This window comes from Myotis nattereri (genome assembly GCF_964212035.1).
Source record: "Myotis nattereri genome assembly, chromosome: 3".
Classification (NCBI taxonomy): Eukaryota; Metazoa; Chordata; class Mammalia; order Chiroptera; family Vespertilionidae; genus Myotis; species Myotis nattereri.
Window position 1 is genome coordinate 74,497,481 of NC_138077.1, and position 72,089 is coordinate 74,569,569.

Here is a 72,089-nt window from a genome sequence, read left to right on the forward strand (position 1 = left end):
AATACATATGAAATGCAGTTGGATTCTTTTGTCACATTCTGCATGCCATCCTACAGAGTTTCCCACGCTTCCATACAATTTTTAAAAAATTTGTATACATTAAAATTTGCACTTTGTTCTTTAAAGTCTTGACAAGAACATAGTGTCATATATCTAGCATTCAGAATAGATTCAAAACCCCTAGTCAATGTGCCCCGCCCCCAACCCCAGACTCCTGAAAAACACTGCTATGTTTACAGTCTCTATAATTGTGCCTTTTCCAGATTATCATACAAGTAGATTCAGATATTATGTAGGCTTTTCAGACTGGCTTCTTTATCTTAGCCGGATGCTTTTTAAATGTATCCACCCAGGTATGACTTGATGGTTTGTTTTTAATTGTGGGATAGTATCTCATTGTATATATAAATGTACCACAGTTTGCCTATACCTTCACTTATTGAAAGACATCTTCATTGCTTACACTTTAGGAAATTATGAAATTGTGAACAAAGCTGATATGAACATTTGTGTGTAGGTTTTCATGTAAACATAAGTTTATAAATCTGTGTATTTTCATCTGATAAAAGGTAATTTTTATATATGACAAAGTGTTATGAAAATATGCACTGTTGAGTCAATTGTGACAGCAATATTTAAAATGTATTATCATTTAATAAGTGTTTTATTGATTACTTCCAATCACTCCCAGTCTCTCTATAATATCTAATTTAAAAACTACTAAGTGGTATATACAGTAATGTTTTCTAAATAATTTTATTTGATTGCTAAAAGAAATATATACATTAATAATTTTGGGCTTGACAATTATATCAGAAACATGAGTTGCTGCTAAGAAATTCTCTTGGTAGGATAATTATAAGTTTTAATCAGAAGATATATTTAAGATGAGCTTTTGAATATAAATAGCATATTCAAAATAGTTCTTACTGACAAACCTGTGAGAAAAGTATCGAAACAGATATTGTTCAATATTTTTATAAGTTAGACAAAGATTTTGATTTTTAATATGTGTGGAGTGTTAAAAATACTAAACTAAACAAAATGTGACTCCTTCCTTACACAGGTTTGCAATGCCACAGATAGGTCAACAGTTATTTGACAATGAGAGACATGCTGTAATAAAGGTAAGTAGGATATGTTACAAGAGTTTATAAGAAGGAATTAGCACTGGAAGGAATATTTGAATAGCATTCATGTTAATCAGAAGTATATTGGGCAGGGAAATAAAAGAAAAAAATGTGAGGAGTGAGTGGTAAAGGCATTCCAAACAGAACTAACATGCTTTGAAGTAAATGGTTTATTTGTAGAATAACTAATCATTTTATATAACTACTAGAGGCCCGGTGCACAAAATTCATGCAGGGAGGGGGGGGGGCGGGAGGGAGGGGTGCATGTGTGTGCCCCTCAGCCCAGCCTGCACTCTCTCCAATCTGGGACCCCTTGAGGGATGTCCGGCCCGTTTAGGCCCAATCCTACAGGAATTGAGCCTAAACCGGTAGTCGGACATCCCTCTCGCAATCCGGTACTGCTAGCTCCTAACTGCTCACGTGCCTACCTGCCTGATTGCCCCTAACCACTCTGCCTGCCAGCCTGATTGCCCCCTAACCACTTCCCTGCCAGCCTGATCAACACCTAACTGCTCCCCTGCTGGCCCGATTGGCCCTAACTGTCCTCCCCTGTGAGCCTGGTCACCCCCCACAGCCCTCCCCTGCAGGCCTGATTGCCCCCAACTGCCTTCACTTTCAGGCCTGGTCCCTCCCAACTGGTCTCCCCTGCTGGCCTGATCACCCACAACTGCCCTCCCCTGCCAGCCATCTTGTGTCCACATGGGGGTGGCCATCTTGTGTGTTGGAGTGATGGTAAATTTGCATATTACTCTTTTATTAGATAGGATAACACAATGAGGTGAGGGAAGGTAATGAAAGGCCTTGTATAGTTTATAAAGAAACTAGAGGCCCGGTACGCAAAATTTGTGCACTGGTAGCATCCCTAGGCCTGGCTGATGATCAGGGCCTATTGGGGCCTTCTGCTGCCTGCTGGGGCCTTCCTTCATTCTGTGCTGCCCCATGGTGGTGAGCAAACATCATAGCAAGTGGTTGAACTCCTGAGGGGACAATTTGCATATTAGCCTTTTATTATATAGGATGTGTCTTTACTTTGTATTATGAACTATGGTGGAACAATAAATTTTATTTATTTGTTTTTAAAATATGAAAGGCTTCACCAATTAATTGGAATGCTGGGACATTCTTTTAGTAATTCTGTTGACATAATGTATCATATTCTGGTTGGAAATTATGTGGTTTTGCCATTTCTTTAATATTTTTGTTTGTATTATGTTTTATTTTATTTTACCTGACTTTTTCTCATCTTATATAATTCCTGATCTTTCTTTGTCTTTGTTCAGCTGGGCCCAAATTTAATTTTATAAAAAACACACAACAACACTCTTTATAAATAAACAAACACCCTTTCTTGTTGGACAGACATTACATGTGTCACTTTTTCAGGTGAAAGAAATACTTTGTATCTGGAGCCCCAAAACTATATTAATTTATGAATCTTACAGCACAGCCACATTTTTGCATGACCTGAACTCCTCTGATTCTTCTCAGTTATTTCTGGACCAGTTGGACTTGGTCATAATGCCCCTCTTTGTTATGTAGATTTGGACCTGTGAAGCCACAAGGACTTTCTTATTTTATAGAAAACACAGTGTGAAAGGTGAAAGAGAATCATTCACCAAATAAATGAGTCATTGATATGCAGCAGACTGAAGTTGCCTCATTGATCCACATCCTTAGCATGGTGCTTCCCAGGAGCAGAGTGGCTGTCTCCTCCATGGCACTGGCCTGAGGTGAAGAATGGTGAGAGGAGCTGTTCCAGAAACTTTGTTTGCTTTGTTAGTTAAAAAGTGCAGAGCAAACAGAGAACATCAGTTATGAGCTATGCACATGTTTTTAGAGTGCTAATTATAAAGCAGGGGGAAGGGAGCGGTGAACAGAATAATAACTCACAGTGAAGCCAATGTGGTTTTGGTAAAGCTTACTGTATTATAAACAAAGTTATATCTGATGACATGCTTTGGTAAGAAGATTGCTTTGTTTTATAGAGAGATAAATGTTTTTTATCTGTGAATTATGAGTATTAAACATGACTTCTGGAACAGCTAAGCTCTACATTTTGGACAATTTAAGCTCAACAAATATGTGTTGGTTTTTTTTCCCCAAGGAAAAAAAATAAAACATGACCCCCAAACCAAGCCCTAAACATGTTTGGATAGCAACTGAGAACACAAATAATCTAACTTCAAAAAGTAAATTCCTTCTCACTCAGGATATTATTATTAACAATTGAAACTATGCAGCTCCCCGTGGGTATTATTATAACTTACTTAGAAAGTACATGTGAAATAGATGTTGCACTCTACAAGTAAGAAGCAATAAATTGATGCCTGATGAGGGTCAATGGGCAATGTATCCACTTCTGAGAGGCAGTAAACACTAAAAAATGGCACAATTAAGAAAAAAGTTTTGTTTTTTTTCTGATCCATGAAATGATTACAAGATATTTTCTGGAAAGGGAAATGGCTTAATTTTAACAACCCTCAAGTAGAAAACAGGGCTTAAGGATGCACTGACTGGATAGAATTACAGGGATAACATTTTCTCAAGAACAAATTGAAGTTTTGTAACTGGCACAAGTAGACAGCTCAGGAGGGGTGTCGTTTTGTTCTTGAGCAGAAATGTGTGTATGTAGCTAGTTTGTAGAAACAGGCTCTGCTGGCATTTAAATTTCTTTCTACCTGTGAGAGATGTCCAAGGGTACACACTGAGTGCAGGACCATGTTTCCTTCCTGCTGGGCTTATTTCATACATAGGGAAGCGCTTTCAACACGCCAGTGCGGGTGGCGGTAAGGAGTGACCTTCCTAGCTTTATTTCAGATTTAGAAAGAAAAGTGATTTTAAGCTTTGGTGTCAAAAAGCATGTGTTTTGTGATAATACTTTACAAAAAAGAATGCCCTACATATATGCTATAACAAGGAAGGATAATCACTTTGTTTCTTGAATACTAACTTTATGTCTTAAGTTTGGAGCTACCTATAAAGGGTTAAAGTACACACACGCACGCGCACACACACACACACATACAGATATATATATAGTTTTTTTCTCTTTCATTTACAAAACCACTATTATAGTAATTAAGAAAAACAGGAAAGAATAGACAAATCACCCATAATTCCATTATCCTAAGCCAACAACCTTCATAGACATTTACCTTTTACAGCTTAAGACTTAAACCATGAGTGGCAAAGGCATTCCAAACAGAAGTAACATACTTTTTTAAAAAAAATATATATATATATTATTGATTTTTTTACAGAGAGGAAGGGAGAGGGATAGAGAGTTAGAAACATCCATGAGAGAGAAACATCGACCAGCCGCCTCCTGCACACCCCCTACTGGGGATGTGCCCGCAACCCAGGTACATGCCCTTGACTGGAATCGAACCTGGGACCTTTCAGTACGCAGGCCGATGCTCTATCCACTGAGCCAAACCGGTTTGGCCAGAAGTAACATACTTTAAAATAAATGATTTATTTGGATATTAACTAATCATTTGATATGACTATAGCACAATGAGGTGAGATTAGAAAAAAAAGAATGAGGGAAGGTAATGAAAGGTCTTCTATATTTACTGTATTTCTAATAAAACTCCACATTTTTAGCTTTCAAAGCATTTCTGCTTTCTTCATGTTACAAAATTGGCATTGTACATATTTTAAATACATATTTTATTAGTAATTTAATAACTAATTGACTCTTCATTTGCTAAAGTAGATCTATCATTTTAGTTATAGAACTCTGCACTTTAAATAAGATAAATTATCATGTCAGATAAACTCTTTTTCAAAACTAAGAATGGAAGTAAAATTCTAATTCAGTGTATACCGAATAATGACTAAACTTAATGAAGGCGCACTGTGGTATAATTACATCTAATTTGTTCAAAGGGCAATGTTATTCTATGAAAGCTATAAACATCAAGGTAATTTTCCCTTTTTATCGATCAAAATTATAAATGTGTTTCCAATAATTTTGGAGCTTTTAAAAATTACATGAGAAAATTTGCTATCTATTATATCTAGGACATTTTGTCAAATTCACAAATCCTTTTAATGTCATGTTAACCAAGAGCAAAGCACACAGAATGCATAAAACATATCTTTTGATATTTTTAAATAGAGAGATATACAAAATGTCCATGAAGCATGGCTGGTTTATGTACTCTAGTCACACAATCTAAAATATCTTTAGTAACTATAATGCAAACATAATCCAATTTTGAAAGTACATTTAATGAAGCAAATAGACAACATGTCAAAATTAAAGTGTTTCATTTGTTGTGTTTATTCTATTCTGAGATATTAAAATACCAGTAGAAAGGATTAATGTCTTATTTTATATGATTTTATTTATTATTACTTTTTCTCTTTGTTTCTCTCATCTTCTTCCTCTGCTTCAGGAGTTGATTTTAGTTGCTATCTTGAGACATTTGAAACTTTCTTTAGCCTTCAAATGCAGCAACTTTCATACAATCTTAATTGCCTGCCTTACTATTTAAAGTCTGGTTCTAAATACAACTTAAATTGTTTTGCACTGGAATACATTTTCCTTCCTAATAGATTGGTCTGGATGTGTAGCATTGCTATGAGGCATAAATTCTGAACTGAATAGAAAGAACCTATGATAGTTTGAGGCAATGGGTTCCCTCTTTCTTCCTTCCTTCCTTCCTTCCTTCCTTCCTTCCTTCCTTCCTTCCTTCCTTCTTTCCTTCCTTCTTTCCTTCCTTCCTTTCTTTCTTCCTTTCTTTCTTTCCTCTTTCCTTCCATCCTTCCTTCTCTCTCTCCCTCTCCCTCTCCCCCCCCTCTCTCTCTCTCTTTCTCTCTCTTTCTCTCTCTCTCTCTCTCTCTCTCTCTCTCTCTACACACTGCGATAGGCCTACATCCCACCTCCTCATTAACATCCAATTTTTTAAGAGTCTGGGGAATTAGAACACTTGAGGAAATCACTGTGTTTGTTTATTTTTAAGGAAAGTGATATGAATTTGTAGTGAGACATTAAAAGAACAGAGCATATTAGTTTTACCATTCTATTTTATATAACTGTTCTCTTAATCTTTTTAAATGGTAAAATGTATGTGTTTTACCCTCTTTGTGCATTCCCATCTTGTGATGAAATATAGGCAAAGTAATTAACATATAAAATTTTCCATCTATTTTTCACACACACACACACACACACACACTCCCTGTATAATAAAGAGGTAATATGCAAATTAACCTCATGACCTCACAAGATAACTGCCTACGACCAGGCAGGCAGGGGGTTAGTGAAGGAAGACCAAACAACTGAACAGTAGGCTGCGTGGTGCAACCAGGCCAGTGGCGGGGCCATGAGGGACAACCAGGATGGCAGGGGGGGACAGTTGGGAGTGACCAGGTCAGCGGGGGGGGGGGGCGTTGGAGGCAACCAGGCCAGCAGGGGGCAGCAGTAAGGGGTGACCAGGCAGGCAGGCAGGGGAGCAATTAGAAGCCAATGGTCCAGGATTGTGAGAGGGATGTCTGTCTGCAGGTTTAGGATCAGGCCTAAACCAGCAGACGGACATCCCTGAAGGGGTCCCAGATTAGAGAGGGTGCAGTCTGGGCTGAGGGCCCCCCCATACAAATTTTGTGCACTAAGCCTCCAGTATAAAACTTGCTAGTTGATAACAATAACATGCTGTTTGATCATTTGAAGCCAGCATGACTATTGATCATGAAAAGGTTTACACAAGTCTTTTCTTTAAAAATTGCAGATAGTCTTTACTTGTATTGCATTCTCAACTTCATTATATTAAACCTATTGTATACTTCATAGTGGATAACTATCATATCTTAAATTTTTATTAAAATTGTTCAAGAGATTTGAATAAAACTTTTATATAATATTCATTAAATTAACCCATATAATAGAATTAGAATTAAAGCACCTGAGAATGTAATTAATAGTTTAACATATTTGAGTCCAAGATCACAGCAAAATATGTATATTTTTGACAATGCTAATTGACAGATATGCATTAAATACTGGTGACTAATTTAGTACTCTTTTTTGAATTAAGAATTACTGTACTGTATAGTTTTAGGTCCTTTGTCATTTATGCGATGCCCTATCCTCTCCTTCTCTCTCTCATATTTCAGCCAACCCAAAACCTCATTATTAGATTTTCTGATAAATAATACATGACATACATTTTTATCTAAAAATTCACTCTGTGTGAAATTCATTCTGTATCTCTCATTAAATTGTTAAGAATAGATGTTAACTTGCACTTTATACAAACAAAGTTAAATTCTTCTTATTTTATATTTTAATTACAGTCATAAGTGATTAAATATGCTATTTGGAGTGACCCAGGCATCTTTTGCTAATGCATCATTGTTTTTTTCTTGTTTGTTTGTTTTCTAACTGTTCTTTGCTCTCCTCTGCCTATCTTCATCACAAATCTCTTCCATAGTTTATATATTTGTTCCAGGTAATTTATGTCAGCACATTAGTTTTGAACATAGCTGTAGATGTGTATGGGCTCTGAAGAATGGCTTTGAGCACATTTCATCATCTCCTCTCATTTATTGCCACCCTTTTCCATGTGAGGTCTGAGGACAGAGCTCTTTGCAGGCCTGTCTCCACATGACTCCTCCACTTGTCCTTTGAGAGTGTGCAACTTGAAAACTTTTGGACATTTAGTCTCCATGTCTCTAAGTAACAAGAATTGCTGGGGATAAGAAGGAAGAAGCCTAAAAATCTTGTATTATTGAATTGAATCTATTTATACCCCACTCTACCAAAAAGAATTTGAAGCCAAGCCCTCAAAGTGGCTTCTTTCTGAAGAGCTAATTCCAAGGACTGAAGGAAGAAACATTTCTGTGGTCAGAAATGTGTGATGGGGAGATCTGTTCAAGCTACTTCAAGAGGGAACAATTTTGACAAAAACAACAACAAAAACACAGCACCAAAAACCCATGATTTAGGAAGGAATCTATAAAATACATTTTCTTGCTTCATGAAATTGGAGTTTAATGAATTAGTGAAAATTTATAAAAACTTCTATTAAAATGGAATGGAAAGAAATGATAAAACCTGGCTATTTTAATCCCAATCAAGTCATTATTATATGTTTTCATTCCACTGGAATGTAATAGAATTGTGATGAGTATTTTTATGTATTAAGTATTAGGAAAAAAACCTAATTGAAATATTGAATTCATGTGACTTCAATTATTGTCTTGGATTTTTCACCAATGTGAATAAGTTACTTAACCCTGGAGAACATTACTTTGTGGTGTTTTTTATGTTATCAGTTGATTTATCTATAAATTTCAAAAGTTGGAATATAAGGACACTTATACTCTTTTTAAAAGTTTTTAAATATAAATTTGGATTTTTTAGAATTTTTTTCTTTTCTTCCAATTTCAAGCCATCTTCTTTCATCCTAATGTAGTGATGCTGGATTTCTTCTAGGTGTGGTGCTGGTAAAATCTGTATAATTATGTCAACAAAAGATTTTATTTTAAAAGACCTCCATATTAAAAATTTTAGTTTGCTTATAATTAGGTGTTTTATGCAACAAGTTATGCTCCAATTTTCCTTGATGGGAAAGAAATAAGTATGTAGGTAATGGGACTGGCCGTATGCATAGGAAGATTTTACAACAGCCTGCAATTTCATTATTAGTGGGTCATTCCCCAGTGTTAAGACATTACATATCCATTAAGACTCTTGTTAAAGTGCAGGTGCATTTGGGAGATATTAAATATAGAATAACTAAAGTTTATAATAAATTAATTTACAAGCATAACTAAGGTTCCTAAAGACATGGCCATGGAAGACATAGATTTTAATGTGGGGTTGTCACTTGGGATATACCTGGAGGTGAGATTTAGCTGCATCTGAACACTAGAAGCCAAAAGTATAAAATGTCAACAAAAAGGAGGCTTGCATTAAGGGGAATTTGGTTACCATATCCTGGTATTTGTCATTCCTCTTATTATGTGTACAATTCTCATTAATAATTGTCACTATTCTCATCATCTCACTTTTGTATTATTACCCAAGTATCATAATTTGTTATCTGTTCCTAGTCTTGCTTTCCTCCAGTACTTCCTCCCTGCAATTTCCAGAATGTTCTCTCTAAAACACAAATCATATAATATTGTTGGAGATAATCCTCATAGTTCATTCTATATACCAGTACATTCTCTGTCTTGCCACGCTTCCTTCCATGGCAACCATCTTGAATTACTTAAGTATCCTCAAACAAAATGTCCTTCTGGCTGCCTCTGTGACTTTGTCCATTATAGGATAGCTGCCAGAATTATTCTTTCCACACTTTCTTTTATGACATCCTGAACTCTTTATGAATGTCTGCAGTCACAGCTGCAATATCTTCTCCTATGTAAGGATTCCTTAAATTTGCCAAAATAAAATAATTACTCTTCCTTTGTCCCATGTTCTCATCTGATACTTACCTCTATTCCTTTATTGCTACACTTCATTGAGAATAGGTAAGTGTCTGCGCCTTGATGGCAGCACCTGTGTCATGTTGGCCTTCCCATGCTTAGTTCCTTGCATTATGTGGGGCATATCATGGGGGCTCAAGGAATCTTTGCCTAATTACAACTTATTTGGTTCTGAAACTAGTGTTTGTCTAATTTTCAGTGGTAAGAGAACTTCTAACTCTTAGTTTAATGCTTAGGAAAAATTGATTAGGAATTCAAATACTTCGATTTATCTTTTTTTAAAATCTCTTGACCTTTAAAATATGATTAAAAATTCAGGCACTTTAGGGTATTCTGAGGTTGACAATTATGCAATTGTTATATTGGTCCAAATGTATGTCATGGACTGGATCCCCTAGAAAATAAACTTTGAGGTGGAATTTGTATGCAGAGTATTTGTTGGAGAATGCTTCTGGAAATACTTCCTGAGAGAGATGAGAGAAGCAGGATTGTCTAGAGAGAGAAGTTGAATTGTAATAGAATTTCACCAAAGGCTTTAGCCAGTCTCAAGGGGAGTTTTAGAGCTCTGTATTAACAATCAGAGATGTTTCAGGTAGAAGTAAGGGTGCCAAGCCTCCACATAGATCAGTCCTTTGATACTGGATATTCCAGAGAAGGATGTAATCCTGGGTTGACAGTACCCTTACAGTAAGGACAATTTCTAGACAGGTCTCAGTTGTGACGTCTCAGGAGCCAACACTAGCAGCAGCTGGAGGAATAATTGCATTAATTGTGGAAGGCAGATCTCAGTAGTAAACCATAGCCTCTCCTACTGTAGTTCTTAGAGATCTTCTCATTAATGAATGTTTTGACTAATCTATTATCTGAGCTTCAGTCTCTCATGAAGTTGATGATTTGGTAGGTAGGTCTATTGGTATCTAGAGCTCATTTCATTCCTTTTACAATGCAATTCTATGCTTTTCTTAACATGCTGTTCATTTCTTTGCTGCTGTAACCACTGGCTTTTATCTTATTTTGATGAGCAGCAGCTTCACAAAAATAATTAGAGTAGGTAATTGTTTAGAACCATACTAAAACAGATAGCTCACAAGTAAGTACAATTAAGCTATTGTGTTTATTTACAGGGCTACTATTAAGATAACTGAAGAGAGAAAGTAATATTGTGTTTATAAAGAAACGGTGAGAGGAAATGGTTGGTCTGGTAGAACAAATTAAGCCACAAGAATATGCTTTACTGTAAATTATAACTCTTATCAGCATAGGTTTTCACTTAATTGCACTAAGGCAATTTTCAATGATAGTGACTCCTTCTGGCTCTTTATATTCATCACCTATCTTGTTCTCATTATAACATTTTTAATAAGCAGACTCTGTTGGATGATGACTTTAGAAAAACCTCATTTGAAAGCCAAGGAGAACAACACACTGAGGTGAGAGAAATTACCCTAAAGTGACTAAAATTATGAGTTTTGTATTAAAATTTACTATAAGTGGTACATTCGTAACCTCAGGAGTTTTCATATGAAGGGTCAAATTGCTAACCAAAGGGACATAAAAGGGAAAATTTCCCATAAGAATACTCCCCTCTTTCAAAAGGATAAATGAGATTAAAGGCAAGTTTGATGATATTGTAATAGAAGCTGGGTTTTTTTATGATTTGGTTGTTTATTTTGCTCTAGGCATTATTTGTTCCATTTAACCCTTCCATTTCATTAGCAATACTATGATAACATCCCTGGACTGTCAGTATGAAATCCAATCAGAGAGTATAGCACATCCCCACAGAATTAAGATATATGGTGCCTCTCAGGTTGTTGTTCTAAATGTAAGTCAGTTTTCTTTTTCCCAAAGTCATCACTTTTCATCGTAGACAAACTTTGTGTGTATGTCTGCAGTAATACAATTTAAGCATATATATATATATATATATATATATATATATATCAGAAAGAAGGGAGGCCCTGATCGGTAGCTGGCAGCTGCTAGGGACCCTAGCCGTGCATGAATGTCATAGACTAGGCCTCTAGTTGCTATTAAATATCTCTGTGTTCATCTCACCCATATTGCCTCATGAGCTGTCTCAGCAGAGTTTCATCTAAAAAAGAAAATACAAGTCAAAATTTAAAAATAAAAGGCTTAAAACGAAAGGATATTTTACACAAAAGAGAAAAAAATAGAGAAATGTTTTGCATGACACAAAGCAAAATGTCCTCATTTTTCCTTCTTATATGAGTTCCCCAAACCTCATTTGTCACTGAAGAAGCTTGTCAAGTAAATGTCAATTCCCCTTTCTTAATGTCTTCCCCATTATAGTGTCTGCTGGCTCTCCTGTCCCTTCTCACTCCCCACTCTTAATTGTAGGCTCTGTTCCATTCTGATGTACATATGCCATGCAATTTAGCCTCTCTCTGTTGCAAGTCTCTCCATCAAGCAGTATAATGAAAGGCAAAGATGCCTGTTAATGAAATCCACATTGTGGGGGGCCACTAGCAGGCACAACGGGGCGTTCTTAAAAATATTGTCAACTGAACCCAGGTGCAGGCAGAGCCACGCCCTGGGGGCGGTCCTAGCCCAAAGACAAGGACGCCACTCAGTCTGACCTTTCCAGCCCAGGCACTAGGGGGATGGATCCCATTATGTCGCCAGGAACTCAAGGCCCACCCAGATGTGATGTAACTTCCTGGTATTTGGGTATAAATTAAACACGTGGTTCCAGTGCTGGGCCCCCTGTCTGTCCCTCCATCAGAGGGCAGAAGCCCACCCGGTCCCAGCTTCTTCTATTTCTGTGTCTTGTCTCCTTATTTCATTTCTCAATCCCAAGCGCCTCTACTCAAAGAACCGGTTCATTTCTCTTTCCGTGCTGGATGCGGAAAAGAGAAACTCCCCGCCATACCACATTTCACCACAAATAGTATACAGGATAGGTTTTTAAATACACAGATACCATCATTTCAGTGTTGGTTATATATAATTTTGTCTATTGTTAGCACCTTACAGTTTTACACTAATCCAATATAAATGCCAATAAAGGAGAATTATACCTTAAAAATACTGTATCTGCTAGTAAAAGGATAGTTTTTGAAGAGAATTTATTGCTTGGGTACAACATTATAATGTAACATTACATTTCCAGAAGGCACCCATATTAATGAGGATTTCTTAGAGCAGATCTCGATGGCTTCGTTAATGTGGAAGAGATTGCCACAGTGCTTTTCCATCTGCAAACACAGTCCTCATAATTGATTCTGCATTCTCTAGAACTAACTTTCCGAAGCTTATTAGTTTAGATGTATGTTTTTAAAATTCACAAAGCACTCACATATAGTTTATATAATTCTTTTAGTAATAGTAGAATAAACTTCTGCCTTTTTTGTCTTAGCTGATACCATCTTTTTTCAATTCAAATAATGTCTCATTCGTTTCTTCTGTCATAAAATTCATTTAATTTGTTTCTATCTCAGTGGTCCTTGAAGTGTTATCCTCTCTCATAGATAAGGACAATGAGACACATTGATGAATGTTCACTAGACTAGCTCAGCAAAGTTCTAAATCCCTTCTTTTATCTCCAAGTCTAGTACTATGATCATTATACTCAGAACCCCTTTTAAAAGGGCATAACTGAGACATAGGCTATAAGAACAAACTTTTTAAAAAATGAAAAGCCTTATTTAAAAAAAAAAACACATGTATATTGCATATCTCCATGCAGCAGGGATGATACTCAAGGTGTAGATGGCTTTTAATATAAAAGAAAAAGAAAGTTTATATAACAAATTTATTTCTAATGCATCAACACTGTGGTTTAAAGACAGATGGGTGGAGGGTGAGGGTTCATGCAATCCAATACTGCTGGTCTAGTCATGACTATGAAGCAGATATGTTCTCATATTTTCTGCTCTGAAAATTGTGTCTAGTTGTATAATGAGAATTTTGGAACCATACACATATGCTATTGAATGATGTTTGTATCTCAATTTGTTTATACCTAATGTCCTTACATTTGCTTTTATCTAGGAAAGGTATCTCAAAAATATTTGTCTCCATTCCATTCCATTCCTTCAGTTCATTTACATTAATTGTCCCTTCTTTCCATGGTGTGTTTCCACGAGATGGGATCAAATGTCTTTTCCTTTATTGTTCTTGCCATCTGGAAGTAACTTCTTTCATTGTTCTGTTTCATTGACTCTATTTATTCTACTTTTCATATAGTTCTTGAAAGTCTCTTTTCCTTTGCCTAAAGCTCTCTTAATTTTCTTTTCCCTTTGTGCTTATTTAACTGTGTAATTGTATTACTTAACTTTATAAATAATTTTGAGATTCTGTGTATGTAAGTCACAGTGTGAATAAAGTGCTCCTTGAATTGGGTTTGTGAGTTCAGTGGAAAGTCTTACTTAAATAGCAGTTGCAATAAGTTTGAGTTTTCCCTGACCTTGACCTTTTGCAATTTAAGCCAGTATGACACAGGAAAGAGAAACTTGCTCCTCTTTGACCAACCTAAGCTTCTTTATTTTGCATATGAATTTTGCCAAGGATGTATCTCAGCTGACAGCCATCAGATATCAGATACCATCCCTTTAGCCGCTGGGTGAATGCGTGCCACAGTCCTGAAGAAGGGTGTGCACTGGTGGACATAGAGAGGCTCTGTCCAAACTCCCCTTTAGGAAGCATCTGTTTCTCAGCTTCTGGGAATCTATTCAGCAGATAGTCATCATGGAAAAGCTACTTCAGGTGTAAAGGACTTCCTTGGACAAGTTCAAGGGGTCTCCACCCAGGGACTTACCAAGGTGAGATACAAAATCCTATCAATTGGGCCCAAAGCATAAAAACTCCCAGGGACATTTCAGCTCCAGAGCTCCCCACAGAGTTGACTGAGGCTGTTCAAGCTTGCATAATAGCTTGACCTCTGCTCTTGCCCAAGCCTACTTCCTCATCCTCCTTCCCACCAGTGTGAACTCTAAGGGCATTCCCTGAGAAGCATTCTGAACACTAAACTCAGTTTCAGAATGTGCTCTCTGGAGAGCAAATCCTGCAAACTCAATTAACTTTCAACTTATTTTACTGTTTGGATCTACTTCATATAATAGGAAGTTATGAAAATAACTTCTCCAGAGATTCTGGTGAGCTCTTTTATTAAAACAAACAAACAAACCCCCCCCCAAAAAAAAAAAAAAAACCTTATAAAAAAAGTTAGTGGAAGGAATGGGAGTTCTATTTCTGAACTGATTTGGGGGTTGCCATTGATTCTGATCTTCTGCCTCCTCTATGCCCCATTCTAGGTTTCCCTCACCTCATGATCACTTCTGTTGGTATAGGCAGCTGACTTGTTAGGTGATACAGGGTAATGGGTACTGATAAACAGGTTCTCTCTAAACACTCTGATGTCTAGCACTTTCCAATTTCTATAATGTAAATATTTTCACCTTTGCTAATTTCAAGCTACCAATGTGAGTGTTATCACTCCACACGGAGTTGAGAAGAGTTGTACAAAAATGGTTCTCAGCGCATAAGCCAGTATGAACTGGCTTTAGTATACCACTGTTACAGACCCTCAGGCCTAGGTAGTCTGAATACCTGGTAACCATGTGTTTTGTTCACCATGGTTGTTTCACTCACCTACTTACCATCAAAATTACAATATCAAATATCCCAGTGAACCAGAAAACTCCCTGCACACTCTGTGTAGAGCATCCTGCCTCTTGCTAATGACCAGAGTCAATTTTCATTGACATGATTGTGACTTTTTTTTCTTTTTTCTTTCTTTTAATGTTTTTTAAACATTTTTATTGATTTCAGAAAGAGGAAGGGAGAAGGAGAGAGAGATAGAAACATTATGATGAGAGAGAATCATCAATCAGCTGCCTTCTGCATGCCCTCTACTTAGGATTGGCCCTGAAACCCAGGCATGTGCCCTCTCTGGGATTTGAACAGTGACCTCCTGGTTCATAGGTCTATGTTCAATCACAGAGCTACACTGGCCGGGTGTGACTCCTTTTCTTGACTCTTTAATGGAACTCTCACCCTGATTCCTAGTGAAACTGTTTCCCATTGGCTAATTTTATTTATATACAAAATGTATAAGCAGTTGTATTGCCTAAGGTTCTTCCCATTGGGAGGAGTTCCAATCTCCCCTTATTCATGTCTTCCACAGAGATTCTTGGCGAGACTTTAGTATAGTAGCAACATATTATATTTTGGGGTTATATACTGAGCTAATCCACTAATGCAGTTCTCTCTATCAGTGAGTTATAAAAATCCCCCCTCCCCACATGTGAGCAGTGAATTAAAGGAGAGGCCTCAATAAAGCAAAGATGGATGATATAAAACATTATTAGATCATTTACTTGTGCTGTTAGTTGGAACCTCTGGTGTACCACTTCCATCCTACAGCATGGATTGCTGTTGAACTTATGACTTGTATCTGACAGAAGCTGGCTCTTAGCAGGCACTTCTGAACACAGTTAATCATCGTCTCATGGTCAGGTACTTTATATCAGGACCCAGTAGCAGATTACCTGCTCCACATGATGTGGCTTTCATCCAGAAAACTAGGAGTGTAAGTTATGAATCTCCTAGTATAGTTTGTTATAATCTCTGCACAGCATTTTTCCAGTTGCCAGTTCTCTGATAAAATAGGATCAGAAGTAACAGCTGCATTGCACCCTGATCCTATTGCAGAACCATTTTTTTCCTTCTGGGTCCCATTCAAAGCTGGTAGCCTTTTGTATTACTTGGTATTGGGATGAAACAACAATATTTTCCATCGTTGGAATATACTGCCTACAGAACCCAGGTGGACCTAATAGGCATTGTGGTTTTTTAGTATGGAAGGTGCCAGTGGCAATAATTTGCCTTTTCCTTTGTTCTGAAGTACCCAGGAGCACTGGACTCATACTAACTACACTCTTTTCCTTCAATCAGTGGTCCCATGTCCTTAGAACTGGTTCAGTATCAGAAACTGGGCAAGGGGTTATGGCTTCTTTGAGAGATGAAATCCTTAACCTTCTGATTATCTATTCTTGACTTATTTTATACATTGAGCAATATCCTTTTTGATTGCTTATCTATCATAACCAAGGGGTACAGGTTCTGTTAGTTATCCCCATAACTTTTTTGGATCAAAGACCCCATGGGTGAGGGTCTAAAGAGTTCCAGGTGTTCTGTTCCAGTGCTTTGCATGAACCATCCTAGACATACTCAATTCCAAATTTCTGGGTCTCACACCTTTCTCACCAGGGACATGATCTTGACATAGTATACTTGCTGGGGCAGGGATTTCAACTTTCCCTGGAGTTCTGCAACTCTTATAATTAAGTCCTGGGGACTGGCCCTCACCTTTGTCAGCCTTCTGTTGTGGGAAATAAGTGTTCCATAATGTTACTGAAGAAATACTCTGACTTTCACACTTTTTTACTTCACATTCACTTGGTGTTCAACAACCTAAACATTTCAGTCTTTTTCTACATACCCAGTCATTCAACAAGACCATCAGAGTCTTGTTAACCTTTATAATTAATATTCTTTATTTTCTCTTAAAGGCCTAAGATATTGTACATACTAATCTGATTCCCTTCTACCAGTATCCCACCCCAATTTAACCCTTCTGAAGATCCTGACAATTGAACTCCTACAACATCCCAAAAGCAATTAGTGCCCCACTTACACTAAAGATGGATCTTCTTGCCCCATTGCTGGCTCCAAACTGCATTTTCTCAGACCACTCCTAACATCAAACTTCCTAGTTTTATTTAAAAAACAACAACTCTGTGATGGAAATTTATGTGCAGGAAGTTTATCAGAAGAACCATAGAAAATGAAAACAGTTGAGGAATAAAGGATATCATGGTTTGGAAAAGGGAAGAGTCACAGTGCATATCAGTTGCAACATAGAGAGGAGTTGCATTCAGTACAAATCCTTTTTGGGCTTCAACCAAATTCCCAGGAAGCTCTGGACTTCCTGGTACAGGGCTTCACAGTTTTTATTTTTTTCCTGGTGACAATAGAGACAGGGTTATATTCACTCATAACAATTAGTCATTGGATGTGGATTGCCTCTGGGGAAGGGGTATGGCCTCATATCAAAGAGTTCTCTTCAGAGAAAAGACCTAGTAAGGGAAATTCTAAGAGAGGGACCCAGCCAAGAGTTACTGGTCATCACCCCTCTAAGCAACTGAGGGAAAGCATGCCTTGTGGGTGATGGAGGGATGGGGCCATAGCATTCATTGCATTCAGTCTCTTAAATCAAGTTTCTTAAATCAAGTAATTTGACTTATTCATCTTCACACACTCAGAGCTGACAGTAATGCCTGACATTTAGTAGATCAACAACTTCTGCTGAGTGAATAAACAAACCTATATTATCAAACTACTGCAATTATCTGTTAGTCAAAGATATGAAATAGCAATTTACATTTTTTATTTAAATAGAATAAAATATGAAGACTTTTTCCTTTAGGTTCATTTATTCATTATTCATTATTATATTTGTTGAATGCTTTAACATGTGCTAGGCATTAAGTAACACATTAAGGCAAATTATTACTTTTAATGGAACATATATTTTAGCCTTCTCATTTTGTTAAGGAAAACAGCTAGTTCCCATTTCTTTTTTATAGCCTTGTTTGAAAAGGCAACATGGAAATTGATGTTATCTTATGCCCTTTGGGTTTCCACTGGCCATTATGATACTCTTCTCTGCTCTTAAATGGCTACCATTTGCTGTTTGGAAGAACATGATGATAAGAACAAGTTGCAGTAGCCACTCCCATTACACCTGTGTACTTACTAGTAGAGCACTCATTCTACTTAGAGTTGAATACAAACTAGAGATAGAAATAACAGCAATCTTAAACAGACAATCCTTTAAATTAAGACTTATTGATTATATTTCCTCAGTTTTGGCATGTGCTGATATAAGTATATATCTTTCTTCTGAGAAATGAAATTCCTTTTCATAACCTGTTTTCCATGTTATAACAAAGCTACTACATTTGTGGATATTTGTTAACCCATGTCTCTTGCAGAGTTCTATAGCACAGTGTTGGACTAACTGACAATTGGTTAGAAATTATATGATGACTTAGTATTTCTCAATGGTTTGTCACTCATTGCCTAGATTGAAAAGATATGCCATGCAGTTACTTAAATGTAAAACTGTTTTAAAATATGCTTATTTTTCCCTCCACAATAAACTATTGCTTCAGCAAACAGGTAACCCACCAGCTTCCTATAAAAGACTAGAGGCCCAGTGCACAAAATTCGTGCACTGGGTGGGGGGAGGGTGTACCTCAGCCCAGCCTGCACCCTCTCCAATATGGGACCCTTGGGGGATGTCCAACAGCCTGACATCCCTCTCACAATCCGGGACTGCTGGCTCCCAACCTCTCGCCTGCCTGCCTGCCTGATTGCGCCTAACCACTTCTGCCTGCCAGCCTGATCACCCATAACCACTCCCTGCCAGCCTGATCAATGCCTAACTGCTCCCCTGCTGGACCAATTGCCCCCAACTGACCTCTCCTGCCATCCCAATCAACCCCAACTGCCCTCCCCTGCCATCCCGATAGAACCCAACTTCCCTCCCATGCAGGCCTGGTCCCCCCATCTGCCCTCCTCTGCATGCCTGGTCCCCCCTAACTGCCCTCCCCTGCTGGCCTGATTGCCCCCAAATTCCCTCCCCTGCCGGCCGTCTTGTAGCTGCTATCTTGGACCACATGGGGGCAATCATCTTGGACCACATGGTGGTAGCCATCATGTGAGGGTGTGATGGTCAATTTGCATATTGCCTCTTTATTATATAGGATGTTTCCTAGAGCAAATTCAGTTAAAATAAACAAATCTAATACCATCTGAACATATATCTTTCACTATTTTTCTTTATTCATCTGAAACCTGTTAAAAGAATAATTAACACTTTGATCCATTATAAATACCCATGTGACTTTGATTCATACCAATATGGTAGAAAGGAAATAAGGTATTTCTTTGACCAACCACTTTTTATGTTTGTGTTGACAAAACCGCTTGAGTCAGAGTATTCATGTCTAAAGCATTCTCCATTTATAAGAGCATGACATAAGAATTTATTATTTTAGAAATGAAAACTTGTCAAAGGTATCTTTTTTTTTTTTTTTTTTTTTTACATTTCAGTTTCCCACACTATTTCTTTTCACTTTCACATATAATCTTATTCTGGAGTTGACATTTTTCATTTTTTCAGTAACTTAAATTATCACTGTGTTTCTGGGAACCTCTATAACAACTGAGCATTAAAAAATGAAAACTCAATTTTGTTAACATAGATATTTCTGCTTTAGAGAAGACTAGAGTTTTGTTTTGCCAAAATTAATAACAAAATCAGCTATAAAACTAACCACAAAATAATCTAAATCACTTATATTTGATGTCCAGGTTAGGTTGCCTCTTTTTAATTGATATTATTATATCTTAAAAAATATTAGCAATAAAGGAGAATCTATCTGATTGTGGACATTTGAAGTAATTTTCCATTGTTATCTATATAAATATTTGACCTAGTTCAGTGATTTTTTTCAACATTAATGTGAATGGGAATCATCTAGGAATCTTGTTAAATTGCAGATTCTGATTCAGGAGGTTTGGGACAGGGCCTAAGGATCTGTATTTACAACAAGTTTCCAGATGATATTGATGCTGCTGATCTATGGAACATATTTTGTTAGCAAAGGTCCAATTGATATGTCCTCCCACTGAAAAATAATAATTATGGAAACATAATTTGATGGTGGGACATTAAACAATTACTAATATACCACTCATGCCTAGTAAAGAAAATGGAAGTAGAACAATACAAGATATTTCATGCAGAATATGTGTGAGTAAATGTGCAAATTGAGAGGAAAATACGAGGGAAAATAGCTCCAAGAGAAAATAAATTTCAATATTAGTAAAAGTTTTAGTCAAGCTCTAGTTCCATGTGAGCTCAATCTTGAAACTGGTTTGGTTCTTGGAAATGGTGAGTGCGAACATCTTCATTTCAACATTTTTCTGAAATGCTTAATGATAGCTAGAAGTATTTCATAGAAACAGTAATTTGTTAAATAGGGAGATTTGAAGCAAAGCTTTCTGTTTTGAGGGATATTTTATGTTTGAACAAAGCTAAGTAAAGCTCTTATTTAATCTCTGCTACAAATATACGTATCCCCAAGGAAAACAATTCATCTTTATGGATAATATATTCTAACTTTAAATATGGAAGTGTTGTATTAGATATTCTCAAAATCCCTTCCCACTTTAATAGTCTATGATGTTATGATTCTGTTATATGGTAATGGAGCCATTTAATAACCTATTTCCTCAACCCTCACAAAAATTTTTCTTTTAAGCTGTGGAGATTGATGCTAGCCAATATCAGCATATGGCAAAATATTTTCATATCTTTCTCTTTCCCATTTCTTTCAAATTCTAAAACCACATTTTTATTCTTTAATAAATAACCAATTCTCTTTATCTTTTCCCTTCCAATATCACCCATGTAATAAATCCCAAATTGCTTGGTCTGACATGCTAGTTCTATGCTAATACTTAAAGTCAGCCTGAATTTAAACTTCTCAAGTTCACTCCCAAATGGCTGGATATAATCATGAAACACTGACCATTTATTAGAGTTTCTTAGAATTAAACAATCAGGATAACAAATATTTTAGGTTTGAAACAAGTGCAACAAAGGTAGTAAGAATAACCTAACATAAATGAAAAATATAGATATAATTTAAAATTCCTCAACTCCATTACAAACTAGTAAATTAAGAAACATTAAAAAATGATTAGATTCACAAACACACACAAAAGTACTTTCTGGCTTTAAAGTATAGGAATTCATTTAAAATATAATTGAATCTCAAAAGACTGGCTGACAATCGAAGTTTCAAAAACACATCATTATATAAAGTAAAACAACATTTGCATAATAAAAGAAAGACTACCTTCCTTAGAGGTATAGATAAGTAATGAAAACTCCTGGATTCATGGAAGATACAAAGGAATATGCTGAAGCTTGACACTGTTGACTATGCTATTTACTAAAAATCAGATATCAAATAAGCTAATGAATAAATTAAATTTTACTATAATTTTAACTTTGCTTTTTCTATTTATATTTATTTTGTTTATTTATTTATTTTTCTTTCATTTTTTCATCAATATTTATCCCCTCTTTGCCCTCTCTACCTCCACCCACCCCTTCCCCCCCCCCCGCAATCCTGCAATTATGTCCATAAATTCTCTATTTTTTGCTCAATCCCTCCATCCCCTCCTATTATTGCCCTCTCCCCTCCTCCCCCCCACCCCCAAGCTCTTGCTCTCAATCCATGAGTCTGTCTCTATTTTGCTTGGTAGTTCGGTTTGTTCATTAAACTCCACATATTTGAGAATTATTTAAAATAAAACTAATATGGGATGCATTGTGATGGGACAATGGTAATAAGCCACAAATCCCATTCGGGATATCATTTAAATTTACATTTGATAAAGCCAATGCTGAAACACTAACAATTATTGTTCTGCTCAAAGTAAGTTATTTTATTTATAATTTACAAATTTTTATATTCCAGATAAATAGTTACATTTAAAAGCCAGAAACCAGTAATAATGTTAGCAACATGGCCAAATAAGATGTCCTTCACTCATAAACACCCTCACTCAAAAACAAATATTTGGCATCCACTCATGGACAAATGTTTCTTTCCGGGGGCTGTGGGGTCCAGCATCATACACCAAGGGACTCATGAGGAATCTCATCCACCATGTGTTATATGGCTGTATAGACCTTGGTCCTAACTGTAGAGGCCCATGAACTGGCTCCAACCCTTCTTGGCCGTTGTCAGGGAACCTCTGGAACACTCTGTCACAGACAATTGCCCAGAGACAAAAGTCTTTGTGGAAATCCAGATTTCCAGTGAAGTTCCTGCTCATAGTCTTAAAGATGGAAGCCTATGTCAGTCCTGTTCCTCACTGGTCTTGGAGGTCTGTCTCTTTACTGTCTGCATCAAATCTGTGGTCCTTACTTCAGTGATGGTCAATACTATCCACCAAAATGTTTAAGCTGAAACTTGTCTTTCCAGGATGATTTATTCTCCCTCTCCTCCACCCAGTTAGTACTTGAGTCTTATTGATTCCACTTCCTAAATAATTTCTATATCTGTCTGTTGTTTTTCATCTTCTGTCCTAATTCAGTTTCTCATCAATGCTTAGTTAAAACTTTATAGTATTATTTTGGGTGTCACAAGAGTGGCCTTTCCAATAAGAAAACCTAATAGTGTTACTTTCCTCCTCTGAATAATTTGTGGTCCCCCGTTGCCTCTTTGTTTATATTATGTTCTTCTTGCCTTGTAGACTCCAGCCATATTAAATTCCTTAGCGGCTACATGCTTAATTCATACCTTCTTGCCTTTGCATGATGTTTTCATTGTCTGAAATCACAGTTTAAATTTTTACACTTGGCAAATTCCTACACATGATTTAGATCTTAGCTCATATTTACTTCTTCTGAGAAGCCTTCTCAAACTCCCATAGGAAAACTAGGTTGCTTCTTTTTTTTTTATGCTGTCACTTCTACTTCCATCAAATCTGCCATTTTATTTATTATGGGTTTATTTCCTTTCCGAGTTCCTATAAAAATTCCAAGTTTAGAGGGACTTAGAGAGATTAAGTAATTTTACTATGGCCACCTAGCTTGCTAGTTACAGAGCAAGAGTTGGAATCCAGATGGTCTGACTTCAACAATCAGGAATTTAACCTACTAGTTATGCCAACTACAGTCATTCATTATAGACATGATTGATTAGCTAATGCCATCTAATCTGCTGTGTCAGGGCAGGTAGGCTAATCTTTTTCTGGCTTTGACAATAAGAAGTTATATATTGGATTAAAAAGGGCTTTCCACCAGGCTTAAATTATCTATCTATTTTAAGAACATTTACTGAATTTCCCCTAATAACTGAACTATCTTACCAAGTCTTTGGGGCTTTAGCCTCTATATTCAGACTTCATCAACCACCTCAAAATTCTTTCCTCTCTCAATGATCTCCCCTTACTCTTCCCCTAACTAAAAAATAAAAATAAAAAATAAATAAATAAAAATTCTGAGCTTTATTTCCATCAATCTTACTCAAACGACTCTGCCAACTAATTGTAAAAAGAATTTAGTAAACCTGCAGTGTCAGTTAGCTAGAATTGACATTAAAATAGGAAGCCCTTGAAAATAGAAACCCTTAAAATGCAGAAGTATAGGTCTCTTGTGGAATGACAGATTGTGCATGTTGAAAAGAACATTCTGTCCAGAACTTGTCTCAAATCACAATGATTAGATAAATGTCTCAATGATTGGAGCTGGCTCTGTTTAGAAATTATGTTTTAACCCTGAACACCTTGCTAACAAAACACAACAATAAAAACACAAGATTTTCTTCTAATATTTAATTCCTCCTAAGTATAGTTCATAGGTATATGAGTTTGCTAGTAAGTTGCTTCTATTTGAGAGACAAGAGGAAACAAAAATAATACACTCCAAATTTAACACAGTGGTCGATCAGTCTTTTAATTGATAGAAAATATTCACTTTATCTGCATATTAAACATTTAAAATAGTAAAGCAAAGTGAAGAAAAATTATTTCTGCAATTTTTAGAAATCTAATACTATTTAGAGGGACATAACGCAAGTTCTTCCCAAACTATGACACATGGATAAAAACTTGCCACCAAAGTGACACATTCTGGAGCTATGAAATGTTTCCCTGTTCATAATGGCTCACAAGAACACTATTCAAAGTTAACACTAATAACAATCTAATAACTTTTAATAGTTCAATTGAGAAAGTGTAAATATTAAGGATTACCTATTTTTTAAAATGAAAATTAGCAAATCTAAGCATTTGATCTTTGTTGGTAGGTCACAGGGATTTTAGAGGCATTGCATTGTTTGATTTTTATGTCAGAGGGAGCTGAGGATATAGATGAGTGAGAGAAGATAGAAAAAAATTGCATTTACAAAAGCAAGTCCCTTCCCCCCAATGGGCTGTGTGAAATTGGTTGAAATTTTCCGTGTAATCTTTGCTATAATCATTAAGTTGAAACATTAACCTCTCTCTGGGAGATCAGCAGATGGAGCCAAAGTGGCCATATTTCATGATGCAAACATTGATCTGGGAGAGGAGATGTCACTTATGAAGAGAATGACATTTCCCTTCAAGTAGGTTGTAGGATTGAAAAATCAGATTGCTGCTGAAAGACTAGTGTTAATACCAACAGGTATTATTGGTATACAACTACTCATTATTACTCAAGTATGCACCACAATTTTTAAATCTTGTTATTTCTGTGCTTTTTCCTTTCTCTAGGATGAGATTCCGCAGCCACCTTCCTTAATTAATTCTTTCATAATCATCCTTCAAGACTCTGATTTAAAATATCTGCAAAAATTTCTAATAATGTATTTCCCATTACATTGTGCACATTGTTTCCTTTATATAATAAAGTGTAAGTTATTGAGGATTATGGCTTTTTTCACCTTTATATTTAATGAATGTATTCTATCAATATTTATCTAATGTATATATTCTCAGAACTTGTACATATTTTTGGTTTGCTGAAAATTAGTTTTATCACTTCTAACAAAATGTTCAAGTTACCTGTCTGTGACTTTGACCTAAGTAATCTGAACAATTTCTCTTGAAGCAAATATTTTATATTTATTTAAATGCTGCTTAATCTAATATTGCATTTTCTATTCTCCCCCCCCTTTTTTATTCTTATTCCCTCTATTTTTCTTTGTTTTACTTAACAAAGAACCTGCTCACTTCAAACTGCCAATTTTCTGCTCAACTTTGGATCATTTCAGGAGTTAAAAAATCTTATAAAAATAGTCTTTATTGCATAATAGGGAGAAGAACATGATGTGGTCTCTGTTTTTCATGCAATTAGCAGTTTCTGATTTCCTAAAAGCTATGCTTATTTTTATTTTTGCAATTTACAAGCTGCACTGTTGAAGTTTAACCATGACTTCTCTGTGCATACGTAAAACAGCATATTCTGTTCAGTAAAACCCCTCCTGGAATTTACTCTATGTTTGTGGGGCTGTTGTAAAATGTTCTTGAAGTTCCTAATGAAAGAGAGAGACAGAGAGACAGAGACCTGGAAGACACAGTGATACCTACACTAAACGTCTTTCTCAACCTTCATATTTCTTCTTGAATGGTGCTGATTACTGGGTGAGAAACTCAAGTCTTAAATTTGGTAGTGAGATGCAGCAATAGAATGTATTTACTTATTTATAAGCCTAAGCTCTGAAATGGTTTTATGCCCACAAAGTAGAAATAAATATAAAACAATTAAAAATAGGTCACATGAGCTTTATTTAGCCAATATTTAGATCTTTTAATGTATGTCTAGCTTGGTAACGTAACATAGTCATCTACTACTGCCAGGCATTAGTCCAGTATGTTCACCCCTCAAAAGACTATCCAGTTAGAGCCCGTCCGAAGAGCTCACCTTTATAATAATGGCAGCATCCACTTTCAAAGAGTGAGATGCTCTGGAATGGATGTATTGGGGGGCTTGAGAAATTACTTTAGTTTCTCTGATTGCTCAGCTGTTTGAATAAAAGCATATAGAGATTAGAAGTTCCATACTGAAAGTCGGAGGGAGCTGGTGTGCCTTTATCTTTAAAGTCTGATTTTAAAGGATCACAATTTCTGTAGGGGTAGAGATCATCTCCTTACTAGTCAACGTATTATCTTTAGCATTTAGCACAATATGTACAAAGGTGAAATAATGAAGATAGAAAAAGTTTAATGCAATTTATTTTGTTTAATTGAACAATTTCCTTAAGCAAAGAAGAGTTTTACATATTCTCCTGTCTAACGTAAGCTTGAAACAATTCTGTAAGTTAGGTTTTATTATTCTTACAGATGAGCATAATAGGTTTACAGAGATTGAGCAATTGTCTAATGTCAAATTTAAAGTACCTGTCAGATCTGCTTGACCCCAAGAACCAGGATATTAAACCAGTTCATTATAGTACCGTCTTCCATATTTTTTCACTAATTCTGGAAATTGTTTGGCCAAATGCAATTAACTCTCCCTTTTCCCTTTCTTTTCTACTCCCTTTTCCCTTTTTCCATTCAGCTTTATGTGTGTTTTTTTCTTTTTTGTTGAGATATAATTAGCCTATAACATTATATTAGTTTCATATGTATGATACAACGAATTAATATTTATATAAATTGCAAAATAATCATCACAGTAAATCTAGTTAACACCCATTACCATACATAGTTAACTTTTTCTTATAATGAGAACTATTAAAGTCTACTCTCTTAGCAACTTTCGAAGCTGCAATATACATGTTAATGCATATAGCTTTGTTTATTTTACCAGGTGTACAGGATTCTAATATAAAATAGAGCTCAGTTTACTTTCAGTCTCTTTTAGATTGATTACATTTTGTTTAGCCAATAAAAATTAATGCTTCAGCTCATCTGGTATGACTCAGTGGTTGAGCGTCGACTTATGAACCAGTAGGTCCCTGTTTGATTCCTGGTCAGGGCAACTGCCCAGGTTGTGGGCTCAATCCCCAGTAGGGGGTATGCAGGAGGTAGCTGATCAATGATTCTCATCATTGATGTTTCTATCTCACTCTCCTCCCTTTCTCTCTGAAATCAATAAACATATTTTAAAAAATTACTATTTCAGTGAATATCTTGTGCTTATTTTCTGTGCACTGTGTGAGAGTTTCACAAGGATCTACACCAAGTTTCTGGTCTTTTTTATGTACATCTACTAGATGTTACCACATTACTATTTAAAGGTTGTGCAGCAATTAATACTCGAACTAGGGAAACCTGAAAGTTCACATTTTTATCCTTTGTCAATATCTGACATTATCAAATATAAGTTATCTTGCCAATCTGTTAAGTGCTAAAAAGTGTTTGCTGGTTGTTTTAATTTACATGTCCGTAAAGAAATTTGAGCATAATTTTATGTTTATTGGTCAGTATAATTTCCTTTTCGGTGAATGGTGAATTTTCCCATTTACTTTTCTATTTGTTCACATTTTAAAAATTTAAACTGCATCTTTATATATTCTGGGTACTAATTGTTAAAGTATTCTCTTCAAAACTGTCTTGAATTTTCAGTTTTTTAGTGGTAACTTTTATTATATATCTTCTATTATATCTGATATTTATATATATATATATATATATATATATATATATATATATATATATAGTCACATTTACATTCTGTTTATTTTATGATCTGTGGCTTTGTGTTAGACTTATAAATTTCTTTTTATCCTGAGACCCTAAGTATGTGCTATATACTATTCTAAAATATTTTTAAATGTCTGTTCAATTTGGGGCCTTTTATACTACTGTAATTTATTCTTAGGTGTGCAATGAGGTAAATAACTGATTTTCTTTCCTTGTAAATGAATATGAGTTGTCTCACTCTGTTTTCTAAACTGATTGAGCACTTTGGCTCTAGGATAACTTGGCTTCTCTCCATTGCCCTCTGCCTCCTTCTTCCCTCCATCTAGTCAGCTTCTCTTCCAACTTCAAATAAAAAACATGGCATTCAAACCCACATTTCAAGGATGGGATTCTCTAGACTCAATGACATTTCTAAAATTAATAGTTTTCTTATTTCAGCCATGGACCAAGAGCAAATGGCCCTGAGGAGAAGATATCAGACCTCCAATTTGAGCTGTAATTCCTCATGGATAATAACGTAAAGTCACTTCATCTCTAAGGTTCAGCTTTTTAAACCTTAAGTGTGGCAGCTGAACTGATTGAACTTTATTTTCTACTTGGTTTTATGAAAACTAGGTCCGCAACCCTGCAAAGGGAGAGTTGATGTACTGCCCCAAATCTCTTTTCTCCATTTCCCCCATTAGTTCTCTTAGAACTTTCCTCCCTTTAAAGCAGTAGGTATTCTTAGCCAAGGCTGGTTCAAAATCACCTGACCAACTTCTTAAAATTTGTTAACTGGACCCCACCCAGATTAAACTGAGATTACAGGGTATGTGGAAGAGTGTTATACAGTTTGGGCTTTTTGGTGGTGGTGTTAGAAAAACTCAGCAAAATAAAATTCCGGTTTATGGTTGGACAACATTGTTTCACATGCACATCAAACAAGCCAACAAATAAGTAAACAAACAGCAACTTCATAGACAGAAAGAAAAGGGGGAGGAGAAACCTTTTATCTGTCTCTTTGGCCTTACACTAACTACTATGGTAGGGCTAAATACATACACAAAAAAGTTACTGGAGTTTTCAGAATAAGATTGTCTTTGTTGTTGTTTTGGCTTCTTCTTCGTCTTTTTTTTTTTTTTTACAAGGTTTTGGGCTTTTTTTCTTAGAGATTACAATGAACACGGTCACAGCCAAGTGAAGACAGAAGTAGGACAAAGAACGCTCCAAAGGCTGATTTGGTCATCCCGAGATCTCGAAAACTGATTGATCCCTATCAATATGTAGAAAAATATACAATGCAAATTTTAAAATGTATATTTTCCTTTTTAAAGTACTTTTAAGAAAAAAAAGCAGGGCCTTGGTTTGGGTTCTTTTTTCCTCCCCTTTTGCAAATTCACCTTGTGATTTTGGTTGGGTGGTGGAGAGTGCCTGTCACCTGTGGGTGGTGCTCTCTGCGGTGGGCCCATGGGACTCTCTACTTGAAGGACACAGGAAGTGGAAGGTGAATGGGTCACGAAAGGCTTCTTTTTAGTTTAACTTTTCCCTTTTTCCTGTGTAGTCATCTTCATTGGTCTACTGTTTCCTGATGTCAACATCCTCATCCTCATCATCGTTAGCTGCCTTTTGCCTGCTGCCTCAGCCTCCTAACCTTCATCTCCATTCTCTTTCCATCACCACCCTCCACCTCCTCTTCAATCCCTCTTTCTTCTTCAGGTATCTCATTGTCAGCCTTATGTTCCCCATTTTTCTCACCAGTGTCCCCATTAGCAAGTGCATCTCTTCCATTCGTTGACCCCTCCTCATCTACCTTCTTCTTTAAGTCCTTGGTGTTGATCTCGGAGCTGGTGTCCAACTCAGCCTCTGACGTGGTGTGGCACGTGGGTGATCCAATGCAGTGGGTTTCTTTTAAGGCAAGAAAGTTCAAGGAGCCTGGTGGACAAGCTGGCAGTCCTGGCTGTGTGGCTGTGGAGGGGGAGCACAGCGGAGGTGGCTGCTAACCTGGAGCCGAACACTGGAACAACGCAAAGATGGCTTTCAGAGCTGCCAGTCTAAGCTTATTATTATTATTATTATTATTATTATTATTATTATTCAATTATTTCTGATGCATTGAGAAAATTGAAAAGCATTGATTTACAAAGCTCTGGTTTTTTTTCTTTCTGTTCTCTGTGTTGGCTTTTGGAAAAATTAGAAAACAAAAATGCTGAACCAATTTGCAACATTAATCTCTCTCCCCTCCCCCCACACACAGTGATTCACAGTTTATGAATTTTCACATTTGGTTCAAAAACCACTCTTTTCACTAAATACTGTAAATTCTGTTTCTGATCTCTTCTGTTTCTTTTGCTATTATCTTTAATTTCCCCTTTTGAAGTAAGGCAGTTTCTCTTGGTTTTCTTTAAAAAAGGACTTCATGGTTTATGAGCTCTTTAGTCACCACACAGATGTTTGAGTGTTACATATATAAGGGAGAAAAATAATTTTTCCTCTCCCCTTCTGAGTTCTTGGATGGCATGCCTATAATAAAATAAGCAGATTATTAACAGGAAAAAATAAGTTTATTAACATGTATAACATGTATACTTCATGTACACATGGGAGATTCCCAGGAAAAAATGAGTAACTCCCAGGGTGGCTTAGAATTTGGGATTAAATTCTAAGTTAACAGGGGAAGGGGAACAGGGATGGAGCCCTCTTGGAGGAGAATAAATGATTTTTAGGAAAATAAATGGACCCTTAGACGAACAGATAAGAGTTATGATAGTTTGTAATAAAGTCTGGTGTGGTGTGGATATTTAGGTTTCTCTCCTGTGGTGAAACTCCCCTGGTAGGAGATTTATGACAGTTGAGTTTCGTTTTTGAGGATCTATCTTTAGGTGGGTAAGGGAAGTTCAGAGAAAGCCTCTCTCTGCATTTGCAAAAACCTGAAGCTCAAAATACTTACTCTAACAAAGTGGCATATTTTGGGTGGCACGTCCTCAATGTCTATGGACATTCTTGGAGCGGGTATACTCTGCTATCTTTCAATACCCATCACAAACATACACCGACATCACACTTTTAAAACATCACTTAGCACACTAAGCTCCCACACTCATATTTTTCAAGTTTACAAAATAGTCCACAGATAACTGAGATTCTATCCTCTTAAACATGCCAAGCAATTTTTAGCTTATTTTATTTGAGGAGTCATTTGAAATGGCTTTTTTTTTTCTTTTTAAACTGCTTTATTAATTTCACATCATGAAAAAAATATCTTTCTGAAAACTGGGTAAAATTTCCCTCTTGGACAGAAAAAATTAGACTCAGACAAAAACAATATTTAATTGGAAACTGGAAAGCGATAACACCAAAAGGTTTATAGAAAAGCAAGCCACAAAACTAAAAACATATAGTGAAGAAGCCACATTATTCACCTCAGAGAAAACCTTAGGATTCAAGGAATAAGGTAAAAGTCATCATGATGCTCAGGTTCAGGCGTTTGGACGAGCATATGATGTCTCATTCGCTGCTCCTCGTCGTCCTCCTGATGTCCACTTGCTGTACTATGATCTTTTCCACATTATCTCCCACTCCATTGTGATCAACAGGCCTGTTAGGTACGGCCCATTGAAAACTTGGGACAAGTCGTCACTCTAACCCTTCCCAGCCTGACATTTCCTCCAGGCTTCCGGGCTTCAAGCCCTCCCAAATGGTGCGGTTCCCCTTCACTCTGCACAGGAGCCCGGTTCCCTCCTTTTTCCTGTTGGGCATTTTTCATGTTGAGACTTTTTACTGCTTGTTCCTCTTTGCTGTTTCCTCTTCATCCTGATTCTCAATTCTCCCAGTGGATGCATTGCCACAACAGTTGGACCTGCAGAACCGCTTCCTGTCTGCCTTCACTCCTACTCTTAGGGCCACCCCTGGCTTCTGGGAGTAAAAATCGAGAAAGGATCAAGCCACAGCCAGGTCAGAAAAGACTTCTGATGAAAGTCAAAGAAGAAAACAGGATTGTATTTGAACACCAAGAAAACAAAAATCATGACTACACAAGAAATACACAACTTTGAGACAGACAATGTAGCCATCCAAATTGTTAAAGATTTTGCTTACTTTGTTTCAGTCATCAATTGTAAAGGAAACTATAATCAAGAAATCAAGAGAAGCCTGAGACTTGAAAGGGCAGCCATGGGAGAATTGGGAAAGAGCGGTGTGAGCAAAGAAATGGCACTGGAAACCAAGGCTGTGGTCATTCACACCCTCGTATTTCCAATAGCCATGGAAAGATGTGAAGTTGGACAGTGGGAAGGGCTGATGGAAAAAAAAATGAATCATTTGAAATATGGTGTTGAAGGTGAACTATATGGATAACCTGGACCTCCAGAAAGAAAAACAAGTGGTCCTAGAGCAAATTAGGCCTGAAACATCACTGGAGGCAACAATTATGAAACTGAAGCTGTTTTATTGTGGGTACATCTACAGAAGGCAAGGTTCTTTGGAAAAGACAATAATGCTGAGAAAACTAGAAGGCAGCGGGAAAAGAGGAAGACCAAGTTTAAGATGGATTGACTCCATAAAAGAAACAATAGGAGTGAATGTAGAGCTGAGCAGGGCTCTTAAGGACAGGACACCATAGACATCACTCATTCAGAGAGTTATCAGAAATTGGGACAGACTCAACAGCATGTAACAATAACATAGTAGAAATAATTGTTCTAGAGAAGAGTGATTGGCAAGAAGACCACTTGTTTTTCCTCTTCATCAGTTTTCTCCTTGGCTTTTTAAATTCGATTTAAGAGGCCATCCTCCCAAGGGCGATAAAGAGCTTACTTTGTGGAGCAGGCAAGTATCAGAAGAGTCTGAGCATAATGTTAAGGTATTGGTGCTTCTGAGGTCATGGAAAGAGGACCATATGCTCAGGGATAGAGCTGAGTGAGCAGCAGAAGCCCCAACTGAAAGTGGAAGCAATAGGAAAGAGGTAAATTCCTCCCCATATTCAATATGAGAATTATGCCTTATATGTAATATCACTTGTTCAGATCAGAGGGAAACTTCATTATGTGTTTCAGTGGTCCATAGTCTGCCATGTTGGTTCATCTTGCTGTCTCTGGTGAGTGCAATGAAGCATAAAATAATTTTATGATTCCTAATCATTAATCCCACCTCCTGACTCATGGCTAGTTGTTTTTTTTTACTGTCTTTTGTTTAAAATTTCCAAAAGAATTGTTTAAGGAGAAATCCAACTGGAATAGGGCACAGAGTTTGCATTTCAGATGAGGCACCTTCTGTGTGAGTTTGAGGCCTCTCTTTCCTACCATCGTTCCTCCACCAGAGATTTGGCAGTTGGTTAGCAGCTCCTCATCTTGTGTTCTGCCTCATAGCAGGCTGTCTATTTGGCTTTTCCTTCTGCTCAGACACATCAGCAGAGACAATGGCCTAGCAGATGCTGATATTCATCCTGGATCAGCCTATGTTGATTTTCTGCTTATTAGTCTGAGCTAGTCACAGGCAGCTGGTTTCTGTTTGCCTTGACTGAGCAGTAGAAATATACACAACTGCAATGGAGCCTTGGGTACATATTCACCCAGGTGCTGGCTGCCATAACAATTTTTCCCATAGTATGAGGAGGTATTTTTGGTTACTGATGTGTTGAGGTTTTTATTTTATTTTTTATTTTTTTATTCTTGGGACATGCACAGAGAGGGACTAGAAAGAATGCAGTTTATAAGACAACTATATTAAAAAGAGTCCTGGTATTTCACTCTGTAGTAACTGGAGAAAAAAAAAAAGCTAAAGTTTAACTTTGCTTATTAGTTTCCTCCTAATAGCAATGAGAAGCCAGTACAGATTTTTAAAGACCCATAAGCAAGCTGCCTTGAAGGTATAGCAGATGAAATGTTTCCTGGGCAGCAGGTATCACAGTGGCTAGTGCTTCAGTATTCACAGCTTACTCTTTTATGGGTCCCAGGAGTGAAATGTTTTGAACTGGGGCTTGCTGCTACCTGCTCCACTTCAGAACCAGAAGCTGCTGACTGCTTTAGGCATTGTCTTACCAAACAGTAAAAAAAAAAAAAAAAAAAAAAAAAAGGATAGCCCTTTTAAGAATTGCAATTTAGTTTTTCTGCTCTAGCTGATGTTCTTGCTTTGATTTGTAAAATATTTCAGTTTTTTTAAAAGTTTTAAAATAGTTTACCTGGCCTATAATATAATCTCTTCTTTCTTGTGTCACTGTCTGGCATTAGCGATTTTTTTTTCTAATACCATTCTCCCCTTAATCTTAACTATACTTCCTTTTACCCCTTTATATATTGAATATACAATAGTATTTTCCAAGGTAAGTGTATGTAATTATTCTCCTCAGACTTACATTTCCATGAAATCATATTAAAAAGGAAATTGGAGTGGCCGAACATATGACTTGTTTATTAGACCTGTCCCTAGATTGCTTTGGATATACCCTAGACAGATGGAATAATATTTGTTTTCAGTTTCAGTTTAGGAAAAATGTGAGATATACCAGTATATTATTAAAGTATTAAAATATCCTTATTCTACATTTAATAGATGATTGGATAAAGATAGAGTTGTTGGGCTTATCAAATTTTTTGTGGTATGTTTCATCCCACACACAAAAAAGGAGTGGATATGAGCACTGCTTTCTAATTATGAATAGCTATTAAGTAAAATCGGCACTAAATTTCTTCCTTTGAAAATATAAATAGGAGCAAAGTTTCAGAAGGCAGGTTTGATTCAATATAAGGAATAATTTTCCATATTAAAAACTGTACCACAAAGAATTGAACAATCTTTTGAGCACTCAAAGTACACTCCTAATAATGACTAAAGATTTTGGAGACTACACTATGCGTCAGGCACTGTCCTAAGTACTTTACTAATTTAACACTGTTATTGACCCAATGAAGTAAGAACCCTTATGTTCTCCATTTTTAAAATGAGGAAATAGTGACCCATAGAACTTGAGTAGTTTGTCCTGTATTCAAAGTACAGATTTAGTAAATTGTCCAAGGTCATCCAAGCTGGAAAAGGGAGGACTTGCCACAAAGCCTCTGTGCAGAACCAAGGTTGTTACCCATTAGGCTCTCCTGTTCACACTAAAAGCATGATTCTCATCCTCTAAAGATATTTAAGAAGAAAATGGGAAACTGGAATGTAAACTACCTAAGGCCCCTCCTCACTCTGTGATTAATACTGAAGTGGAATTGTCTATATTTCTCATTTGAGTTCATGTTATATAGAGATTTGAAAGACTATTTAGACATTTTTACTTTCTTGACACTGTACTTTAGTTTTATTGGTACAGTTACTGAAAAACACTTGAAAAATTTAAATAGTGGTAATGTTAACCTCATATGAGTAAAATTATCTAAATTTATCTAATTTTTATACATATTTTCTCTTGTCTGATTACTTTTGATAGCCTTAACTAGGAAATTCAATTTAGGAAAGTACACAATATAGATTGAAAAAAAGTAAAGATATATATATATATATATATATATATATATATATATATATATTCCTTCTTGGAGCAGTCTAGCATATAATATCCCTCTCCAGTAAAAAAAAAAAAAAAAAAAAAAATCATCTGCATTGCTCAATTGGTGGCACTTATACTCATCACAATGACTATCACTAAAAGTCATGCTTACTTTTTTATTGCTTATCTCAAGAGCTATAACACCGAATAATAACCCATAAATATTATAGAAAATCAAACCAATGAAGACATGAAGATTCTAGAACATTGGTTCTCAACCCTCCTAATGCCGCGACCCTTTAATACAGTTCCTCATGTTGTGGTGACAACCAACCATAAAATTATTTTTGTTGCTACTTCATAACTGTAATTTTGCTACTGTTATGAATCATAATGTAAATATCTGATATGCAGGATGTATTTAGGCGACCCCTGTGAAAGGGTCATTCGACCCACAAAGGGGTCTCGACCCACAGGTTGAGAACCGCTGTTCTAGAACAAATATAAGACCAGGGCCTGCTATTTTTCCATGCAAAAGTATAGCCTGTCCCTCTCCTTAGATACTTAGCCCTTCATTAGTTCCCCTAAATTTCCTAGGACTTTCATGATTAAGCAATTCAAGACAGGGAAGCTACCTAGGACATTTTGGCTTTCATGTATGCTCTGCCCAAGCAAATGAAATTGTATTAACTGATTCCTCTACATCTTTCATAATTATAGGTATTTCATTGTTTTTTTTATATGCAATTTAATCAATAAGTTAATAATATTAAGTAAGGCTCTTATAGCTATAATTTCATAGGTAATCCACAGAATGATAAAGACTTCCGTTCTGTAATCAGATTGAGTCTGTCAGTATCGGTGCTGTAACTCTTTTCCCCAGCCCTTTTATCCCTCCCGGATCATCAGTAAGCCTCAGTGACTCTGTGGATGAAGCAAGCACCAGGGCATCATTCATCAAGCTGCTTCATCTGTTGCTACTCAGAGACACAGAGTAGTTCTCTGGCATCTTTCCAAGAGAAGACAAGCCTGTGTTATGCTATGATATTTATTTTTATAATACTGCTCTTGCTTTGTGATGGTTTTTATTCTTTGTTCTCTGATTTTCTAACTCCTCGTGGACACATTATCTCTTGGTTTTTATTTTTATATCCATTTATCTATTTATTTCACATGTGCATTCAAGTGTCTTTTGCTCACAAATTAAAATGTATTGTTTATTATTTGTATTAGTATGTATAACTCACCAGCATTTCCTCTGCTAACAATTGATCAATAAGAGGTGAAGGATATGTGGTTTCTCCTCAGTCAAAATAACATTAAACTTGATTGATATATAAGTTTTGATGATAACATTGGCCTGAAAGATTGTTGAGAGAAGTGAGTGGCAAACACAATATAAAAGAATGCTGCCTGAGAAGAAGTATATTATAATATACTAGGGGCCCAGTGCACAAATTCTTGCACCTTGAAAGGAAGTGTGGGCAGTGAGGCTGCAGTGGGCACCGGGGCGGTCTCAGCAGCCCTGCTTCTGCTGCCACCGCTCCCACACGCTGACGGCGGCAGCACGGTTCGCACCTGCTGACTGCTCCAAGCGATCTGTACTGGTGCTGAGCGCGGGCAGTGGGTGTGAGCACTGAGCATATTGTAGCACATGGGAGCAAAGAATTTTCAGTAACCACCAGGGGCTCACCCCAATGTCACCCTGCCTTGGTCTGGAACCCCTGCTCACCTGCTGCACCATCCCACCTCAGCCATGTTCGGTGCTCTGCCGCCTGCTGCTGACACTCGCCATGTTCTGCATGCACCCCCTGGTGGTCAGTGCACATCATAGCGACCGGTTGTTCGGTTGTTCCGCTGTTCGGTCTCTTTGCATATTAGGGTTTTATATGTATAAATTGTTTATTAAGGAAGAAATGTTTATTATTAGAAAAAGGAGCTAAAATAATTTAGTTTCTCTGAAAGATTCATACTTTATATACTAAAGTTAAATACTTAAATCCTTGAGGTCAAGGATTATGTAATTTGTAGCTGAGTCCCTCCCAATCCTTGCATAGTTACTAGCAACTAGTAAGTGCTCATTAAATTAGTAGAATGAATAAATGAATAACTAAATGAGTTTATAAGGTATACAAAGTCATAGCATGGCTATTCTTATGCCCTTATGTCCTTATGTTGGTATGTAATATCAATTATTGTGCCTGAATAATAAGAAAACCAGTCAGGAAAAACACATGATAGGTGGTTTTAGTTAGCTATCCTAATGCAAATTATAAATATGCTTTATTATACGTTTTTTAAAAAAGGTTTTGTTTACCATAGTTCTTAGACAAGTATATTTGCACATGAAGAAAATATGTACCTTTAGTGAGGTGTATAGTCGTATTTACTGCTCATTGTTCTTATTCATAAGTGTCATGGGATACACTAGACTCTATGGTCTTTAATTTAATTTGAACATGAAATATCTGGTAATTTTATGATATAAATTTTTCCAATGGGAAAGATATAAACAATGTTTATGAAAGGTTTGAAAATCTCAATCATATAAAATCAAGGGAAGTTAGATCTTTACTATATTTTAGTATCCGTGGTGTTCAAATCCTTCAATCATTGAGTAGGAAAGTAAGGTTGCTGTGAACTCAGTACGAGGCTGGAGAGCTACAGAGTGAGATAGTGGTAGAACTTCATTTTTTTAGTACTGGGATTGTTTTTATTATTTTTAATTAGCTTTGTTCTTCCCATAGAAATTCCACTGACTCTTACAAATTTATTTCAGAAGACTGACCTAGTTTTTGTTTGTTTGTGTGTGTGTTTGTTTATTGTGTGTGTGTGTGTGTGTGTGTGTCTTTTTACATCAGCCAGAAATACCTTGCATTGGTCCAAAGTAGCCAGTAAATTTGAGTTTAGTAACTCCTGGCTTGGGCAATGGCTGTAGCATGTCAGGAGTGGGGTATAGTGAATCTACCAAGGCTTTGCATCTCCACTGTCCCTTCAAGGTGCCCTTTACTAGTTTTGGATTTCCTGCTAACATTAAGGTTACCCCTAATTGATGTTTGTGTGAAAGTGCTTATTATTATACCTATGAAGCCTGTTTCCTACTAAATTTTCAGCAGCTAATTAGGGGATGTTAGAACAAAAGCTGATCTGTGACTCTGGACTGGAACACATCTTAATGGCCTTTTCACCCTTTTGACTTTTGATCAGTCAACCAAAACAGTCACTAATACCTGCTCTAAATTCATTCTGGAGGTTTCAGAGCCCTAGGAAAAAGAAAAAAATTGCTTAGTTGCTTGTAAAGAAAAGAGAATCCCTGGTAAATATTTGACATTTTGCTACTTTATTTCTTAGTGAGTGAAAGAACAAATGTTTAAGTATATTAAGTCTCTTTATGCCCCAACATTTTCTTCAATTCGCTTGAGTTTTAATGCTCAGCTATGTAAAATCACTTTACTTTTACTCAGATTCACGTGTGTGTCTTTCAGGGGTTGCGGGTTGTTTCCTTCTTTGTTGTTAGCCAATCTTAATCTCATTTCCTGAGCAAATTCTCTTAATTTTAATATTATTTCTATTTAATTTTTCTATTTCCAGTATTTTTATGAGACAGATTTGACATGCTTCTTCTTTCCTATGTATCTATTTTAGTTTTGGAATTGGTACTTAACACTTGACACCATATTCTTTAGGATCCTAGATGTAGAGCTTCAACATCAGAATCTAATTTGGAATGCGTTGTAAGAGACCATTGGTAGTGCCAAGCTTTTGTACAGGACACAATAAGCTGTTGTTGATGTTGTTTTTAAACAATGACATATTTACTTTAGGTTTGCATGAGCACATATCAATTTATATTCATTGAGAAATTTGTGAGAGAATATGAAATACTTCTATGAAATTTGAGGATAAAGAATTGAGTCCTAGCAATTAGAAAGCACCACCACACACACACACACACACACACACACACACACACACACACACACACACACACTACCGCCACCACTATTATTATCACTGCTGGCTTCAAAAGATTTCCCAGGTCATTTTTCTTTTTTGTACCCATTTCCTCTTGGAGCTCTCTCAGTTCTATGCTAATTCTCTAAATCTTGTCTCCACCAACTCTGGGTATCTGGGAGTAGAAACAGCTTTTTAGTGGTTGAAGGAAGCGATAACATATAAAATGCATTATTTTTGGTAACGTATCTTACAGGCTGCTGGAAATTTTATCAGGGATTGAATAGTGCAAATTCAACTGGAACAGCTGAAACATTTTTTTTTTAATGGAGTGAAAAACTGAAGAATTTAGAGAACCAAGAAAGAAGTCTTATGAATATTGTTGAAGAGATCATTAGCAAGTAAACTGGAAATTGATGCAGATTAAGCCCACAATTCTGCTAAAGGTTGGTTAGTCAGATGCTATATTAAGTCTGGTGACTCTTCAAGGAGAACTTGCAAATAGTGTATTTATCACATAGTAACTTTATATAAACATCACAGAGGAAAAAATTAAAACCACATAACCTCAGCAAACTTGGCATAATTTTACTAATTAATACTTCATGATAAATCTGGATGCTCTTGAGATGACTCTTATGTTCAAAGAAAGACAACGAGGAAATAAAATTAACCTGATTTTTCAGCTATGGGATCTGAGGTGTGTGTGATTTGCCAGGTGCATGGAAACAGGTTTCACTGCACTCAATTCTCTCATTAGCCAAAACATTAAACCACTGCAAGAACGTTTCTCTCTGTTTATTGTTTTCCGTTTTGGGTTTGTTGTGTTTTTTTGCTTGTTATTTCTCCCAGCCTCTTTGCATCTGTCTAATATATTTTAGCTTCCACTCATCCTTATGAAATACGTTGGATAGCCGAAACCGGTTTGGCTCAGTGGATAGAGCGTCGGCCTGTGGACTGAGGGGTCCCAGGTTCGATTCCGGTCAAGGGCATGTACCTGGGTTGCGGGCACATCCCCAGTGGGAGATGTGCAGGAGGCAGCTGATCGATGTTTCTCTCCCATCGATGTTTCTAACTCTCTATCTCTCTCCCTTCCTCTCTGTAAAAAATCAATAAAATATATTTTAAAAAAAAAAATACGTTGGATAATTTGAGGGAAGTCCTGGAACCAGGGTTAAAAGCAAAATAATAATAATAATAATAATAATAATAATAATAATAATGTATTTATGAGCTAGGTGTTGATTTTGTCACTGTCTTACTCTGAACTTTAATGAGTTACATTTTTTTCACTTTCCTCTCTACTTATAAAAGTTTGGAAAAGTACTCAAACAAAATGGCAGTAATAGCTTTTATAAATATACATAACACATATGAGTTGCCTATACAATATTTGCTATTTGCTTAATTTTTCTTTATGTCATCTCATTACTTATATTCCTTTATATTTTGCTTACAACCTCTAAGTATTAGAATATTATTTGCCTTTGTCTGATCCTATCCAATTTGAGAAGTTATACATTTTACAACTTTACCATTACTTTCCTTCTCAGCCTTTCAGCCTAGCCATTTTTGGTTCATTATCTCAGTGCTGTTATTAATTTAAATACACATTTCCATTAAAGTGCATGTTATTATCAGGAGTCTTCATGCACCATAGACTTGCAAAAAAGAGCCCATTACTGGAACTAGTGATGCTAACCATGCTAAAGAAGCAAACCACGATGCTGCCTATTTGATGTGCTTTGAACAGTCTAGAAAAATCCAGCTCCTTTCAGAATATCACTCAGTATGTGCATTGCCATAGTCAAAATAGTTTAAACCCACTTGGAGTCTCATTTATATTGCCACAAATATAACAAATATAGCAAACAAGAAGCCAATGAAAAATGCATCAATCATTAAAAAACAGAGGCTTTTAATACAAAGCAAATATTCAAACATATAACAAGAGCAGATCATTAAAAAAAAAGTCCAGGTAGAAAATAAACATCTGGTAACATGAATAGTAACAGGAATACGTTCTCTAGTAGTTAAAGACTTGCAAATTAAAACAATAAAAAGGTACATTTAAAACCTATTAAATTAATGAACATAATACCCAATGCTAATGAGGTTGGGGTAAACTGGTACATTCATGCATCAACTGGTAGCATTGTAAATTGTTACAAAGCTTTTCAAAAGCAGTATCACCATTCTGAAGACATTGAAAATTGATTCTACATATTGATCTCATAAACCCGTTTTTAAATTAAGAAATACAAAAGCAAATCAAAACATATCTCTAAGATATTTGCAGCTTTTTTAAAAAAAATACCTAAGAGTGGAAATAATTTAATGATCAAAGGCTGACAATTTAATAATAAATAAGAAAAAAAGTAGAGTCCAAAATTGTATGGACATTATATATGCATTTGGTCAAAGACTAAAAGAAACACAGTTTACAAAAGCAACTCTTTGCCTAATGTACTGTGATTGTTATTTAGTCGGTTTTACTTTTAAAAGTCTCTTTGATTATATTGTTTTAATGATAGTTTAAAACTTAGACACAATTTAATTTCATTTTAAAGAGGGGAAAATGGAACCCTCTGCAATGGTCAGTAAACAAGACCTCTCAGGAAAACAGATAATTCTATACCTTCCTCTCCCCCCCCCTCCAAAAAAAAAAATTGTAGAGTAGTTCCAGGTTAATATCTCTCTTCTCTGCATTGTTATTGACAAAATCAGATTTTAAGTATTCTCTCTCTCTTTGCTCTTACATTTATCTATAATTTTTTCACCCAGTAAATGCAAAGATCAATTTCTGTTAGCTTTAGTATCAAAGATAATTTACATTGGATATTTGTTTAAAACAGCAAGACAGATTTTATTTAAGCTATTGCTGTAGGAGAGAGAGACTTCAATATAGAACTGAACTCAACTCCTAATACAACAAAGACTGCTGGGAATTTATAATCAATGTACAGAGTGGGGGAGTCAAAAGATGAAACATTACTAAGAAGAAATAGATGAAATATTGGGGCGTGGCTCAGGAGGACAGAAGGAGACCTAGTGAAGATGAGGACTGAAAGGAACCTGACTTAATTTTGTTAAGGAGGGAATCTATTATCAGGTAACCTTCATTATTTTTGTGTGTGTTTGGGGCCACAGTCCTGACATTAGGTACTCATTTGCTGTTAAAGCTGGAAAAGGCTTCAATGATCATCTCTCACTCTATAGATGAGAGAACTGAGAGCCACAAAGGTTAAGCAATCTGCACAAAATTACAGCCTTACTGAACATAGGTCCCTGGAACCTAAGCAGAGGGAGATCTTTTCTTAGGTGTTCTTTCTTACCTATTATGGTAGAAATTTTCCCTTTTTTATTTTAATAAACTACAAACTTTTCCTTTAATAAAAACTCTTCTTTTTCACAGAAAGAGTTATGTACATGCCATCTCAAGTCAATAAACCAAATCTATGTTGACTTCTAAGTATCCCACAAATATTAAACTGCCACTACACAATTCTAAATACAAACACAATTATTGCATGAGTTAAATGAATGGATGAATGAATGAGTGAATAACTTTCTCCCAAACTATTCTAAGACATAAAAAATACATTATACTTTTGTTTAAATTTTATTTATTTATTTTTAAATATATTTTTATTGATTTCAGAGAGGAAGGAAAAAAGGAGAGAGAGATAGAAACATGAATGATGAGAGAGAATCATTGATTGGTTGCCTCCTGCATGCCCCCTACTGGGGATCAAGCCTGCAACTCAGGCATGTGCCCTTGACCGGAATCAAACCCGGAACACTTCAGTCTGCAGGCCGATACTCTATCCACTGAGCCAAACCAGCTAGGGCTAAATTTTATTTTTTAATTATAGTTTACATTCACTACTATTTTTCATTGGTTTGAGGTGTGGTTAGGCATTTATATTCTTTACAAAGTGTTCCCCCTAATATTTTCAGTACCTACCTGGCACCATACATAGTCATCACAATACTAGAGGCCCAGAGCACAAAATTGGTGCATGGGGAGGGTCCCTCCGCCTGGCCAGCGATAAGGGCCTTCTGATTGCCGGCCATAGCCTTCCTTTCCTGGCTGCTGGCTGCTGGCCTGGGCCTTTCTTTGTTCCACACTGCCCCCTGGTAGTCAACGCACATCCTGAGGGGACACTTTGCATATTAGCCTTTTATATATATAGATTACTGACCATATTTTCTATGCTCTACTTTACATCCCTATTACAGTTTTGTAACTACCAATTTGTACTTCTTAATCCCTTCTCCTTTTTCATTCAGTCCCACAACCCTGCTCCTCTCTGACAACCATCAGTCTGTTCTCTGTATCTGTTACAATTTTGTTTGTGCATTTATTTTGTTCTTTTAGATTCCACATAGAGTGAAATCATATGATATTTGTCTTTCTTTGACTGTGTTGACTTAGCATAATATCCTCTAGGTCCATCCATACTGTCTCAGATAATACATTTTCATTCTTTAAAAAATACATTATTCTTTTATGAGTTCATTTTCAGTTACACATATCTCCTCATAAGCCTAGAGTAGGTTCACTTTAAACTTAATTAAAATGTTTATATTGTGAATTTTAGAGCCCATTATCATTTTATATAAGAAGATACTTTCCCAAAGATTCCCCTTATCAGAGATACGGTTGCTTTACCCAGGTGAACTAGGTTGTTCCTATATATGTACAAATTGTTCATCTCTGAAATCATTACGTGTGCTATTTCTTTACTTGAAATTCTTCATGTTTCAAAACACAGTCCTCTCATTTTGTATCTTTTATCTCTTAGTCTTACAGCCTTGATCTGCTTTGATTTTTCTTGCCATCACAACCATGACAAAAAAGAAAAAAAGAAGGCATTACACACACACACACACACACACACACACACACACATACACATTTATTTATTTTTGGTCACTTTCTCATCTCACTCTGTTTAAGACCATGGCATCTGACGTCCAGTTTCAAGCTGGTGCAACTTACTTGCCTTGATTAAACACTTTAACATTTGTATTCCTCACTTACTCATATCTGTAAAGGAGATGATAATAGATTCTATCTCATAGAATTTTGGGAATGTTATTTCATAAGAAATGCTTAAATTGGAGCCCAGCACACACTGACTTATTCCAGAAATGATATTTTGTATTCAATTCCAAGTAAATTACCTTTTTGAAAGATCGGGGACTATGTTCAATTGTATTCGTATAATATCTTACAAAATTAGTGCTCATAAAAGTTTTCCATTAAAAACTATTTGAAGCAATATTGTTTCCATTTCAAATTCATACTGTTCTCATTCTTTACTCAAACCCAGGAAAACATCTGCCTGTCTCCTGTGGATTTCCTATCATAGTTCTCACAGGGGCTGTCCCAATACTTCCTAAGACTGCTCCCACTATCTAATCACAGCACTTCACTGTCATTACGTTCACCTTATTCTTTGAATTATTTATATATCAAAACTGTCTTGACCTACTCACTTCTTTTTGATTCATAAAAAAATGTTCCTCTGCTCTTGCAAGTCTACCCAATGTACCAACCTTAACTGCTCACTTTCCATCCACAGTGTTTGAGGCATCTAATAAATTCATTTGCATCTTCAAGCTCTCCTGTCCTGGCTGGAATATTTTTATTTATTCACAAGTTTTCAGATTCTCCTGTCCTTGAACTGACCCTTTCTTCCATCACCCCCTTTTTCTTCTATTTCTTAGAGGCATCTTTTTCTGCTCCCCTGCTTGACTGAAACTGCTCTCTTGGAATTTATGGGTATTAATTAACAAATCCTTTCAGTTCCAAAATGTATTCATGTTAACAGCCCAATATTTTAACCTTCCTTTCCTTCCTTCCTTCCTTCCTTCCTTCCTTCCTTCCTTCCTTCCTTCCTTCCTTCCTTCCTTCCTCTCTCTCTCTCTCTCTCTCTCTCTCTCTCTCTCTCTCTCTCTCTCTCTCTCTCTCTTCCTTTCTTCCTTTCTTCTTCTTTCATTTTTCCTCTCAAAAATCATTTTTTAAAAAACAGACAGGTACCAGTTTCTATAATCAAGAAGGCACAATTATTTGTAACATATGATCCCTGACACTCAAGGATTCCCTATCTAGAAGGTGAGATATATGATTGATTTTACTATAATACAAGAGTAAAGTGATCATTCCCCTGAAGGTAATATAAGAACATTTTCTTTCCTTGCCATAGTAAACTTTATACCTTTCTTTTCAAGATTGTTATTTGAGAGCTGTACTAGATGATGGTCCTTTTATTGTGGCTGCAGTTGCAATGTGACCAAGTTATTTTATCTTAGAAAGTGTTAATCACCTCTGCATAATGATTATTGGTTGCATTGTGCTCAGGAGTAAAGAACACTTTTGAGAATCCACATATGTGGGTGTATTCAAAGCGGCAAGGATGCTTTAGGATTTAGGATGCGTTGTGTGTGTTAATGTGTACAGATAGGAAACATATGTTTACATTTTAACTCAAGGCAGGAACTAGTTTATTGGAGAGAGCATTGGCTAGAGATTAAAGCGATTACATTTCTAATCCTGGCCCTGGAGATCATTAGCTGAACTAACGGGAATCTCTTAATTAGTCTAGGCTTCAATATTCTCATCAAAATTAATTAGCTCAGAACTTGCACATTTTCTCTTCTTTGTTTACATTTTTGTCCTAGATGATCTCATCCAGTCATACGGTTTTAAATACCATAATTGCACTGACTACTTTCAAATGTAAAAACCCAACACAGGGGCCTTTTTTCTCCTGAAATCCACTTCTGTGTATTTAACCTACTCTTTTTTCTTTTCTTTTTCTTTTCTTTTTTTTTTTTTTACCTGATTGCCAATGTGGCTTATGGCAAAAAAAAGTTTTATTAACCTCCAGGTTTTTTTGTGTGTTTTTTTTGTTGTTGTTGTTTTGTTTTGTTTTTTACATTTTCCCTGCTTCTATTATATATATTTTTAAATTCTTCATTGTTGAAAGTATTACACGTTTCCTTTTTCCCCCATTTACCTCTCTCTGCCTGCTTCCCCACAGCACATGTCCCCAACCCCCCACTGTCTGTGTCCTTTGGTTATTCTTACTAGTATATGCATGCATACAAATTCTTTGGTTGATCTCTTACATGCTCCGCCCACCCTCCCCTGCCTCTCCTCGGAGGCTCCACGGTCTGTTCAATGCTTCTATGTCTCTGGATTTATTTTAGTTCATCCGTTATGTTGTTCATTATATTCTACAAATGAGTGAGATCATGTGATATTTATCTTGCTCTGACTGGCTTATTTATCTTAGCATAATGCCCTCTAGGTCCATCCATGCTGTTGCAAATGGTAAGAGTTCTTTCTTTTTTTATAGCTGTGTAGAATTCCATTGTGTAGATGTTGCCTCCAACTGAATATCTGTTAGAATTTCAGAACTCCTGGTAACCCTGAAGTCTTCCCCATGTTGGCAAATAGCAACTCTAGGCTGTCTGAAGCAATCAATGTCTACTCTAAACCCAACTCTTGCTTTATTCTACCTCAGAAAAATGTGTATCTACCTCCCATGTAATCCCTGTCAAAGAAAATGGCAACTCTGTGTTTTCAGAAGTATAGACCAAAAAACATGGAGATATCCTTGATACCTTATATATTCTTATAACTCATATCTAGTCTGAGAGCACATACTCTCTATTCTATTTTTGAAATAAATCTAGAACCTGACCTCTTGTTACCACTTGCTAAAAACAGACAAAGCTGCCATTATTTCTTATCAAAACTCTTGCAAGGAAATTCTATCTGGTTTCCCTAATTCAGTTTTCACATTCCTCACCAACCAATGTTTATGCAAAACAGCTTTAGTGATCTTTTAAAAATGCAGGTGTGATCATGTCATTCTGCTGTATTCAGAATTAACTTATATTAACAATAAAAATCTAAATCATAAATCACACCTACAAGACTATAAATAATCTGAGCCTTTACTACCTTTACAAGTTATCTTTAACCATTCTTGTCCTCATTCACTTTCACTGGCCTCCTTGCTATCCTCATGCATACCAGATATATTCCCTGCCCAGTTGAGGTAATTTACCTTTTTTTCCTCCTCTAGCATATACTTTTTCCACTTAATTACTTGGCCTTTTTTAATCTTCCCCTAGGTCTATCCTCAAATACCACTATCACAGAATACTTCCCTAACACTCTCTAGGACTCTATATAGCTTTTTTTTGTATTATATAGAATGCTGATCACTGTATATTTATACATATATAGACAGTGATATATATTAAAAAGCTTAATATGCTAATTAGACCTGATGATCTCTCTGATGAAGCCAGGGCTACCTGGGTCCCAGGTGCCTGCTGCTGGCCAGAGGGAAGCCTGGGTCCCGGGTGCCTGCCAGCAGTCGGAGAGAAGCCCAGATTCCAGATGCTGGAGGGAAGCCCGGGTCCCAGGGAAGCCCGGGTCCCAGGTGCTGGAGGAAAGCTGGTGCCGGCAGCTGGGGGAAGGAAGGCCTACTCTTGCATGAATGTCGTGCATCGGGCCTCTAATATATATATATTTGAAAGCAGTACGGAAACAGCATTATGGAAGCAGCATTATCTCTTTGTTTACTGCAAGGACAGAAACATAACAGTATTCAACATTAATAAATATTAATGCTTAACTCACAACTCAAGGAAATGAGAAAGGCTTTCACAAGGAAGGTGGTCTTATACTTAAAGCTTGTGTTTACCAGATAGGAAGGGGCGTCATTATAAGAGGAAGGAATAGCAGAGAATAATAGTACTCCCATTTAGTTCCATATTTAATTTGGAATAAGATTATATAATATAATATTGTCGCAATAGATACATATAACAAAAAAAGCATGCATTATTACTGGATTTCTTTAAAGCTTTATGAAGGCAATAGCCACAGGAGAAATACCCTGGGTTTAAGTATAACATCATCTCAAAGACCTTCTTTTTTTCTTTTACTCCAAAGGGTAATCAAGATAATTTTCTTCGAGAATAATAATACCTAGTAATATGTGAGAAAATTCTCTTTTTGTTATAGAATTAAGTGTAACTAGCAGAGTTTTAGTATACACAGGTGGTGAGATAGAGTCATACTTAGCCACTTCAACACGTCTAGTCTCCAACAAGCAATTCTCAGTAATAAACAATATGATGTCTTCCATTCATAGAGCTCTCTATAGTTTTCAAAATATATTCAAGTTCATTATCTCATTTTACATTCCAACAGTCTATTACTGAGTATCATAGAGGTTGCCACTGTGTGCGTGTGTATGTGTGTGTGTCTGTGTGTGTATGTCAAGGGAAAGCAGTGGATAAAATAGTTCATTAATGAGAGAATAAAAAATGTGAAAGGAGTTATAAGTTAGATGCTACTAGAAAGCAGATGGACCAAAGGCTATTAGAATGCCCTAGAAAAGGTTGAAAATATGTTTAATCAGAATTGCCTTTGAAGGTTTTTTTTTTCCTTAACAAGGCTATCTGACTGAGAAGATTAGAAATGGGTAGGAAATTTATATTATTGTCCATCATGACTGACATTTCTTTCATTGTTGATGTTTCTCTCTCTCTCTCCCTTCCTCTCTGAAATCAACAAAAGTGTATTTTAAAAACTTTCTAAGGATGTTGGGAACACATGTTAAAGTCTGGAGTTGACATGATTTAGGATAGGTCAATGTTAAGGTGTGTTTAAACATTCATTAAAAAAACGTAGCAGATATGAGATAAATCATTTCTTTTCAGATATTGACAATAAATAAAATAATAGTTGCAATTTGTTGAGCATTTACTATGTGTCAGACACTATACTAAGAATATTATAAACATTATTTTATAACCAACCTACAGGTAGGCACTGTTATTTTCACATTTAATGGAACTAGGACTTAGAAAGATTAAGAAGCCTATTCAAAGTCGCAGAATTCAAACAAAAATCAACATAACTAGAGAGCCCAAACTCTTAGCTATGACATTATTTAATCTCTTGATACCCTAGGTGGTAGATAGAATACTGCCTCCTCCTCCCAATTATATCTATATTTTAATCTCTACAATATTTATTTGCTCACAGTTCTGAAGTCTAGAGTTCAAGATCAAGATGTTGGCGGAGGATTGGGTTGGTGGAATTCCTCTGTTGCTAGTGTTGCATGGGGTTCTTATGATATCTTTAGAAAATGAATTTTCTAAGACTCCCATGGGAGAAAGAATGGTTTTTATTGGTGTGGAATTATATTCCTCGATTTGTAAAGTCCCATTGTCTTTAAACCAGTCCCAGAAAATGTGCTGCTAGGGCTCTCGTAGAGCCAAAGGCAGGGCCAGTATCCAGAGCGTCCATTCCATGGTGGAGCTGGGTCCAATGTAGTATCAGGCTAGCTAAAAGACCATTAGTCCATTGTGTGGGTCCACATGGCTGTGAGCTGCATAGGGGAATGCAGGGGAGCACATCCCTTGCAACAAGTGTCCTAAGAGAGCAAGAAGGCCAAGAGCACAAGACAGCAAGAGCTAGAGCAAGAACTTTCTTTGTTCAGGAGTTAAGTACCTCAGATTTCTTGCCTTTGCAGTGGCCATGTCTTCTCTGGCCACTGACTCACTCCCAGGTGTGACTGAAGTTAAGCATCTTCCTGGGTCACCCAAATCTTAGTGGGCATGCGACTATTGTCCAGTCTCTTCCCCCAGTGACCTGGGGGGAACAGACTTGGAGAATATTAAATGCAGCTTTCTGGCAAATTGTATAAATAGCATGCCTATATTATCTAGTCTCCCCTTTACTCATTTCCTGTTAATAATAACCAGATTATTAATGGTAGCAGTGTCAGTAGGTTTGTTTTTTCTGGAGGCTTCTTCTTGGCTTTCAGGTGGTTGTCTTTTCTCTCTGTGTGTGCACCCCTACTATCTCTTTGGGTGGCCAAACTTCCACTTCTTATAAGAAGACCAGTCAGATTGGATTATGCCCACCAAAATGGTCAAAAAAAGGTAAGAAAAAAGTGTTACATAGGTATTTTAGGTGGGAAATTGGTACAAATGTAGTGGAGTTTTTTGTTTGTTTGAGGGGAAATTTTGTGATGTTTATGGTGTGTGAAAGTTTTTAAAACATTATATGTTCTTATCATTCTTTTTTTCTCATTAATAAATATTTATTTTTAATATAACTTGCATTTCTGTGTGTGTTTCCTTGAGGAAGGCACCCTAAGCTATATAAGCTTTAAGCACTATAAAACCTGCATATTTCATTGCCTATGAGGAAAGCAAGAATCATAAAATCAGGGAATTTCCTATATTTAATCCAGAAGCATTTTAAAGGAATAGTGGGGAAAAAAGTAATTTGGTTTGACTGTGTCACAAATCAAACTTGTTAAATAAACACACTGCTATTCTCACGTTAGTGCTACTTCTCTCTGAGCATCTTCTCAGGGTTGATTTGAAACAGGTCTCATAGGCCCAGTAGCTTGGAGTTTCACTTGGGGTAGAAATTAGTCTACTGCAACTCTATGTCATGACAAAAACATATCTAGCTCCGACAGAAACTGCCCAAACTGAGTTATTTCCCTTCCCCTTTCAATACTTAGTCTATGTGCTTTTAACAACTTTTGAAAATGCCACCAAGAAGTATATCATTTAATTCAACATCTAGACTACCTCTGAAATCTGGCAGGTAATTTTTTTTTTCTGTTAAGTCATTTATTTGTTAAAATTAGAAGGAGGTAAGTTGATCACCAGGTAATTTCAATCACAAAGAAAGAGAATGATTGCCTCATTACTCAAGCACAAATCTATTGATTTTCATAAATTCAAGAATTCAATGTAAATTTAAGAATTTAGAAGAGTGTGGATGGTTTCCCATCTTGTAGAGACAGGGTATGCTTTTGTAAATCATTATCACACCATCTGAACTTGTTTGTCTTTCCAAGTACGTACTTCTTGTTACAGGGTAGGAGAAAACTAACATTAGGTTGTTTCACATACTTCTGACAATATTAACAGAAAAATTAAAAAAAAAATTCTGTATTTCAAAGACATGTCTGAGCTATTTAAAAAGATGGAAAATTGGATGTGGAATTCTAGCTATTAGGTGAAAATTAGGCCACAGATTATTTTTGAAATCTTGATGAAAATATATCCTATTTTCACTGTGTATGTTAGCACAATAAATTCATTAATCTGGACAAAATGAGAAAAAATGTTAGGTATTAAATTATTTAAAAGACTTTTTTCCCCAAGACAATTTCATTGATTTATTTTACTACTAGAGGCTCGGTACACAAATTCATGCACCAGTGGGGTCCCTCCACCTGGCCTGAAGGATCGGGTCAAAACCAGCTCTCTGACATCCCCTGAGGGGTCCCGGATTGCGAAAGGGCACAGGCTAGGCCAAGGAACCCTGCCGGAGCATGATCGGGGCTAGGGAGGGACACGGGAGGTTGTCCAGCCAGGGAGGGACCATAAGAGGGCTTCAGGGCATGTCCAGCCAGTCTCGCTCAGTCCCGATCAGCAAGCTAACCTACTGGTCAGAGCGTCTGCCCCCTGGTGTTCAGTTCATGTCATAGCGACTGTTCGACCTGTCCACTGTTTGCCCCCTGGTGGTCAATACACATCATAGAAACCGGTCAACCAGCCGACTGTCTGACCCCTGGTGGTCAGTGCACATCTTAGCAAGCGGTTGAGCAGCCTTAGTATATCATTAGCATATTACGCTTTGATTGCTTTAACAGCTGACCAGTCGACCAGGCACTTAGCATATTAGGCTTTTATTATATAGGACTAGTGGCCCAGAGGGACACAGGGGGGGTGTCCCTCAGCCCGCCTGCACCCTCTCCAATCTGGGACCCCTCGAAGGATGTCCTACCCCAGTTTACAGAGATCGGGCCTAAACCGGCAGTCGGACATCCCTCTCACAATCCAGTACTGCTGGCTCCTAACCACTCACCTGCCTGCCTGCCTGATTACCCCTAACCTCTCTGCCTGCAGGCCTGTTTACCCCCAATTGCCCCCTGCCACTAGCCTGCTTGCCCCCAAATGATCACCCCCAACTGCCTCCCATGCCAGTGTGCTCACCCCCAACTGCCCCTCCTGCTGGCCTGCTCACCCCCACCTTCCTTCCACACTGGCCTGCTCACCCCCAACTGCACCCCTGCTGGCCTGCTCACTCCAAATTGAACCCCCTGTTGTCCTGATCACCTATAACTGACCCCCACTGATGGCCTGCTTGCCCCCAACTGACCCCCTGCTGGTCTTCTTACCCCCAATGGTCCCACCCCCCATCAGCCTGATTACCCACAACTGCTGTCCCATCCTGGCCTGATCACCCACAACTTCCCTCCTCTCTTGGCCTCTAATCTCCTCTACTTAGGCCCCGCCACCATGGCTTTGTCCAGAAGTTTGTTTGGAAGGTCTCCCAGTCTAATTAGCATATTACCCTTTTATTAGTATAGATAGAGGCCTGGTGCATGGGTGGTGGCTGGCTGGTTTGCCCTGAAAGGTGTCCTGGATCAGGGTGGGGGTCCCACTGGGGTGCCTGGCCAGCCTGGGTAAGGGGCTGAGGGTCATTTTCAGGCTGGCCACACCCCCTTCAGGGTGGGGGTTCCCACTGGGTTGTCTGGCCAGCCTGGATGAGGGGCTGATGGCTGTTTTCAGGCTGGCCACGCCCCCCCGGTGACCCAAGCTCCCAGCCTTTCCTTTTTATCTTTTTCTTTTTTTAGCACCTCCTTGAGTGAAGGCCAGGTCGGGCTGGAAGCAAGTATCTGGGATTTATTTATCTTCTATAATTGAAACTTTGTAGCCTTGAACAGAGCCCAGGGCCGGCCAGGGCAGGTGGGAAGCTTGGCTTCCTCCATCGCCAGGGACAACCCAAGCCTCCTGCTCGTTCCAGCTCCATGGCCGCCACCATCTTAGTTGGGTTAATTTGAATACTCGCTCCTGATTGGCTGGTGGGTGTAGCGGAGTAGCAGAGTGGTGGAGTGATGGTTAATTTGCATGTTTCTCTTTTATTACTGTAGATTACTGATATGCTAGAAGTTTCTCTTCAAAGAGGAATAAGGCATTTACAATAATGATACACCAAATAATCTAAGTTGTGTTAGAAAAGTGCTCTTATTTTGCATTACTTAACTTAAATTTACCTTGAAATCTTGCCTAGCTTGTGTGGCTCAGTGGTTGAGCATCGACACAGGAACCAAGAGGTCATTGGATTCCTAGTCAGGAAACATGCCTGGGTTGGAGGCTTGATCCCCAGTAGGGGGAATGCAGAAGGCCACCAATTGATGTTTCACCCTCATTATTGTTTCTATCTCTCTATCCCTCTCCCTTTTCTTGGAAATCAATAAAATAAATAAATAAATAATATCTTAAAATCTCTTTTTATGAAACACTTGTGCTGCTGAAATTTTCTTGAAGATCACATTTATTCACAAACATGTTAGGGGAATAGTTGAGAGGGCAGGTTTGGGAGCTAGGCATACATAGGTTGGATTCCTGACTCTGTTATTTATTACCAAGTCACTTTGCCTTTTTGAGCTTCCATTTTAACATTAGGAAATGAGGACTATGAAAACTACCATATTCCACTATTATCAGGATTAAATGACATGGAAAATATGCAAAAATAGGGGCCCGGTACATGAAGATTCGTGCACAGGGGTTGGGTCCCTGAGCCTGACCTGCACTCTCTCCAATCTGGGAGTTTCTGTCTGTCTGCAATCATATGAGCAAATTGTCTGAGACCCCAACCCAGTTTGGTTTTTTGCTCACAGAATAGTAGAGGTCTTTTATTTTCTTTCCTCCATTGGTGGAGATTTCTTAGAAGTTGCAGTATATCTTCCTTTTAATTTTTCCTTGGCACTCTGACTTTACTTATGTCTCTCACCTTTGCTTTCCCTCCATCCCCCACCCACAACAGTAACTTGCTCCCGGCTCACTTTGATCTAGTGTCTGGGAGAACTGTCTGCCACCAGAACTACGATTCCCAGCATTCCTGGTGCTCCCCGAATTCTTGGTTTTCACTTCTGGTCCAGGGGCTGCAGAAACAAAAAGGACTAGGAACTTCAGCCACCCCCAGAACGGGCTGACAGGACCAGATACTCCAGTGGTGTCCCTGGGACCCAGGCCGCTCAGCACCTGTGTGGGTAGGCCCAGAGTGGCATTCCAGGACCCCAGCCCTCTGGTCCTATGCGCAGGCCTACAGGTTCAGAGTGGCCAGGCTCCCAAGGACGCCCATCCCTGGGACCCAGGCCAATTGGCGCTGGTGTACACGCAAGCGGCTGCCCCACCCTTGGCTACTTGGCGCCTGCATATGCAAATTAACCTGCCATCTTTGTTGGGTTAATTTGCATACTCACTCCTGGTTGACTGGTGTGCGTTGCAAAGGGATGGTCAATTTGCACCTTTCTCTTTTATTAGTGTAGATATTAGAAGTAGCTGTCATGGAATAAGCACTAATTACATAAGAGCTACTGTTTTTCTTCTCACTTTGTTACTCTTTTCTCACTTATTTTAAACCCAATTGTATGTGCATTTCTGAGGAGAATGTTTGCATGATTTAATACTGCATGAAAGAGTGTGTGCTTCAAAGCACCCCTTAAAAATTGAGTATTTTAATATAACCAATTTTAAATCTGTGAAGAAATTATTTCACATTTCTCTTTAAAACCACTATTATACGTTAGAATTTAAGTTTCCCAGTTCTCCAGGTTCTTTTTGTTTGCTTGCTTGTTTGTTTTTTGGTGGAATTTGCCCTACATTGCCCTAGGTTGCTATTTTAAGAAAGATTGCCTCTTTGGCAGAAAGTACAGGCCAATCTCATATCTTTATTTGGAGATAGTAAAAGTAACAAATGAGTGAACTTAAATCATGCAAAATGTGCATGGTGAGAAAAAAATAATTGAGGTTATCTTCTTTAACACAAAGGTCAGTGATAGGTCAAAAAGTCCTTTTTCTCCCCACACCACTCCTATCCTGTGTCATGTTGTAGAAGTTAATGGATTTTTAGATGTGAACTGGACTCTCTAGGCTGAAGGGAAGAGAAGACAGAGGAAGAACAGAGGGACATATTAAATATTCAGTATTTTAATGGACAAATGGAACTCATTTACTGTAAGAGAGAGCTAAGATTCAGTAAAGTGATCCTTAAAGTATCAGATTCTCTCTATGATTTAGATATTATATATAAATAAACTGTCTTTATATGTAAAGCAATATTGAAAAGTACAGTCATTCTAAATGTAATTATGGAAATAGACATTTAAATAATCTTATTTTGCTTTTGGCATACATAAAATGTTTAAGGGTAAAACTTACAGCTTGTATGACAATGTTTTTTAAATGGATTTTAGGTTTTTATACGAAATTTAAATTTTTACAAAAGTCATCAAGCCTTTATATTCTGTACTCTATTTTTTAGCTATAATTTTAACACTGCTTTATGTCTTGGTTATTCACTATAATTTTCTATTGTTTCTGGATATTCTTTCTTCTTTTTCCATTAGAATTTGGACATTTGATATGTAAGAAAATGGATATAAGATTCTATCTACAAGGTCACTTCACTGATTGGAGATGATGAAAGTCTAGGGCCCTATGTATAGCTCACTAGGCTACTCTCTTAGCCAGACTACGGACAGATGGAATGCCTATGTTGTATTTTCTTCACAGATCATGAGTTACTAAGTGTTTTTGTTCCCACTTGAGTCTAGATTTGCATCCAATGTTCTGAGTAAGATGATTACAGAATGCTGATCTGCCAGTTAATAATTACAGTTGAAAGGCTTTTGAGAGTTCAAAGGATTTAGAAAATGTATCTTTAAAATTAAGCTGAATGTTTTTAAATCCTTAAAAAAAGATGGAATCTCAATTCTTGAATACTGGTAAGATAAAGTTAAATGCTACCTATGAAAAATGGTAAATCGAATTGTAGATGTTCTGGATTTCTGAGAGGAATCATATTACAAAGGAATTTGTTTTAACAAACATCTTTTATTATATATTTCTAAAGAAACAAACACTTGTTAAAGAAAAACAGAAACTACCAAGAAACCTTTTATTTTAAAATCATAACAAGATTATTCTCTCTTATTATCTTGTTATGATTTTAAACATTGAGATCATAGCAACATTGTTAGTTGCTGAATTACAATTAAGGCCTAAAGCTGAACACTGAAGGTGCTAAATATCCAATATTCTAAGTTAACAGAGACTGCAGTAGTTGAGGCCAATTTTCTCTTTCCTTTTGGACTCAAGAGGTGCCAGAAATGGTCATACAACCCTCAACATCCCCTCAAAATCAAATCAATAGGAAAGGAGAACTAGAAAGAGAGGAAATGGCAGTCTTTGAGGTGTAGTCAAGGTAACAGCACAAGAAAGAAGACCTCAAGGGACTTATCTGTTTGGCCAGCAATCTTGCTGACCGGCTCCTGCATTAGTTAAGCAGAGGAAAAGGACTAGAAAAGAGATAGTGGAGTCAAGAGCAAAGAAGGCTACGCTCCTCCTAAGAATTGCTGTTTAAACTTGGATACATGAGGAGTTTTCCTGAGTCAAATACCATTGAAGATAGCTGGGCTCTTGCTGTCCCAATTTTCCACCCAATAAGGATAGCCACTGATTCAAGACACCCAAGCAACAAGAAATGGTGGCATAGAGTACTTCATGACTGCAGTAGGGAGGCCCTTTATCATGCTCTCCAAAGAAATCCACACATTTCCCCGAACAGTCAGGGCTTGGATGGCTGCCACACATAGCCATTCCTCTGTTGTTTGAATGTCCTGAAGTGTGCTGCCAGCTTCAAAAAGTGACTTTCATTTTATTTCTTAACTTTTGGTGTAAATTGACACCAAAGTAGAAATAGAAGTGTTAGCAGAGAGATGTTTGAAAGCTCACTGGTCATCACACCCAAAGACTGATGATCATACAGGGAGAACGCCAGTATAAGAGTGGATAGGAGTGGGAAGAGGTGCAAAACAGTGTCTTCCTGAGGAGAACTGCTTAGGGAAATCCAAAGTAGGAGGGGAGACAAAAGCAAGAACACTAGAATTTGAAACTTTGGTATCCATAGCTAGAGCACTCAGTAAATGCGGCCCAGCTCCCCTAGATGGTTTAACAGCAAACCTTACCCAAAGTCCTATTTAATTCAATCCCTATACTGAAAACAAGACATCTGGTTTTCAACAACAACAACAAAATTACTAAGTGTGACTCCAGGCCAAACTTCTATGTGTGATATTTTGGGTTCAGCCAGAGGCAATTAGAAGCTTTGCATATAAGATTGGTGGGGTCAAGAGGCTGCCCTCCCCACACAAGACTTGGGTGCACAGCCAGCGAATTGCATTTCTCTGGGAAGAGTTGCAGTCACACACTGAAAAATCCCCTCCCTGAGTCATATCTGCATCCCTAGCCCAGGCACCTCCAGTTTGACACCTCCTTATTGGAGGCTTTGCGGATGCATTTCGCAGGTGCCTCCTCTAAGACCTCCTTATCTCACCACCTTGGGTGAGGCACTATTCCCTCTCTCAGAATTAAGGTAATCCTTCTCCTTCACTCTCTCCTTCCTCCCACCTCCCAGTTTCATAAAAAAGGGCTCCTTGACAATGAGAGGATTCCCCTACCTGAGCTGTATATCCTCGTACCATCACTCAGTGTCATTTCATGGGGAATAGTGGAACACTAGAGAGCCAGCATTTATTTCTGCCTCTTGGTTACACTCTGGAAGTAAGTGAATAAAGCTTTTAAAAAATTAAAATAATTGAAATCATATAAACTATGTTCTCAGACCACAATGCAATTAAAGTAGAAATTAAAAACAGAAAGGTAATTGAAAAATATCCAATATTTGGAAATTAAAGAATACTTTTTAAAATAACATATGAGACAAAGGAGAAGTCTCAGAAATTAACAATAATTTTGAATTAAATGAAAGTTAAAGGCAACAAATCAAACTTTGTAGAATTGGGTAAAAGCAGTGCTTAGAGAAAACTGTACAGCATCAAACCTGCATATAAGGAAAGGAAAAATACCCAAAATTAAGAACTTGGCTCTGGCTGATGTGCCTAAGTGGTTAGAGTGTCGTTCTGTGGACTGACAGGTCACAGGTTCGATTCCTGGTTAAGGGCACTTACCTGGCTTGCTGGTTCCCTTCCTGGTCGGTCGGGTTCGAGCATGTGCAAGAGACAACTGATTGAGGTGTCTCTCTCACATTGATGTTTCTTTCTTTCTTTCTATCTCCCTCTTTCCCTCCCTTCCACTTCTCTAAAAACCAATAGGAAAATATCCTCCGGTGAGGATTAACAACAACAACAACTAATAACCTAAGCTTCCACATCAGGAAACTAGAGAAAGAAAAGCAGTTTAAGTTTATCTAAAGGGAGCAGATAAAAAGAAAATAATATTTAGAGCAAAAATCAATGAACTTAAAAACAGGAAAACAAAGAGAAAAAAACAAAACAGAGGCTAGTTCTTTAAAAAAAGATAAAATTTACAAACCTATAGCTAGGCTACCAAGAATAAAATAGAAAAGGTAGAAATTAATAAAATCAGAAGTGAGAGAGGTCATTACTAATGATCTCATGAACATAAAAGGATTATAAAGTGAGTTATAAACAACTCTATGCCCACCAGTTTGATAACTTAGATGAAATGAATCAATTCCTTAAAAGAAACAAACTGTTCATATAAGGAGAAATAGAAAATCTGAATAGGCCTATCTTCAATGCATTGAATTAATAATTAATAACTGTTCAAAAAAACCAAACAAACCCAGAAAACAAAAAAACCACTAAGTCCATTTCACAGTATTGTACTGGGGAAGTCTGCCAAATACTTACAATGGAAAGGATGCCAATTCTCCAAAATACCTCCCAGAAAACAAAAGCATAATATAATTTATAACTTATTTTGTGAGGTCAGTATTACTCTTATAATAAAACCAGATCAAGATGTTATAAGAAAGAATAACTATGGTTTAATATCCAATAATATCTCTAATTAAGTATCTTTAAATATTAGCAAATCCTACAGTGTATAAAAAGACCAAGTGGGACTTATCCCAGGTATGCAAGTCTGGTTTAACATTAGAAAAGCCAATAAATGTAAGGCACCATATTGATAAGATAAAGAAGAAAATCATGTCAATTGGTGAAGAAAAAGAATTTGGCAAAATTGACTTACCTATTATTTATGATAAAACTTCTCAACATCTTCTGTAGCCCATATGGCTCAGTTGTTTAGAACATTGTCCCATATGCCAAAAGGTGGTGGGTTTGATTCCTAGTTAGGACACATTTCCAGGTTCTGGGTTCTATCCCCCATATGATTCCTGGGTAGAGGTGTGTATGTGAGGCAACTGATTGATGTTACTCTCTCTCTCAAATCGACAACAACAACAAAAACAACACTCAATGACTTAGAAATAGAGAGAAGTGTTCTCAAATTTATAGTAAAGATTTACAAAAAGGCACAACTAACATTGTTCTTAATTAATGGGGAGATGTTGGGCACATGCCCCCTAAGATCAGGAAGAAGGAAAGGTGTCCTTCCAACTCAATGTTATACTAAACTTTCTAGCTATTGCATCAAGATATGGAAGTCAACTGAAACCATGGCCACAGCTGGAACAATTTTAATAATAAAATAATATAACATTTCACAAAATAAATATGTATGAGGTCAAACTGATATAAATAATTTGATTAAATTCATAAATAAATGGAGGAGAACAGACAAAATCCTGTATAGAAGAATCCCATCCATGCCCCCATGTAGATATTCTACTCTAAAGGAGTTTGCACTTAAATCCCACTAAAGTGTGTGCAGTTTATAATGACTTCCTTGCAAAGAGCACAGTATGTAAAAGGGCATACTTAAAAGGGCATTGTAAAGAACAACTTTACAGTGGAGAAACCCAAGAAACACTGCTGTAGCCGGGTGATTAACTTTAATATCAACCATAATAAGTAATATTAAAAATAAGTATCCGTGACATGATGTAATGAGAATGGCACTTCACCTCTTTTTTCTTCTTCCTAAAGCACATAAATGCAGTTTAAACAAAAAAGACACATCAGTCAAATCCCAACTGAGGGACGTGCTACAAAATGTCTGACCAGTCCTACTCACAACTGTGAAGGTCAGCAAAATAAGAACATCATAGCCAAAGGAACTTAAGGAGTCATGAGAAATAAATGTCTTGTGATACCCGGAATGTAATCCTAGAAAAGGAAAAGAACACGAACACGAAGTAAAAACTAAGGATTTATGAACAAAGTACAAATAGCCTTTAGCTGATGATAATGTATCAATATTGGTTACTTAATGTAACAAATGTACCATAATGATATAAGATGCTGATAGTAATGGAAGTTGTGTGACACTTTCTGCAATATGTTCACAATTTTTTTGTAAATAGTCAACTTTAATAAAATAAAACATTAATTTTTTAATGTAGAAAAAAATCAGTAAGAAAATGACTAAGAAAAGAAGATGTGGAATGCAAGCCATATCCCTTTCATAGCACAACCCAGAAGTTGCTCAAATCATTTCAGCTAATATTTTATTTTCTGGATTTTTGTCATTCAGCCTTACCTAACTGCAAGTTTAGGCTATGAACCTACTTGAAAATGATGGACTATATTGAGGGGGGGAAATAAGAGGAAAAAGAAGAAAGGAGAGGAGAGGAGAGGAGAGGAGAGGAGAGGAGAGGAGAGGAGAGGAGAGGGGAGGGGAGGGGAGGGGAGGGGAGGAGAGGAGAGGAGAGGAGAGGAGAGGAGAGGAGAGGAGAGGAGAGGGGAGGGGAGGGGAGGGGAGGAGAGGAGAGGAGAGGAGAGGAGAGGAGAGGAGAGGAGAGGAGAGGAGAGGGGAGGGGAGGGGAGGGGTGGGGAGGGGAGGGAGAAATAGATTTTGAAGAAATTCTAAGTCTATTCCAGAACCTCATGAGATAATTATTTTTCAGAATAAATGTAAGATGAAAAATCCACAAAAGGAGAACAGAATTTTGGAGGATAAGAAATGCTTTATAAAACTCATAAAGAATACTCTCAATAAGGGATATGTTTAATTACCTAGACTGGAAACTAGGTCATTGCTACCATGTTTGAGAACAATAAATCTAGATAATAAAAGAGGATTACTTTAGATTCTAAATGAGAATAATAGCAGCTCATCATAGGTAGATGTGTATTTCTCTGTGGTGTGGAGAAGATACGGAAATCAGTGGATCATAGAATCACAACCCTTAGAAGCAAAGTCTAGCTGAGGCACCTGGACTATTTAGAATTGATGACAGAGATTGTTCACTGCATTAAACCTAATTGAAGCAATCTCAATTAGGTAAAATGTATAATTGCTCTCAATTATATTTAGATTGGATCTCATAATTCCCTTCCATTGTAATGGCTCCCTTCCCATCTCATACTCACACACACACACATACACACATGCATAGATGTTCACACACATACATACACTCACACACATATGCACACACTGAATGAAGGTAAATTTGGGGCAGTTGTTTTTATGAGGAAATGGACTCTAAACCCAAGCTATGGTAAAAGTAGGCGACAGTTAAGACCATGATCATTAACTAGCACTTTGGTTAGTTTAATAAAGGTCAGGTGAAAATTGTCTTACAGAACAGATTAAGAAGCCAACTGAAATAAGTGTGATACAAGTCAGGGCAATAGACTGGTATCAGGGACTGATGAAGTCCTGAAGATAAGTGAAAGGAAAGTAGAGATAATCAAATTTTTCTCAGGGGAAATGGTTGGCTTGTAGTGGTTAGAGTGTCAGGAAAGAAGCCGATGGGACTCAATGCCTCCCACTTTTACTCAACTAGGAAAGCTTTATTTAATTTTAAATATTGGGGTTACCTTTAAGGTTTCTCTTGAGGAATATGGCTCACTTGCTTTTTAAAAGGCTAAAAATAATAACTAAACTTAAAAAAGATGTAGGCACAGGCAGCCCCTCCAATTTCTGAGGAGCGATATTCTACTAATATTTTAATTCTATTCTGTTGAATATACAATGATGCTCTTTTCAGAGTGTACAGAGATTACAATAATAACAAGTTTGGAAATGAGTTCAGAGCTCTTTTCTTCATCATCTTGTGCTCATTCCGTTGGTCTCTATAATGTCTTCTTATTGTTTTGTTGTTTGATTTCCACTGATTTTGTGGAATCAAGGGTTCTTCCTTTATCTGTCAATCAGTCAAAATCAGAATGTGGGTCTTCCAGTCTGACTGTAAGTCTGGATTTCCTGGGACACAGCTGGCATATGCTTGCATTCTAGAAGGTAAGGAAAGTGAAATAGAGCATAGTGTTCTTTCTTATCCTCATTATTAACTTAGAGATTGCAAATTTAAAAGATAATGTACTTTGTAAATGGGCTTAGTAAGAGGCAATAATAAGGGTGGGATGGCTGAGGAGAGGTCAGTGAGGGAAAACAAAGACTGATATAATACTTTAAACAATAAAGAATTTAAAATAAAAGAGTCAATAGTAAGTCGTAATGGTAAAAGGCATTCAAATTTAATTTTTTCATTAATGTCAATGTGCCAAATAAGCAAAATATATTAGAGTATTAAATATGGCACTAACTTCCCATATCACATCCTATGGACAGTTTACCACATTAGAACAAGGACAAGAACATGATTTGAGGGGATGCTTCATTGGATCACTTGAATAAATTCAAACTGCACTATAAGGAAGATGATGGTAAGCATATTTTTTCAGGGGATGGTGCTGAGAAGGAAAGGGTCAAGGTGCCAACTGCTTGATAGTGCCAAAGCATCCCTGGCAAAATTTAGATTGCTAAAGGCTGAGACCAACAGGTCCAATGGAAGGCTGGACCGGAGAAGCAGAGGGGTAGTCAGGCCTGAAGAATTTTCAACAGATAGTTATCAAAGTAGTACTACGGAGATCCAAACATAAGAATATGTGTCCTAATTTATAGCATAATTAGTCAAAGCAATGTTATGGAGCAAATGATTAGAGACAAAAAAAGAAGAGGATACTTATTAAATCAGAGACAGATTAGCCAAAAAAAATCAACAGGGTGCTAACTGGAAAAGTAGGTATACAGTGAAGTCAATAGTGAAAAAAAAATTAACTGATAGAGCAAAGTATAGTCAAATTTTGTCTTCTGTGGTCCTTCTTATAAAAGTCAAAGGCCCAAGAACTTCCTATAGTGCTTTGAAATCAGTGGAACAAAATTCTTGCTTGGAGGCCATTCTAGCAACCAATTGGCTGAGGCAGAGATATGCTAATAATGTATGTTCTGACACTCATTTGGCTATGGTAAGTTCCCACCATGACCATGGACTTGCAGCTACCTATTCTCTTGAAAAAAAAAAAAAAAAAAAAAAAAGGAAGACTGGCAGGAAACATTGTAGCAAAATTTCTGGCATTATCAATTGAAACGGAGTTGGTGAAAATGTACTTACAGTAGAAGGCATTGTCTAGAGAGCTTAAGAGACATTTGTTTTAGGGCTGTCATTTCACAAATAATAGTTTCCTTTGATCTTGGGTTAGGTATAAAATTCTGACTCCTTGCATAATTTTCTGAAGTGGGAATGTTTATTTTTATGACTTCCATAAAAGTATAATGTAGAGCAAGATAACATCTATAAGAGAAAATTGGGTTCTATCAATAAATAATTACTATGTAAATATTGATATTAATAGCTATAAAATAAGTGCCATTATTGGGAACTGTATAGAATTCAGTGAGATTGTAAGCAGGATATTTTTTATTAGTAATTAACAGTTTATGTTTTATGTGATATTTTTGCTCACTTTGATTTTCAGTTTAATTTTTTCCTAGAAATGACTGAGGGAATTGATTCTGATTTACTTTTCTTGAACCAAAAATATAGTTGGAACATTAGTAATAGGCATCATCAAATATTGTTATGAGACATTGTATATCCCATTATAAACCACTGCCATACATCCCAATATTGTACATCAATTTTTGTAAAGATAGTTTGTAATCTGAAAGTGGAATGCATTAACATATACAATAACCTTCTAGCTTCTCTTCTTGTACATACTGTTTGATAAAGATTGAGTTTCACAACCCTTCTCAGTCAAAATTTCATAATTTGCACTCTGTGACTGGAGAGATTGAATCTGTCTGAAGTAAGCCTATTTAATGGTGATTTTCAGTATGAGTCTAGGCCCAGTCATATTCTTGGGATGAGTGCTGCAGAACTGCAGGCCTGTCAGTGGGAGTGTGGCTGTCTAATTACCATCTCAGCTGTACTCTTTGACTAGATGTAGTGACAATAATTCTGTAAGTCCAGTGTCTTTCAATTTCTTTTTCTTTATATGTATCCTCTTAATTTTCTTTATACAGATGTATAAATGTATCTGGTTATATATATGTACATAAATATGTATATATGTACATATTTACATAAATATGTATTTATGTACATAAATATGCATATAACTATGTTGTGTAGTGTGTGTATGTGTGTGTGTGTGTGTAGAAAAGACTGGGGATGACTGAATATAGTATTGACCAATAAAATATAATATGACATTGCTTCTTCTAAGTGTTATTAATTTTTGGTAATTTGAATTTAAAGTTATTCATTTATTAAATAAGTAACATAGTGAAGGAGTACTATTAACTGGACTAGAAGAAATAAATTTTATGATATATAAAAGTTGCTTGTTAGGCATTTAAAATATATATGATTTTTCAAGTTATGATACATTAACTGATTATCTTATGATAATCTTCAAGATTTTCTCCCTAGATTTATTGAGGTATAATCTATATCAATAAAAGCATAATATGCAAATCAACTGAATGACTGAACAGCAGAACAACCAGACTACCTTCCAGACAACCACGCTATGACACCCACTGGCAATAGGCCAGCCAAAGTGGGTGCGATGCGATTAGTCAGGGGCCTGGCCATTGCCTGATGATCACCCTGCAGAGGGAGGCGCAGGCCACCAGCCATCCTCAGTCAATGGGGGGGATCTATGATGGCACCAAATAGGAAGGCTCAGTCCATGGACCAGTAGGCTGTGGTGGGTGGGTGGGGCCTCCCTCTGCAGGGGCCATCCATGTGGAGCCCGGTCCTGGTGGGCAGCTCCTACCTCTTTGGAGTGATTAATTGCGGGCTCCCAGATTGTGAGGGCACAGGCTGGGCTGAGGGATTCCCCCCGCTGAGTGCACAAAGTTGTAAGGTATTTAAAGTATACGAAATGATTATTTGATATATGTATGCATTGTAAAAGGAGTCAGATCATTAAGTTAACTAACTCATTTATCACTTCACATATTTACCTTTTTTTTAATGAGACTATTTAATTTCTACTCTTTTAGCAAATTTCAATACAGTATTATCAACCACAGTCACTGTGTTCCACATTAGATCCTCAGACCTTATTCATCCTTTATCTGAAAATTTGTACCCTTTTACTGACCTCTTCCTATTTCACCCCCTCCCCCACCTCATGCTCTGGCTGTAAGTCTGGATTTCCTGGGACACACTTGGCATACTTTGTTCCTACGAGTTCAGGATTTTGTTTTTTATTTTATTTTTATTTATTTATTTATTCATTTTACATTCAGCATATAAACGATACCATACATGTTTGTCTTTTCTGTGAGGCTTATTTTACTCAGCATAATGTTCTCCAGATTTATCCATGTTGTCACAGATGACAGGATTTCTTTAAAAAAAAATACATTAGAGTTTTAGTAAAACACAAAAAAACCAATGAATTTGCTTCAATTCTATAGTATAAGACCTTAATGAATTCTGAAATATGGTTCTTTAAAGAGAAACAAAGAAGAGTATAAAAGAACAAATAAAAGAGAAACAGACTCATAGATATGGAGAACAAATTGATAGTTGCTAGAGGGGAGATGGGTTGGGGGATTGGGTGAAAAAGTGAAGGGATCAGGAACAGATTGGTAATTACAAATAGCCATGGGGATATAAAGTGCAGCACAGGAAATATAATCCTATCTAATAAAAGAGAAACATGGTAATTGGCGTATGACCGCTACACTTCCCATTGGCTAATCAGGGCAATATGGAAATTAACTGCCAGCCAAGATGGCAGCCGGCAGCCAGGCAGCTTGAAACTAACGTGAGGCTTGCTTGCTCCAGTGACGAAGGACTCCAACGTTCCCCGCCTGCTTTGCCGGCCTCTGAGCTGCAACTCTAAGCAACTATGTAACAAATATAGAATATAGAAGCTAAACAAAACCCCAGAAACCTGCTTTAGTCTGCCAGGCTTCAGCCAGCCAGATCGCAACATTGTAAGCAAAGGCCAGAAACCTATTTTCAGCAGCGGAGGCCTAAGAGCTGGAGCCAAGCCTCAAAGCTGAAGCTGGCGGAGAATATATAAAAAAAAAAAAAGAAAGAAAAAAAGGAGCGGTTGGGAGCTTCAGTCACCACCAGCCTGAAAACAGCCCTCAGCCCCTCACCCAGACTGGCCAGGAACCCCAGTGGGGACCCCCACCCTGAAGGGTATGTGACCAGCAGCAAACAGCCATCATTCCCTCACCCAGGCTGGCCAGGCACCCCAGTGGGGACCCCCACCCTGAAGGGTGTGTGACCAGCTGCAAACAGCCATCATCTCCTCACCCAGGCTGGCCAGGCACCCCAGTGGGGACCCCCACCCTGATCCAGGACACCCTTCAGGGCAAACCAGCCGGCCCCACCCATGCACCAGGCCTCTACCCTATATAGTGAAAGGGTAATATGCCTCCCGGCACCGGGATCAGCGTGACAGGGGGCAGCGCCCAAACCCCCTGATCGCCCTGCGGCTCTGTGTGTGACAGGGGGCGGGGCCACAACCTCCCTATCTGCCCTGCTCTGTTTGTGACAGGGGAAGGCCCCCCAACCCCCTGATCAGCCCTGCTCTGTGCCTGATAGGGGGGAGCTCCCCAACCCCCTGATTGCCCTGCGGCTCTGTGTGTGACAGGGTGCAGCGCCCCAACCCCCCCCACCCCACGGGCCCTGCTCTGTGTGTGACGGGGTAGATCCTTAACCTCCCCATCGGCCCTGCCCTGAGTGTGAGAGTGGTGGCACCCCAACCCCCTGATCGGCCCTGCTCTGTGTGTGACAGGTTGCGGCGCCCCATCCCCCTGATGGGCCCTGCTCTGTGTGTGACAGGGGGCAGTGCCCCAACCCCCTGATTGGCCCTGCTCTGTGCGTGACAGGGGGTGGCGCCGCAACCTCCCCATCGACCCTGCCTTGAGTGTGACAGGGGGCGGCGCCCCAACTCCCCAATCGGCCCTGCTCTGAGCCCGACCCAGGGGCTGCACCTAGGGATTGGGCCTGCCCTCTGCCACCCGGGAGCAGGCCTAAGCCAGCAGGTCGTTATCTCCCAAGGGGTCCCAGACTGCAAGAGGGCACAGGCTGGGCTGAGGGAACCCCCCTCCCCCCGAGTGCACAAATTTTTGTGCACCGGGCCTCTAGTGTTATAATAACTATGTATGGTGCCAGGTGGGTACTGTAAATATCAAGAGGGAACACTTTGTGAAATATGTAATTGTTTAATCACTATGCGGTACACCTAAAACTAATACAAAATAATATTGAATGCAAATTATAATTGGGAAAAAAATTAAATAAAATTTTAAAAATACTTAAATATTTTTAAACTAGAGGCCTGTTGCAGGAAGATTCCTGAAAGAATAGGGCTTCCAATGGCTGGAGCAAAGCAGAGAAGGGAGCGAAACCCATTGAGGCGGGCTTCACTCCCGTCTCCACTGCCCAGCTTTTTCTCCCCCTCCTCCTTTCGCTGCCCGGGCCGGCTTGTTTCACCCCTGGCTCCCTTCACCACCCAGCTTGTTTTGCTCCCGCCTTCACTGTCTGGCTTGTTTTTGGCCGCCTGGCTTGCTTCTCTCCCAGCCAGTATATGCAAATTAACCACCATCTTTGTTGGCGGTTAATTTGCATATCATGCTGATTAGCCAATGGGAGGTGTAGCGAAGGTATGGCCAATTACCATGTTTGGCTATTATTAGATAGGATAGAGTGGTGAAGGCCTGGGAAGGGCAGGTACAGGGTGAAGGGGGTCAATGGGGAGAAAAAATCACAAACAAAGAGGACATCTATAATACTTTCAACAATAAAGATAAGTTTAAAAAATACAAACTAAAAGTAATAAAATAAGTAAAATAAATACATTGTGATTTACTAATGCAATTGATGCATACGTGGCATACTTAACATTTTTGGACTCTCTCTTCTAGTCTGCAGTTTCACTTATTTTTATAGTCTTCAGTTTTACTTTTTATTTATTTTTTAAAATATATTTTATAGATATTTTACAGAGAGGAAGGGAGAGGGATAGTTAGAAATATCGATGAGAGAGAAACATTGATCAGCTGTCTCCTGCACACCCCCCACTGGGGATGTGCCGGCAACCAAGGTATATGCCCTTGACTGGAATCGAACCTGGGACCCTTCAGTCCACAGGCCGACGCTCTAACCATTGAGCAAAACGGGCCAGGGCAGTTTTACTTTTTAAAGTGCTCTTTTGGGTAATAGAAAAATGTTTTTCCACTATCTATATTCTGCATTTTTATGGAAAGTGTAAGAAATAATTTTTAAATTTGAATGAAGGAAAATGTTCATTGAAAACCAAAAGTAGAAAATAATGCCGTATTGTATCTCCAGCCAAACATAAAGTCAAATGTTTGGGAGGATAAATGGAAATATAATGTGAAAAAAAAAAAAGTTGAATTTTTTTTTTTTTAAATCCTCACCTGAGCATATTTTTCCATTATTTCTAGAGAGAGTGGAAGGGAGGGAGAAGGGGGACAGAGAGAAAAACACTGATGTGAGAGAGATACGTCTATTGGTTGCCTCCTACATGGAACCCTACTGGGCTGTGGAAGCTGCAACCAAAGTATATAACCTTGACAGGGAATCGGGTCTGAGGTCTGATGCTCTAACCACTGAGCAACAGTCAGGGACATATAGTTGAATCTTCGTACACTCTCACTGTGCCATTACTAATCACTTGGTTCCTTAGAATTATTCTTCTTCAACAAAGAACCACAACTTATCTTGAATTAGTATATAGTAAAAAGCATATATTTGAATCTATACCATATCTTCAGAGGCAGATTATCCAGTCAGCAGATGGCCTCAAAATTTTCTCCAATTCCTGTCATCAAGATAGGAAACTTTTTCCCATCTCTTGAATAGTTACCACCCTATGATTTGTTTCCACTGATAGAATGAGGCAAAGGTGAAATAGAGATCTGGGGTTGATCCTTAAGAGACTTGGCATTTTAGTCTCCATTGCCCTAGGAACTGTGTTGGTAAACATACTGCTACGACATTCATCTGCTATTTTGCTGCCTAATGGAGTCTTGCAGGACTTTATGGTTTCTTGTCTTACATTGAAGTCCTTTAGCCATTTTGAGATTGTTTTTGTGTATGGTATAAATTGGTGGTCTAGTTTCATTTTTTTGCATATACCTGACCAAATTTCCAAGCACCGTTGATTGAAGAGACTGTCTTGACTCCATTGTATGCTCGTGCCTCCTTTGTCAATTATTAATTGAGCATAATATTTTGGGTCGATTTCTGGGTTCTCTGTTCTGTTCCATTGGTCTATATGTCTGTCCTTTTGCCAATACTAGGCAGTTTTGAGACTTGTGGCTTGGTAATACAGCTTGATATCAGGTATTGTGATCCTCCAACTTTATTCTTCTTTCTCAGGATTGCTGTGGCTATTTGTGGCTTTTTTATTCCAGATGAATCTTTGGAGAGTTTGTTCTAGATCTTTGAAGTATGCCATTGGTATTTTAATGGGGATGGCATTAAATCTATAGATTGCTTTGAGTAGTATGGACACTTTAATGATGTTGATTCTTCCAATCCAAAACATGGTATGTTCTTCCATTTGTTTATGTCTTCAGCTATCTCTTTTTTCAATGTCCCATAGTTTTCTGAGTACAGGTCTTTCACCTTCTTAGTTAAGCTTATTCCCAAATATCTTAATTTTTTTGTTGCAATGGTAAATGGGATTTTTTTTGTTTCTCTTTCTGTGAGAAAATAAACAAATGGGACTACATCAAAATAAAAAGCTTCTGCACAGCAAAAGAAACCATCAACAAAACAACAAGAAAGCTCACTGCATGGGAGGACATATTTGCCAATGATATTTCAGATAAGTGTTTAATCTCCAAAATTTACATAGAACTCATACAACTTAACAAAAAAAGATAAACAATCCAATAAAAAAAAAAAATGGGCAAAGGACCTAAGTAGACACTTTTCAAAAGAGGATATACAGAAAGCCGAGAGACATTTGAAAACATGCTCAAAGTCACTAATCACCCAAGAAATGCAAATAAAAACAACAATCAGATACCATCTCACACCTGTCAGAATGGGTATCATCAACAAATCAACAAAGGCCAAGTGCAGGTGAGGATGTGGAGAAAAAGAAACCCTCATGCACTGCTAGTAGGAATGCAGACTGGTGCAGCCACTGTGAAAGGCAGTATGGAGTTCCCTCAAAAAGTTAAAAATGGAACTCCCATTTGACCCAGTAATCCCACTTCTAGGACTATATCCCAGTAAACCAGAAACACCAATCAGAAAGGATATATGCATCCCTGTGTTCATAGCAGCACAATTTACCATAGCTAAGATTTGGAAACAACCTAAATGGGCATCATCAGCTGAGTGGATTAGGAAACTGTGGTACATCTACACAATGGAATACTATGCTGCTATAAAAAGAAGAAACTTTTACCATTTGCAACAGCATGGATGGAACAGGTGAGCATTATGCTAAGCGAAATAAGCCAGTCGGAGAAAGATAAATATCACATGATCTCACTCATATGTGCGATATAATGATCAACATAATTTGATGAACAGGAATAGATCCAGAGACAAATGGCAGGGGAGGGGCGGTTAGAGAGCAACCAAAGGACTTGTATGCATGCATATTAGCTTATCCAATGGACACAGAAAGACACTGGGGCCGTGTGGGTTAGCCCTGGGTGGGAATGGCTGGGGAGGTGGGGGTGTCAATTGAGAGACATATATAAAACTTTAGACAGTAAATTACGAAAAGAGACTTGGCACCTTTCATTATCATTTTCTTGAGATTCCATCACAAAGTGTAAAAGCTATGTCAGGATCACTGAGTGATGAGCAGTAATAAGCCCCAGCCAGCCCATACACATTGCAGATCCAAAGTGGAGGTGTAGTTGAGTGTGAAGGAAGCTGTCTCGAATGTGTGTCCTAGTCATGCTCCCAGCAGCCAAGTAAATGCACATTTGTATCCTCAGCCAACAGCACATGGCACAGAAACACACACACACACACACACACACACACACACTCCAGCTAAGTCAGCCAACTCCAAAAATTATAGAAAGTAATAAGAAATAATACACAATTGCCATTTTAAGCCACTAGATTTTTGATTAATTTTTTACACAGAATTTGTGGCACATGGTTTCTTTGAACCAAGCAATTACTATTCAAGAAAAAAGGATCACACTATCCCATCTTCATTCTCATAAGTTAAAAGTAAGGATAGTTAATTATAAGAGAACTTTGAGGTAATTAGTAATTTTATCAGAGTATTTTCAGCTGCAAATACAAAATTCCTTATCTATACTTGTTTAAAGCAATGAAGACATGAATAATGCCCCATGATAAGAAGTCTAGACATAGACAAGCCGGTATTGATATGGTGACTTCACAATGTCTTCAAATAACTTGGCTCATTTCATATATCTGTGTATCCTCTACAGCAAGATACTCTCTGTATCATGGGTGTAACATGACTTGTTTCAGGCATTACATTCACATTCAAACAAGAAAGCTGCTTCCATCTGTATGCTTCTTTTTGATAGAA